At 40.9% G+C, this 72,089-nt stretch overlaps 1 protein-coding gene and 1 long non-coding RNA gene across 5 annotated transcripts; one reads left to right on the top strand and one right to left on the bottom strand.

The window, feature by feature from the left end:
• Positions 1–38,230: 38,230 nt before the first annotated feature.
• Positions 38,231–64,798, bottom strand: slc29a3 (solute carrier family 29 member 3). 4 transcript variants are annotated; one of them, XM_067236591.1, is made up of 7 exons: positions 64,597–64,792; positions 58,377–58,520; positions 57,820–58,272; positions 57,466–57,548; positions 40,332–40,558; positions 40,005–40,167; positions 38,231–39,373 (listed from the first exon to the last, which is right to left on the bottom strand). In XM_067236591.1, exons 3-7 carry the CDS (start codon positions 58,138–58,140, stop codon positions 38,728–38,730), a joined length of 1,440 nt encoding a protein of 479 aa, XP_067092692.1. In that variant the 5' UTR covers positions 58,141–58,272; positions 58,377–58,520; positions 64,597–64,792; the 3' UTR covers positions 38,231–38,727. The 4 variants fall into 4 exon arrangements, with proteins under 4 accessions (XP_067092692.1, XP_067092693.1, XP_067092691.1 ...); XM_067236592.1 differs by having other exon boundaries at positions 58,373–58,495; XM_067236590.1 differs by having other exon boundaries at positions 58,377–58,495.
• On the top strand, positions 45,365–47,240 carry LOC136943321 (uncharacterized). The gene is made up of 3 exons (XR_010876673.1): positions 45,365–45,467; positions 45,872–45,989; positions 46,506–47,240. It is a non-coding gene; the product is annotated as an uncharacterized lncRNA (long non-coding RNA).
• Positions 64,799–72,089: the final 7,291 nt, after the last annotated feature.

Genomic DNA, 72,089 nt, shown 5'->3' with positions numbered 1-72,089 from the left:
AACATCTTATTGCGAAGGTAACTGTTGGAGGTATTGTGAAGAGATACCGACTTTCAGAGAAGGTACTAGGATTTTCAAAAAAGCGCCGCTATCTCCAAGGTGAAAACATCAGCACCACCACAAGAAAACCCACTAATCGACTTCCTCCTGGCTTGACAGCAGAAGTACAATGCTTTTACAGCAGAGACGATGTCAGCCGGATTACTACTGGACACAAGCAAACAATCTCCCGAGGCAAGGTGAAAAAACAAAAGAGGTTTCTAATGGATACAATGAAGAACCTGCACAGAAAATTTCTTGCAGAACAGGAGCACTTCATATCCTACTCCCTGTTCTGTAAACTGCGTCCATTTTGGGTTGTACATCCCACTCAGACCGTGAAACTTGTTCGCGTAAGATTCATGAGAATCTTGAATTTGTTGTCATGAAGATGTATCAGTTGAAACTCATTGAGACAACCAATCTTGAGAGTTTGACCAAGATGATAACATGTGAATCCTCTAACAAGTGCTGCATGTACGATGAGTGTGTGGAATGCAAAAACGAAATTATCCAGCTCCCTCAGTTTGATACTGTGAAGCAAGTTTCCTTCCCTCAGTGGGCCACAGCTCAGAAAGAAAGAGAGAACTTGAAGGATGGAACCACTGTTAGGTAAACACTTAAGAAGCAGGTGGAAGATTTTCAAGGAAATCTGGTGGATTTATTCCATGCCTTGCTACATAAATTCAAAAGACACACTTTTAACATAATTCAGCAGTACTCTTACTGCAGAAGGTTAAAAGAAAACCTGTCAAAAGAAGAGGCAATCATACACATTGACTTTTCTGAAAATTACACATGTAAGTACAGCTCAGAGATCCAGTCTGCTCGCTTTGGCGCCTCACAAAATCAAGCTACACTACACACTGGTGTCCTTTACCTAGGTGGGGACAAAGAGGTCGTGCACTTCTGCTCAGTGTCACCCTCCAAACAAAAGGGTCCTCTGGCTATATGGGAACACATGGCTCCAGTGCTGGATTATGTGCAAACAAATTACCCTCAAGTGTCTGTTCTTCACTTTCTCAGTGATGGGTCATGCACGCAATATAAACAGAAAGGGAATCTCTACCTTTTCAGCACTGACCTTTCAAGAAGAGGCCTGAAAGGAGGTACATGGAACTTTTTTGAAGCCAGTCATGGCAAGGGGGCTCCTGATGGCGTGGAGGAGCCTTGAAAAGAACGGCGGATAAATTGGTCAACACCAGCCGTGACATCCCTGATGCACATGAGTTATTCAAGGCCCTCTCAGACACACCTACAGGCATCAAGTTGTTCTATATTCCTGCGGAAGCTGTGGAATATGCAGTGCAGAAGATGCAAACTCCCCCGGTGCCATCTATTATGAAGTGTCACCAAGTTGTGACATTCATTCCAGGCGATGTTCTCTATCGAGAGGTGAGCTGCATGTGCTCCACCAAAAAGCAGCTGAACTGTCAATGTTTCAATACCATGCACTTCAGCTTTCACAAGCCTTCCCCAAAAGCCCTAAAAGCCCCAAATACCCCAATTGTGCCAGTGGAGAGAGAGGTGGAGAGATAGGGCATTGATTGGGAGAGTGGAAATGTCATCGGGAATTGGTGTGTGATCAAATATGACAGTGACCTGTATCCAGGCATCATCTTGAACACAGATGAAACACATGCACAGGTGAAATGCTTGCACAAAGGTGGTAACAACAAGTTCTTCTGGCCTATCAATGATGACATCCTCTGGTACCTGTTTGATGATGTGCTGGAAATTATTCAACCACCACAGCCTGTCACGTTGAAATCCAGAAGGATGTATGGAAGCGGCTTACCGCAACCCTGCCGTGATCCAATATTACAGGCTGCACTTAAGGATATTCTCGTGCACAGATACATTTTGTGATTATTAAATAGATATGTGAGAAATACTGTTTGCTAAATAACTGATAGATCGGACCAAATTTGTATGTATGTTTCTCTTTGAATTACTTCTGATGACTTAACTTGAGAAAAGATGAGTTCTGAGTGATTAAATGTTTACTTGATCACTTGATTATTTTAATTGATGTTCCAGTGTGGTCATCAACTGTTGATGAATTAATGACAATGAGATTGTCTTGTCGAATTGATTGTCGAATTTGCATTACACGCGTTACAACATTTACATTTAGTCATTTAGCAGATGCTCTTATCCAGAGCGACTTACAGTAAGTACAGGGACATTCCCCCCGAGGCAAGTAGGGTGAAGTGCCTTGCCCAAGGACACAACGTCAGTTTGCATGACCGGGAATCAAACTGGCAACCTTCGGATTACTAGTCCGACTCCCTCACCGCTCAGCCACCTGACTCCCATACAAGTGGCGTTGTTGTCATTTTGTCGTGTGAAATACAACCAAACTTTAGAACGCTTCTTCCTAGTTGCCATGTTTGCGGCAGTCTGTCTGAATAAACTATAAAAGTTTGCGCATGCCCAACGGCACAGAGAATCGTTAACAGAATAGTTAAGGAATTTTGCTAACGATTCCAAGGAATCAATTCACTGGGAACCGGTTCTAAACAAGAACCGGTTCTCGATACCCATCCCTAGTCATCGTTCTCAGCCACTCCCTCTGTTCGCTGATTGGACCTACAAAAAATTAGTTTCTGAAAACCGACTGATGCACTGAAATCCCAGACCTAGTACAGAAGCAAAATCCAAATTGAGCGGAAGTACATAGGAGGGCAGAGCCAGGCTAGCTATAACTACCTTAGTAAACAAATGACTGCACAAACGCAACAGATAGCCAGAGATTTGAGAGTTTTGGCTAGCTAACCTTACTGAAAAAGTGCTAGTCTAGATGTTTAACTTTTTCGCGTTGAGACTCTGGATCCGAATGTGTGCCATTTAGCTGCATCCAGAGTCATAGAGAGAACGAGTTTCGTCATTGATTGCCTTCTATCATCATTATTGTTATTTTATTATTATAATTATCTATCATTATTGTTATTTTTAAGTTCATGGTAGGCTAGATAGCCTAGTAGAACTCGCTAGCATTAGTTTCAAACACAGCAGCATCGTCGTTGAGGAACAGTTGTACTGTACTGTATTATGATGGAGCTGTGCCAAAGTAAGAAGTTAGTAATCAGAAGGTTGCTGGTTCGATCCCCGGCTCTGCCAAATGACGTTGTGTCCTTGGGCAAGGCACTTCACCCTACTTGCCTCGGGGGAATGTCCCTGTACTTACTGTAAGTCGCTCTGGATAAGAGCGTCTACTAAATGACTAAATGTAAAATGTAAATGTAAGTTACATTTTCACTACTGTATGTTTAATCTAAAAAAAATATATTTGCACAGTCGAATGGAGGCATCAAAATCGTTTTTGCATCATTCTTGGCCCATTTTCTGGCATCTAGTACATTTAACGTTACAGTATCTTAAAAGTCACATGACATGCTGTTTTTGGATGCTTTTATATAGGCCTTAGTGGTCCCCCTAAACTGTATCTGAAGTCTCTTTTCCGAAATTCAGCCTTGGTGCATAATTACAGCCACTAATTACAGAAAGCAGAGCAGTACCGGTCCTAGCACATTTGGCGCCCTAGACAAGATTTATCACGAGCACGCCCCCCCAACCCCCCCCCCCCCCCCCCCTTGCTGAAGACGCTGGCTGTTCTCAAAGTGCTGTATCCAAGCATATTAATAGAAATCAGAATCAGAATCAGAATGGGTTTTTATTCGCCATGAAAGTTTGCACAGACAAGGAATTTACTTTGGCAGGAGAGCCTACCTAGGCAGCCATTTTCGGCGCCAACTAGAAAGTTACAGCATAACATGAGGAGAGAGGAGGAGAGAAAAAGGCAACACCCAGACAATGCTCCTAGAGGAGTACAGTGTGGGAACAGACAAAAACCTCAGCACATAAGCACAACAACATTTACAAAAACACGATACTTGCAACGGGGAGTGGGGGGGGGGGGGGGGGGGGGGGGTAGACAAGCAGCATCTGGACCTGCAGCCATGGTAGGCGCTGGACACAGATCCGCCAGCCACCCTGGGGAAACAAGCAGGCGAAGGCGTTGGATGGGGGTGGGGGGGTGGTGATATCTGTAGTAGGTGAAAGTTAATGTGTGAGTAGGTCTGGGTTGGCGCCCTCGACCTAGGCCACAATCAGTCCGATTCTCCCTATGCAGATTGTGTTGGCCAGGAGACATCCTTGGTCATGACCCGGGAAGAGACCAAACCACAGATGTCGGTGGGGGGGGGGGAAGGGAGGAGCAAGATAGTCTCGCTTCAGCGCTCTCCAGGGGAGTTGTTTTCCAGCGACGACCTTGGCCAGGGCTTGTGCTGGTTACGGGGCCGAAAGAGGATAAGATTGGGGTAGTTGTTTTGACGAGTAGCCGCAACTCAATTTTTGCGTCCACCCTTCAGGAAGGTCTCCAAGTCCTCCATCTTCCTTTGCAGAGCCGCAAACTTATCCCTGTTGTAATCAATGCTGCGTTGTAAGTTCACAGACTGAGCTCCAACAACTCTGCCCACCGCATCAATCATATCGGGCAGCCTAATGGGGCTTTTGATGGCTGCAGCCGTTACCTTGATTTTACGATATACAAAGCCAGCGCCTATTTCAAACAGCAGAAAGCCTGTAATCATGGTTTCGAATATGAAGATGTCTTCAACGTCCTCCACGGAAAGCGCGGCTAGACACACGACACCCCAATTCTCCCACGCGTCCATCGTGTAGCCAGCTGCGAACGTCCCGTCCGGACAGTTGGGTTCCCCAGAACCCGAGCTTCTCTTCGAGAAGATGGTGTCAATAGCATTGAGAGACCAGCTAATTAATTCCTTGCTTCTAGTTTCGGAGAGTGATGATGAGAGAGTATCTTGAGACAAGACACAAGACACAGCCAAGCAGGGAAGGTCAGGGAGGGGAGGAGAGAAAAATGCGACCGCCTTCGTCAAGAGCCAAGAATGTAAAACCTTGAGTGGAAGTTGAGTGGAAGGGAAAATTGTGGTAGAAAAAGGTGCACAAGCAACAGGGATAACCGCTGCCTTGAGAGGATTGTGAAGCAACGGTCATTCAAGAATTTGGGGGAAATTCACAAGGAGTGGACTGAGGCTGGAGTCAGTGCAACAAAAGCCGCCACGCACAGATGTATCCAGGACATGGGCTACAACTGACACATTCCTTGTGTCAAGCCGCTCCTGAACCAGAGAAACGTCAGAAGCGTCTTACCCAGACAAAGGAGAAAAGGGAAAGGACTTGCTCAGTGGAAGAACCTCTTTTCAGATTAAATTAAATGTTGCATTTCACTTGGAAATAAAGGTCCCAGAGTCTGGAGGAAAAGTGGCATCACACAGAATCCAAGTTGCTTGAAGTCCAGTTTGAAGTTTCCAAGTGATGATTTGCAGAGCCATGTAATCTGCTGGTGTAGGTCCACTGTTTTAACAAGTCCAAAGTCAATGCAGCCGTCTACCAGGACATTTAGAGCACTTCATGCTTCTTCCTTCCATTGACAAGCTTTATGGAGATGCTGATTTCATTTTCCAGCAGGACTTGGCACCTGCCCACACTGCCAGAAGTAACAGAACCTGACTTAATGACCATGGTATCACAGTGCTTGATTGGTCAGCAAACTCGCCTGACCTGAACCCCATAGAGAATCTATGGGTATTGTCAAGAGGAAGATGAGAGACACCAGACCCAACAGTGCAGACGAGCTGAAGGCCGCTATCAAAGCAACCTGGGCTTCCATAGCACATCAGCAGTGCCACAGGCTGACCACCTCCATGCCATATTGATGCAGTAATTCATGCAAATGGAACCCAGACCAAGTATTGAGTGCATATTTGAACATACTTTCCAGTAGGCTGACATTTCTGTATTAAAAATCCTTTGTTTTATTGGTCTTCTAATTTCTTCTAATCTTTATTGATATTCTAATTTTCTGAGATACTGAATTTTGGGATTTCAGTAGATGAAAGCCAGAATCATAAAAATTAAAATAAACTCGAAGTATTTCACAGTGTGTGTAATGCATCTGTATAATATGACTTTTGAATTTACTAATCAAAATAAACAAACTTTTCCACGATATTCTAATTTACTGAGATACACCTGTACTCATAGTTCAAGCAGTGCATTTGTAAGGGTGGAAAATCAAAAAGTAGTTTGTTCTGCATCTTTATTTAATCTTGCCCTACTATATAGTATGATTTTTATTGAATCATCAATAACTGACAGCACACAAGGTGATTATGACCATGTAATGATAGAAATAGAAAACAGTTTAATAACATTTTATGCATGTGTACTGCACAATGATTAACCCTCAAGGACTTGGGTTGCGAAAGGCTACCGTACTGCAAAAAGTCAATATGACTATTAAAATATGTACACATTATTTTAGTCTCTGCTATGAAAAGTGTAAAGGGTGACACAATAAAGGTAACGCCTTTGTCTACACTGCGCTGTCTTGGTCTTGCACCTAGCATCTTCATAATGGTTGGGTGTATTGCATGCTCCAAATAGGGAGTCGTGATGTAGGCTATGGCTTCCCAGCTGATAGTGAGAGGAGAAAGAGGTGGTTTGCTAAAGTCAACAGGAGCAACCTCAATAGAACAAACTACCACAATTAAAAGCATGTAGTAATGACAAAAATACTGTGGTTTAAATGTAAGACAGCCCTCTCCATCACATTTTCCCTCATCCAGCTCTCTCTCATCCAGTGGTCTCCCTTCCAGCGCTCCTTCATCCAGTGGTCTGACATCCACCTCCAAGGCACTGGGCCTCTGTTTAGCTCACGTCAACCTCAGTAGCAATGCCAGACTGCAAGGGCCATAGACACACATACACACACACACCACATAAACAGACAGTAAGCTGTAATGATCATCACATGATGGACTGAATGTTACAATGGACTTTAACTCATAGTTTGCTTAGTAAACATTCACTTTATGAATAGATTAACCATGTTGTACTCTGTTCTTTGATGGTTCCTTGACACTGTGTATAATCTCATCCAATTTCCCACTGTACCAACTCCCATATTATTGGTGCAAAGCAGTCGCAGAGCCAGAGGGGTGGCCGGGGTGGCACTGGACCCCCCTGATATCGGACTGGCCACCCCAAAATGTAATTTGCTATCCCTGGCAATTGGATGCTGATTGACATTTAATTTATCTTGTTAAAAGAAGCGTTTCTTTTGACATCTGGCAGTGCATTTTTTCAATCAAGGATATTTCCACAGTTCACCATACAGTCACAAATCACTACGCCAGCGTTTGATACAGCGCCAGCGACGGAAGACAAGAGCATCATATTAAAGTTATCGTTTTAAGGTTTAGCATTAGGGTTGAGGCTTCCTGAACAAAATGTTATTAAAGTTGAGTTGCTGGGCCGCAGAGCCATAGAAAAAGATGCATATTGGCAATTTGGTTCCATTTCCGATTAAGCCTCACTTTAAAATGTTGGTTGTTGATTCATGAGAGTGTTCCTGCTTTAATGGCTGAGAGTATGTACACTAATAGTTATATTTTAATGTATAAGATTCATCAAAGGATGTAACCTCTAACCTGGTTAGACCCAGACTATATATATTCATGAAAACAGAGTTACCAAAGTCTCTCCAGTTTGTGAGTACAGTAGGCCTACAGTGTGTGTAAGAAAGAAATTAGTTGAAATTCAGATGTAGAGACACAGTCTACAGTAAATGTAGAATTTGATTAAAGTAACCCTAGTGGACCATACTCGGCCACACTGAAGAACTCAGGTTTATGTGAATTTTAATTTCTATTTCTCATCAGCAATCATATGAGTAATTTACACTGCTTAGATGCCAGGCTAAGGTTACACACATTTTCCGTCTTGGTCTGTGGACCCCCTGAAGTAGCCCTGGCCACCCCATATATAAAAAGCCAGGTTCCGCCACTGGTGCAAAGCGACCAGTTATGGACTAATAATTAAATACAGCTTTCCTCCTTTTCCTAGGCATTAGTTTCTCAATAAATACAACCCCAATTCCAGAAAAGTTGGGATGTTGTGTAAAATAAAATAAAAAACAGAATTCAATGATTAACAAATCTTATAAACCCATTATGTTATTCGCATTAGAACACATACAACATGTCAAATGTTTAAACTGATGAAATGTACAATTTTAAGGAAAAAATAAGGTCATTTTGAATTTGATTGGCAGCAACACGTCTCAAAAAAGTTGGGACAAGGCCATGTTCAACACTGTGTAGCATCCCCTCTTCTTTTAACAACAGTCTGTATCTGTCTGGGAACTGAGGAAACCAGTTGCTGTAGTTGTGGGAGAGGACTGTTGTCCCTTTTGTGTCTGATACAGGATTCTTGCTGCTCAATGATCCTGGGTCTTCTTTGTCATTGTTTCATGATCCACCAAATGGTTTTAAATGGTGAAAGGTCTGGACTGCAGGCAGGCCAGTTCAGCACCCGGACTCTTCTATTACGAAGCCACGCAGTTGTAACAGATGCAGGATGTGGTTTAACATTGTCTTCCTAAAATATGCAAAGCCTTCCCTGAAAAAGATGATGCCTGGATGCAAGCAAATGCAATGTTGCTCTAAAACCTGTATATACCTTTCAGCATTGATGTTGCCTTTCCAGATGTGCAAGCTGACCACTAGGCACTAATGCATCCCCATACCATCAGAAAAGCAGGTTTTTGAACAGAGCTCCGATAACAAGCCGGTTGGTCCCTCTCCTCTTTAGTCTGGAGTACGCAGCGTCCAAGGTTTCCAAAAATAATTTCAAATTGTCTGACCACAGAACAGTTTTCCCACTTTGGTCCATTTTAAATTAGCTTTAGCCCAGAGAAAATGGCAGTGTTTCTGGATCATGTTCACATGTGGCTTCTTCTTTGCATTTACATTTAGTCATTTAGCAGACGCTCTTATCCAGAGCGACTTACAGTAAGTACAGGGACATTCCCCCGAGGCAAGTAGGGTGAAGTGTCTTGCCCAAGGACACAGCGTCAGTTGGCATGACAGGGAATCGAACTGGTAACCTTCGGATTACTAGCCCGATTCCCTCACCGCTCAGCCACCTGACTCCCCATGCATGATAGAGCTTTAACCTGCATTTGTGGATGGCACGGCAAACTGTGTTCACAGACTATGAGTTCTGGAGGGTGTTTCTGAGCCCATGCAATGATTTCCATTACAGAATCATGCCTGTTTTTTATGCAGTGCCGCCTGAGTGCCTCAAGATCACAGGCATGCAGAATTTATTTTCCTCCTTGTCCCTTACACATAGAGATTTCTCCAGATTCTCTTAATAATTGTATTATATTATGTACTGTAGATGATGATATATTTAAAGTCTTAACAATTTCACGATGAGGAACATTATTCTGAAATGGTTCAATAATATGTAGATGCAGGTTTTCTCAGATTGGTGAACCTCTGCTCATCGTTACTTCTGAGAGACTGTGCCTCTCCAAGTTTTTTTTTACACCCAATCATGTTACTGACCTTTTGCAATTAACTTAGTTAGTTGCAAAATGTTCCTCCAGCTGTTTTTTTTGTAACACATACTTTTTCCAGACTTTTATTGCCCCCGTCCCAACTGTTTTGAGATGTGTTGCAGCCATCAAATTCCTTATTTTTTTCCTTAAAATTGTACATTTCATCAGTTTAAACATTTTATATATGTTCTATTGTGAATAACATAATGGGTTTATGATATTTGTAAATCATTGTATTCTGTTTTTTATTTATTTTTATTTTACACAACGTCCCAACTTTTTGGGAATTGGGGTTGTATAAATAGTGCACTAAATTAGCTAGCTACACTTAACATTACACAGAACCTCCAGGAATTCGCAATGTTGCGATCGCACCAATTTACGCGAATTCAATGATTCCCCGCAAATTCAGCGCAACGTTGCAATTTTAACCAATCACCGCAATTTTCCCGCAACTTTGACCAATCATCGTCGTCTCCCACAACTCTCTCCAGTAGGTGTTAAATCCAGTGTTGCGCCTGAACGCGTTCATTGAACGAAAATTCATGAACTCGTTGATAATTTTGGTGAACGTGAACTGAACGTACTGTATTACTGCCTGATGACCGATACTGTGAACGCGTTCATTCTGGTGTCTGTGAACTATTTCACTCTTTTTAATTTCGTTCACTAAAGTGCCAGATTTCTAGAGACTTCCTGGCGAAAAACACACCTTTAACAGTCCTGTATCCAGGGTTGCCCAACCAGTCAATTGTTGTGTGTGCTTTCTTCTACTGTCTATGCCTGGCAAGCGTGAGAGCGCCGAGTTGCGTAGAGGCCGAAAGCGGTATTGCAGACAGATAGATTTCAAATTTTTTTGTTAAAAAAGGGAGATTCATCCCTTCAATGCATGCGAATGTAAATCCTGGTTGGATAAGGATTAAAAATGGGATATGATGAAAATTGGCATGTTGGTAAGGTTATTTAGGGGACCATTTCTCAATGGTTTTATTCTTTGATGAATGTTTGTTAATTACTTAATTTTCAAACAATAACTCAATTAAAATTACAAAGAGGGAAATTCGCAACTTTTTATTGCAACTTTCACTTGCTCCCGCAATTTCATCGCAACAAACACCTAAAAAACACTGCAACTTTCATCGCAACTTTTTTGAAAAGCTCCCGCGAAATCAGGAATTTTAGCCCGCAACTATCACAAAAAAGGCCCGCAAAATCCTGGGGGGACTGATTACATAAACAGCACACTCACTTCATAGCACATTGTTTTTGCTACGTTCTGGCTTCTACAATTCTAGCTAGCATCAAAAAATCTCGGCACTTTAAGATACTGAAATGTTAAATGTAATACATGCCAGAAAATGGGCCAAGAACTTACCTTCTTACATTGGCACAGCTCCATCATACAGAATCAGAATCAGAATCAGAAAGGGATTTATTCGCCATGAAAGTTTGCACAGACAAGGAATTTGCTTTGGCAGGAAGGTGCATACAATAAACATATACCTAAAATTTAAATATGTGGACTAACTATACTAAGGGTACATAAACTAGCAGTACTAAGTGCAGTACAGTACAACTTCCTCAACGACAATGCTGCTGTGTTTGAAACTGATGCTAGCTCGCACTAGTTCTACTAGCCCACAGTACCATGAACGTAAAAATAACAGTGATGATAGAAGGCAATCAATTTACGCAACTCTTTATCTTTATGACTCTGCATGCAGCTAAATGGTAAAAATTGGTATCCAGAGCCTCAACGCGAAAAAGTTAAACGTCTTGACTAGCACTTTTTCAGCAAGGTTAGCTAGCCAAAACTCTCAAATATCTGGTGATCTGTTGCATTGTGCAGTCATTTGTTTACTAAGGTAGTCATAGCAACCCCAAGCATGGAAAGTCCATCTTCGCACTCTGATACCGATCAACCAATGCGGTTAAGGTGACACCGTTACATACATTGATTGACAGCTTACCTCATTAGCTTAAGGACAAGGAAATACAGAAATGAATGAACACAGAAATAAATACAGAAATAAATTAGGAAAGAAATAAATGAATACAAAAATAAATGAATAAAAGGGCATGTAAATAAATAAATATGTAATTAATATTTTTTCATACATTTATTTATATATATATTGATATGTTTTAATGTATAAATACATTTATTTATTACATTTACATTAAGTCATTTAGCAGATGCTCTTATCCAGAGCGACTTACAGTAAGTACAAGGACATTCCCCCGAGGCAAGTAGGGTGAAGTGCCTTGCCCAAGGACACAACGTCAGTTGGCTTGACCGGGAATCGAACTGGCAACCTTCGGATTACTAGCCCGATTCCCTCACCGCTCAGCCACCTGACTCCAGCAGGTTATTAATTCTTATAATAAATCCAGTGAGTCCAGTGAGTTGCTGATTGAGAAGGATAGGTCAGATGTGTCGCGAACACTTCCGGTGAATCCTTGCGAAAAAGCAACTCACTGGACCACTAGAAACTTGAACGAAAGATTCCTTTGCTCTAACCGTTTGACAATGACGAACGGAACTTTGACTCTTCTTCTTCAAACTGACAACAGTAACTGCGATAATGCTACATTTCTTACTTGTGAACATTGGCATATTGTGATTTAATTTGTTACGTTTGATTTTAGTTTGCAAATGATTTAACCTAACTTTCGTTAGGATTAGTTAACATACTCTCCCATTGTTCTCCAGAAGCCTATCTCTCTCTCTCTCCCTTCCCCCTCCCCACGTGCTCTCAACCTACCATCTTGTACCAACCCTCATCATAGTTTATGACCTACTGTATACAGTTCAACTCAACTCACTTTCAACTAACCTACAACTTCTCTGGTATTTGTTCATTATAATTACATTTCCTTAAATAAATCATTGTTTATAATACTCGCGTTATCCCTCACGTTATCTGATCTGCTCTACTTTCATAGAAATTCACTAATTAAGATTAGACTGATTATTACGAAGGCTATTATTCAATATTATTCAATAAAGTTTCCTCTGTCCCTTCAACAAATAAGAGGTGGTGCCCCCAAGAACTACATACTTTATTATAAATTAAGTATTGGTAATCTTAAACGAGCAAACCCCACTACACTATCCTGGTTGACACAGGGACTTGAGGTGACCAGGCCTGGTGGAGTTCTTCTGCAGTGGAAAAGGGGCTGGCCTTGGATTTTCGAGCCAACAAACGGTCTTCCCGAGCAGTTGTCTTGCGGGGTCTGCCGGACCTAGGCTTGTCAAAAACATCTCGTCTCTTCAAATCTTTTTTTTATTCTTTGTACTTGGCGCTGAGACACATTGAAGGTGTCAGCCACCTCAGCAGTGGATCTGGTCTTCAGCCTCTTGATAATCAACGCTTTGGTCTCAGAGTGAATCTTAGGCATGTTGTCAGAGGTCAAGTTGCAGTTGATGTGAAGGTCTGGTGTGCTGGGTTCTTTTTATACACACCCACTAATTGATTGATCAACTATTGATCACAGGTGACGCTGTAATCTAGGATTGGGTGCATCATATGACAAGGCGACAAGACTTTTGTCTTGCCAAAATATAACCTTTCTGTGTTCATTAAATGATCAATCTTTCTTCAGTGAAGCAAATTTATTTTAGTATATTAAACATAATTTGGGAGGGTTTTAGCTTTCATATGAGCCATTTCTAAAACCAATTGATTAATTAAAAGTCAGGTTATAAATAGTTGTTTCTACAAAATTGATAAGTGACAAGACTTGTCAGGGACTGTAGTATACTTTAACATACTTCTTTTTTGTAAGGGTATTCTAGGCTATAGACTTCATGTTAGCCTGTTGATGCTTAGCCTATTCAATTTAACAACTTTTGGAATGACAAGACGCAGTGGATAATATGTCCAAATAATATCGTACTGTTTGAGAATGTGTATTTTGGTTTTATATATACTATTATTGTAACATTGGGACTCCAGTCTCAAGTGTAGTGACGGGTTACGCAAGGGCAATAGCGCATGTAAAACGAGAGTTGCATTTGATAAATCAATAGGCGGCCTATCTACTACAACTAGCCTGACAGATCATTTAGAAAAGCCAACGTTTTGTTCCCTTTACATCTACGGCTACAATAGGCTAATCTTGGGTATCTTACTGCATTGTGCACAGGACATCTTTTTTTGTTGAGCTGGTAACCCGTGGATGCATCTTTCAAAGATGCAATCCCATTCCCCCTAATGATCGATCGCGTAGTGAATCAATGCATTTGGTCTCATCAGTTCCTTTCAACGGTGTAGCTCTAGCTTACTCAAATCCAGTTACCCAACATTCCAAGCACTCCATTCTGATAGGCCTACTTACAGCTCAAGAATACATTTCATTTAGCTTACTGTATGCGGGGAATAGCATAACAGAGATGTGATTTTGTAGCCTAGCTGAGGTGGGGGCGGATTAGAGTAGTGGTAAATAAAATAGTCTATATTTAAGGGTGTGTTCACACTTGGCAGGTTTGGTTCAATGAAAATGGGCTTTGATGCGACTGCTCTGTTAGCGAACCAAGACTATAGGCTATCATTTTATTTTTTGGTCCGAACCAAGAGATCCAAGTGAACTACTAGTGTGAACACGACCATCATAAACTCCACCAGCGATGAGCAGTAGCCTAATTAGAAACTAGCTTAGAGTTTTTGCACCATTTTGTGTTGATGTAAACACACAAGCCACAGTTCAATTTATTGTTCAGTGAGCAAACATTTGAGAGCAGGATAAACAGGACAGCAAGCAGAGATCATAGCTTCTCTGATTTTTGCAATAGCCTACTTTGACCGTGCCCTGTCAATAAATATAGAACAATAACTGTTTAGCCAGCATAACTGGATCTATCAGACCCTTGAATGTTTATGAGACCATTTCAATAGCTTCTTCTATAGACCTGCTGATTGCAAACTATAGTTTGAGTATCCACTAATTCGCCTTACTTACATAGATTGTAAGTATTAGCCTTTTCTGGTGGGATTTTGAAAGAAAAAAAATACTGGGTGATAAAACACACATATCTAGGAAAAGTCAAGAAAGCCGGGTCCTGGGGCCTCATGTATAAAAGATTGCGCAGCTTACATAACAGAAGATGGCGTACGGCCAGAACTTTAAAAGTACCTACGCACAGAAATATTCACGTGTATGAAAAAAACAGTCGTAGGCCAGGTCCTGCGCACCATACCCTTTATAAATCACAATCAAAGTGAGATTGACCGCACGTGAACGAGCCGCTGACCCCGCCTTGCCTCCTCCCATAAATTAATATGCAGATGACCTATAAATGCACCCCTGAGGTAATTTCTTTGTCTGAATTAAAATGGCTAAACACGCAAAAAAGAAACATTTCACAGATTGTGAGATCGAGGTTCTAACAAGGCAAGGAAATGTGTCGGATTGCTAAACAGCCATAGAAATGCATGGGGACGCCATCTTTAAAGAGCAGGCTCGATGTGTTTACTGTATATAAGTCTATGACTCGTACCCGAAGACACGGTCGGGAAATGAACGAATCCTTTCGATTTTCTCAACCAGTATTGAGCGTATGCAGGTTACGTGAAAAATTATCCAAAGACTTGTACCCGAAGACAATATTTATCAATCCGAAGAACGTTAAGAACGTACCTGCGTTCTTGAGAAGAACGTTCTTGTCAAGCGTCTTGCGAGAACGGTCTTGCAAGACTGCGAGGACGGAGAACGATTTGAGATGCGTGTGTTCTTGCAATGACTTCTGGGAATTCAGATGCGTTCTTGCTGACCAAGTCACCATCCGATGTATCCTCGATAAAAGGGGCGGATCAAGAACACTTCCGGCTATTTTTGGAGTTCTTGGTAACTTGTGTTCTTTGGATTGGAACCCTACTTGGACAATGAAAGATGACGTCAAACGAGGTCACAAGAACACAATAACGGAAAAAAACGTGGATTGATAAACGGCCACAGTCGGGAGATGAACAAATCCTTTTCCCGAAGACACGGTCGACAGATGAATGAATCTTTTACCTGAAGACACGGTCGGGATGTGAACGAATCATTTGTTTGGATAATTTTTCGCGTGACCTGCATAGGCTGACAGTCGAGAGGTGAACGAATCCTTTTGGCTTCCTCTACTGAGCTAAGCAACAGTCAAGTGAAAAGGGAACCAAAGAGTCGTACCCCAGACACAGTCGAGAAGTGAACGAATGTTAACCCTAACCCCCGTTTACAATTTATTGAAAGATTTATGAAGAGAATAATTTTTTTGGGAATTTAACTAATCTTACATCAACCATACATATAATTCCAGAAATCTGTGTGTGTTGCCGACATCATCTCAGTCACTGTGCCCTATCTACAGGCCTGGACTGGTAATCTGGCCCACCGGGCATGTGCCCGGTGGGCCGACGCACTTGGGGCCGATATGATATTTAATATATATATATATAAATCTTTATATAATTTTAATTTATTTTTACTTTATTTTTTAATAAACGTAAAATTTGCCAACGACCGGCCCATAAAGCAGGGACAGCGGCCCATTGGTTAATTTTCCATACTGACACTGGGCTGGCCCAATCACATCTCTTAACAGGCTCTAGTGGTGTCCGACCGATTGTGATTGGCCGGTCTGAGCAAAAATGCCAGGGCCATTTTTTTGTCCCAGTCCAGAGCTGCCTATCCATAATTCCAGTAATCTGTGTGTGTGTGTGTATGTTTGTGTGTGCATCTCTGTGCCACCAATTTCATCACGGGCACTGTGCACCATCTATTGTTCAAGTAATATGTATTTGTGTGTTTCACTGACATTTTAATCACGACTGCATTACGGGCACTGTGCGCTAGTACTGTCAAATTATATTTATTGCTTGGAGAATGTCAACTTTGATGCAATCATCTCACATCCCATTCGCTATTCAACTCGCTGCTTCAGGCTGTGGCCAACAGTAGGGCCTACATATTGCCATGCTGGACCACGCAGAAGCAACCATCTGACACGCGTCAAACGGTTCAAGCCTCCATATCGTCCATTATTTTATAATAATGGACACCTCATCGGGCATTATCCCTTACTTGACAACCTTCATAATGTTTTGCATCTACATGTCAGTGTGTACTGTCATCCTCCACATCAGTCATTGTCAATTCATTTGAAGGAAGTGTTGTCAGATCTCCAACTCATGACAAGACTAACAGAACAGGTTGTTTCCACTCTGACTATATTTATCTACTGAAAACAGTGAATTCCTCCTGTGTTTGATGCTATGGCAAAAACTGGTCTCCATGGAGCTAATAGCATTTCTTGTAGAGGCTGAGACAAGTGTAAGATAGTTAACTAGTTAGTAGCCTACACTAGGTGCTACTAGAATAGAAAAAAAGGGACTCAATTGTTCTGAAAAGTTTAAGAATTAGGAAGTGGGTCATTGTGAATTAGAAATTGGCACACATTTGTAAATATGAATAAAAGCACAAAGTATTAGTCTTTTCCCTGACTTTTATCCCGATGGCTGGCCAAAGTTATGGCACCAACAAATGTCACAGCTGGAAAATTACATTTTGATCAATGTTGATTTCTGGCCCCATTCTTATGAACAAGCTTGTGGTTGACAGGCTTGTCTTCTGTTGGTCCCAGGTTAGTCTATCATTAAGACAGAAAGCTTTAAGGCTGCAGATGATGTCCAGCCAGCGAAACTAACCCCTGGGAACAGGAGCACGTGGTGTATGGGTCTCCTCTGATATCTATTCTGAGCCAGATGGTGCCTGGACACAGGCTTCGCCCCCCTAAACTACAGATATGGACAGCTGAGCTGGGGAAGCACTGACTAAACACTCATGTACACAAACTGATCCAGATTACTCCAATGTAGTTACACCATGATCAGCAGCAGTAACAGGAGGTCAAACTGAAATGGTTTGGAACCTGTGTCCAACAAGTTTCCAACCCAGATGCCATGATAGTTTCAAACCTCAGTGACATGTCATACTACTAGTATCTGCCAAAGTTGTGTCTTTTGGGACCCATAAGCTTATTAGTTTTGGAATAAAATAAACTTTCCACTCTGAAAAAAACTCCTGATTAAATATGGATAGCCTCATGAGATGGCTATTTCATGTACATTTTATAAGTGCTTCAAACTGTGACAATCCTCTTAAATATTATCCAGGTTAAACAACCATGGGATATGCCCTAGGGCCTCTTGAACTAAAAGGATTCACTTGGTCTAATGATAACCATTTTAGGTTTATGTGTGGGAGACAACAGTTCACAGGAACAGCCTCTGTTGTTGTGACACTTTATTCCAGTGTTCCTGTCAACATACAGCTCAAAAGCAGGGGTATGAATAAAGTAAATGAGCAGCATCCTCTTCATTCAGTTATTAAAAATCAAGGAGGGATACTTTTTTTTCAAGCTTTTCTGCTCCTTGGTGAAGCATGAGGCTTCTGGTCTTAATGGTTTTAGCTAGATATTTAAGTACTGTCAATCATCAGAAAAGTATTTGATGGCAATGTTACTTTCTCTCTGTTGGCAGATGAGATGAAAAAGTGTGTAATGCTGTGGATCCATATCAGCTGAGAACACAAACTGCTTGGCCTTGACGTGTGGGATATCTGTCACAACCTCTTTATTTCCTGCTCTGACTCTGACACTATATTGTCTGATTACCATAACCACTCCACATGGTTGTAACTAATTAATTCCTGCTGCATTACAGAGCTAAAATACTGTACCCTTTTAGTTACTCAACCCAACCTCTCAGAAAGAAGTCCTCCCAACAACCATTATTGTATGAGTATTATTTCACACAATCAGGAGCTGTAAGGGACAGCTCTCTCAATAACACAATAGAACCTTCTTCAATGAAGAGTTTACGCCTCAGAATTGTACACAGTCAAGGGCGGGCTGCTGATAAGATGCTAATAAGATATGTATTCACTTAGATCCAGGATATGCCAAAGAAACACTGTCATTCAAACAAGGTCTATAACTATGTTCTAGGTACTTCTTCTGATGTAAGCAAATGAGTTCCAGAAGAATGTGATACAAGCACTGGTGCCTGGTGTGTGTGTGTGTGTGTGTGTGTGTGTGTGTGTGTGTGTGTGTGTGTGTGTGTGTGTGTGTGTGTGTGTGTGTGTGTGATACTAATTAGTTTTTTCAGCAGACAATAGAAAGACACTATTGAGAAAGAAAATTGTAGAATAACTTGCATCATAAAGATATTTTGACATACTCTCTCTGTATGCCTAGCGTCACCAAGCACACTGTGGTAACCATTTTACCCCAAATAAAACCATCTTACCCACTCTTCTAAGGTAAGTTAGTCTGAACATGTTCCAAGTGTTTAATGTCAAATTTTACAACATTTCAAATAAATTGTTCGACCTCTAGGTTGTACGTACAACGCAGTTTGAATTAGAGCAACTGACAATTCCAAATATGGAATGCAAAATGAATTACAGCTACAGTTAGGTCCATAAGTATTTGGACATTGACACAATTTTCATCATTTTGGCTCTGTATACCACCACAATGGATTTGAAATGAAACAATCAAGATGTCTGTCTTCTGTTCTACATTGCCCACGGAGTTATGTAAATTTCACATACTCTCTAAGTTTTCCTCCATCTTGTAATAAAAGTGGTTAAAAAAAATTAAGTTGTCTGATGAAGAATGGCGGTCAGAGAAGATCTTTGTAAAAAAAAAATGGCTGCCTGAAATCTCCTTGATAAAGGATATTTGCCTTAAGTAATCACAAAGGCGTTGTTAGACATACAACTCTACTGGGGAACAGGCCCCTATTCATATCCCTTTTTTTCTTTCAAGCTTGCTGCGCATAATGCACTACTAGGCTATAGAAACTCCCATTGCTTAACCCACTATACAACAGTTCAGGTAAGCAAGTTTGATATCAGCTTTGGCAAGGACATCAATACTTAATGCGAGCACGCACATTTTTTTCGCATTCATTTGAGCACAAATACTGTTTTTTTTTTGTTCTTCTCTTCAATATGGTATAAACATTTAAGGTGTATGGTTTAATATGAAAATTCATAAAAATATGAATATGCATATTAATATCATATTCTAACAAAGAAAGCAAATCGAATGTTCAGAATTTTGGCTCAGGCTGGAAAAAAGAAGCCAGTCTAAACAGATTCTGTTACATTGGTCTGGCAGCCGGTGCTTAGGGTATACTGTGCTCGTGAGTTTATGTGTGACTGTTTTGTGTGCAAAAGAATCTCAAGGAGAGATGCACTGATAGTAAGTAAGGACAGAGACCAATTAAGGCTGTTATTATCCCCAGGGTCAGAGGTGAGTCAGCTTAACAACGCTTTACCTCTCATTCAATTAATACAGTTCCGGTTGACACATAATTTCATTTCAAAGGGTTGGACAAGGACCAGTCAAACGGCTCCATCACCCTGGTCAAAAGATGGAATCTACTAAATAACTTCAGACACTGAAATGTGCATTACACGGAATCATAGAATTCCACACAGAATACCACTCACAAAGTCCCTCCCATCGACTGGTCACTCTCGACCTGTTGTTCAGTCCCAAAGATGGTGGTGGGATTTGGCTGAAGTGCTCTTACCTCCCATTATGACCCAACACCGTTTACTGAGAGCTACGCCAGGTGGTATCTGCTCTAACACAGTTGGAGTTTTACTCTACCAAAGCAAAGACACTTTCAAGAGTGGCTACTGTGATAACATTGGCATGGCTGCAGTCAGCAGGTAGAGTAAAACCTTGTCACTCAGCAGAGTGCAGCTAACCCGAGTCAGGTGGCTGAGCGGTGAGGGAATCGGGCTAGTAATCCGAAGGTTGCCAGTTCGATTCCCGGTCATGCCAACTGACGTTGTGTCCTTGGGCAAGGCACTTCACCCCACTTGCCTCGGGGGAATGTCCCTGTACTTACTGTAAGTCGCTCTGGATAAGAGCGTCTCATAAATGACTAAATGTAAATGTAAACCCTAACCCTAAGTATTTTATATTTTTCCCAATTTATGGCAGTCCTGTGAATTCAATGCTAGAAAATAGTAGCAAAGCTGCAAAGGCACCTATTGTTTTTGTTAGTTTTATTAGGGAAGAAGCAGCGAAGCTGCAAAGGCACCTTTTGTTTTTGTTGTTTTGTTTTATTATTATTATCATTCTGCCATGTGAGTCTATGGCAGGCCCTAGAACCGTATGGTAAAAAGTCTCCTGATTCTCGTCACCAAGTTTCATTTCTACCACTTGAGCACTCCAGCACCCCCAATGGGTCAAAGTTAGAAGTGCGTTTAGCAAATGACCAATTTTATAAAATGAGGTATCGTTGTATTAGCCTGGCAAGAACAATCCTTGCTGAGTTTTGTTGGTGGCCATGATGTTGTGCCCCTCCTCCCCACGGGGTTCGGGAAAAGTTTGATTTTCCAGCTATGGCAGCTAGCTCCGTTACAGTAGTGGTGAAGGCGTTGGCTAAGGCGAACGCTAGCGATTGGTTATGGTAGATCAGAGTGGCTCTGGGCAGATTCAATAGTTTAAAACTTCAACAGAGTACCCGCCTTCAAGGAAGTTAACTGTCAATGGAGCGATCCCAGACCCTCTGTACAAATGATATGTACGAGGGTCTGGTTAGGACCAGGCTATCGTTGTATTCCTTGGATCAAGACAATTTCATTGCACCCTATGATGTCATTTTCTATCATGAAAACCTTTCCGTCATTTTGAATTTTCTGAAAAACCAACTTTTTCCAAACTCCTCCTAGGCCGTTGCTCCGATTTTCACGAAAATCGAATCAGATTATTGTCAGAGCATGCCGACAAAAAGTTATGGAATAATGCTTGAATAATGTGCAAACAAATTTGACAGACAGCATGCCAAAGTGGAAGTGAAGTTATACCCTATTGAGACAAGACCAGACGTCCTCTTTTACCCGGACATGTCCGCTTTTCGGGACCTTAAAAAAGCGTCCGGCAGGGATTCCAAAATTGTCGGGATTTTGACTCGTCGGATATTTGTGTTTCTCTGGGTCTTTCACAAACTATTACGCCCTTACACGTTTTGGAAAGGGTATCTCCCTTACGTTCCACCTTCTTGCGCGAGCTCTGACTTTAGAGAGAACTGTCATTTGGATCAGATAATGCGGCATGCAATAGACGGCCAGCATCCACCGCCCGTCGACGCGACGAAGTGTCCTCTTTTTTACAAACTCAAATCTGGTCACCCTATCTAAGCTTGACTTGGTACTTGCACAGTGTCTCCTGGTCAGGAAATGCGACAAAAGGCTTTTTTTTTGCTTTTTTGCTTCTAACTTCTGAACAGTTTGACCAAAAGTTACAAGATTGGTCTCTTCTGATTCTGTCACATACCAAGTGGAAAAATATCACATTTTCTGATGTCAGCTATTTTGGGCGTCGGCCATTTGAAATTTGATCGTAAAATTATATTTTTTATGAACGCATTGGCGTATCATTACGAAACTCGGGTGCTGGTCATGTATTGCATGCCGCACTATCTGATCAAAATGACAGTTCTCTCTACAGTCAGAGCTAGCGTTTTCACGCTCCTCATTTACATAAAGTTGAGAAAATCCAACTTGCTCCGCTCGCCTTCCCACAATGCCCTACGCGAGCGTCAACGCCTGGTTTCATTGAAAATGAATTGGAAGCCGACGCCCCGCGCTGCCTGCTCCGCTGCAGTGTGAACGCACCGTTACTGTGCGTTCACACTGCAGCAACGCGAATCGCTTGCCATCGCTCGCCTTCCCATAGTTCACCACGTGCAGGGGCGTATCAAACAGATTAATGTAGAATTGTAGTTCTCTAAAGTCACTGTTGTAGTTGATTTTTACGTACTCGCAACATCGATCAAAATACAACTTGTATACAAATACAAAACTGTTTAATAGACATACACGTTGACATGTGTAAAACGTTTTATTATATTACTCAAAGTCTCTGCTAATCTGTCGATATGACCAGAGTTCCAGCCGGGCTACTACTGTAACTAGCTAGTTACCAGAACAAAGTTACGTAACTAATGTGACGAGAGACTGAATTTGAAAGTACAAAAAACCCACTAGGAGCACCGACAACGTCGGCAAACCTGCGTCTGGCCTCATTCTTTTTATTAATGTCTTTGTACAAATACAGAGACGTATCGTACAGGACTGGATATGCAGCCACACAGGCGATTAGTTTCTCCTCCATCTTAAAAACTGAAAGCTAGAAATGTTTACCATGGTTGCTACGTTACGAGAAACAAGAAAACACTGCGATTGGCCATCGCTAGCGAAAATCGCTCCCCATTTACATTTACATTTAGTCATTTAGCAGACGCTCTTATCCAGAGCGACTTACAGTAAGTACAGGGACATTCCCCCGAGGCAAGTGGGGTGAAGTGCCTTGCCCAAGGACACAACATCAGTTAGCATGACCGGGAATCGAACTGGCAACCTTCGGATTACTAGTCCGACTCCCTCACCGCTCAGCCACCTGACTCCGTAAACAACGTCACAACGTCATTCGGCACGGCCGGAAATCGAACCAAATGGGGGGTCAGATGGCTGACCCCCCATTTGCATAAAGTTGAGAAAATCTCAACTCGATCGCGTCGCTACCAACAATGCACCACGCAAGCGATTCGCCTGGCTCCATAGAAAATGAATGGAAAACATGTCGCTCGCATCGCTGCAGTGTGAATGCACTGTTACTGAGGGTTGGCAACACTGCTGGAGAGAGGCAAATTGTACGAAGCCAGGCATGTGTAAAGTATGCTAACCAGGGCTATTCTGGAACCTTTTTTATTGGATAAGGCACCTTTCGTCACTATGGAAAATGATTTGCCTAAATGAAAGAAAAAAAAAAACTTTTTGTGTAGTGTTCAATGTTGTTATATGTCTTGTTAGTCTTTATCCCCCATTGAAGTTTAACAAAAATCTTGTGTTTGCGTTTTCTATGTATTTTGAGGTGAATTTTCAGGTTAAGACAGAGGGGGAGGCACTTTAAGTGACACTTGCGTTTGTGCTAGTTGAGTAGGCTAGCTGTTAGCCTCGTTTCCCTCAGAGGAAAAAATGTCAAAAAGACAACAAAATGTGGTTAACGTTTTCAAATAAGTCCCACAAGTAGCCTGTGCTGTTTACATGGTCATGGTCACATGATGGACTGTTTGTCTCATCCAGTGCGTTTTTTGGTTAATTTAATCCAATGCATAATTGCTGCTTGTAAAAACGATTGTTGCTGTGTTTATTTTTAACGTTTCACACCCATGCAGTGCATGTTCTGAAATTAAAATATACATTGCCCTGATGTACAAGCAGGTTTTTTTAGTCAGAGAAGCTATGTAGGCAGTGTATTTTTTTGTGTTCGGTTTTCCGGTTTTCTCCAACCCCCATTTTGAGTCGCTGGATCCACCCCCCTTCTGCGCTTCGGGACCTCCCACTTAGCCGGATATACAGAAAATACACCGAAAATACAGAGAAAACACTGAAATGGTAATGTTTTTTTCTTCCCCCTAATTTGCTAAACAAAACCGAAACCGTGACCCAAAACAACGAACCGGACGGTGGGCTTGTTGAATTGTTGCACCCCTAGTATATATGAATGTATATACATATGAAAGAGAGAGAAACGGTGTGGGAGAGAGAAAAAAGAAGCCAGTCTCATTTGTGCAGTTTTATCTCCAGTGTCTTTATTTGTGTCTCCTCCTCTGCAGTATAAAACCATATTCTCTCACACACACACTGATATGAGAACATTGTGTGTGTGAGTGCATGTGTGATCTGCAGCAGATGCAGAGCCTGTTAACACCAGCAACTCCTAAGAATAGGCTTTCTTCCTGTCTTCCAACATGTTCATCTTTACTTGGCCTGACTCATAAAAAATGGGTTCAATGTCATTCTCTGTCTCTCTTTATCTTTCTCTTTTCAGGTGAACCGCCAGAAGATGTGCACAGTTTGCTGGACTATTAGGTGGATGAGGAGAGTAAAAGAGTAAACATGATCTTCTCTTTATACAGCAGCAGGGGGGCTCTAAACACATTTGACATTCTACTGTGGCTTCACATTCTTGATCTAGGCTCAAAACACAAGTAGGATTTTTCCGCTGAACTTCAAGCTGAAAATGATATCTAAACCATCGCACCCAGCACCCCAGACCCAATGATATAACTGCTTGCTTGTAATTCCATAAAAAATATTTTTCATTGCTACTCTGCTTTCGTGCGATGAGCTTTGTCAGTTTTTGATTCCAAGACCTATTTTCATCTACTTTCTCTTTTCTGTATGTACTGCAAGGCCTTTGGGTGACTCAAGCCCTCTCGTCCCTCAAGTCAGCCTTAGCCCACCTCTTGATAGTCCAGTCTGCCAGATAATTCAGAGAAACAGACCTACATCCTACATATGTATTTACACTGTAAAAATGACTGTAAGGTCAAGTGTTTTGTTTCTTTAACCACTGGGACTGTGACAATCACAACACCAGCAAAGCAGTGGTTTAGGGGTCAAGGTAAACATCAAGGCAACGCATGTCAAATGGTATGTAAGGCTTGGGATCTACAGAAATGCATCTTGTAAATATCTATAATTTAGACATTCTTCCAGAGAGTATTTGTGTCTCCTAACAGCAGGAGGTGTTGGAACGTCATTAATCACTGGAACATTCCCACAATCCTTTCCAACACGCACTGCAACTCTATTCCAAGTCCAAGTGTAGTAAGGAGATGCCACTAGGTTCAGCTTCACAACTGCATTCTTCTTCCAATCATTCTCTTTACCCATTCTCCTGAGATTTCTTCTCCTCTTACCACCCAACTTTCTTTCATCTTCTTCTCTCATTTTCCCCTTCCTCCATTCCCTTTCTTTCCACTCCCCCATTCCATTCCTGCCCTCTTCTCTCCCCTCAGATGAGGTTTGATGGTTGGTTAAATACAGCAACATGATCTGCTTGATGCCTTTTAAAACATCCTCCCTTTAGCACTATGTCTTTCCCTATATACTATTTAAACATTTGTAGTGTCAGGCTCCTGTCATTGATAACCCACTGGTTTAAAATAACAACAAATGGATTAAACTGTGAAATCTCCTAAATAAATACAAGATTTAGCCAACAGCAAGCTCCATCAGCTGTAACCACAGTATCCCATTCTTCCATGTTCCACTTCCAACTATTCTTAGAAATGTAATTAATCAAGGCCTACTCATGTTAAGCAATCAGAGGAAGCCGGGAAACACCTTTGAGGTAAAAACCTTATGCAAAATCCCGGTAAAGACTCAACTAAATGATGAATGAACTACTCCAACCGTAAACATGTATCTCCACATCTATCTATTTATTTTTCTCACTATCAGCAATGGCAACACAATCACGTAGTCCACTAGCCACCACATCAGACCCTTTGGTTCAGACTTCCATATATCGATCATATCCCAGAACCTGTCATAGAACTTGTGTGCCTCTATGTTCCCAACATTCCCTCTTTCAAGGGTATTATCATTCTGCCATTCATTCCCTTTTTTGTCATCTCTTTCTACGGAAGTGTAGAAGCAACACAGTTAGACATGAGCTACTGTATGGCTCTCTCCTTCATGCCTATTTTAACATGACAGTTTGGGATCCATTTCTACAATATAAAAGCAGGGAACCGGTTTTCATAACTTGTCTTAGTCATAGGTGCTGGCACTGCCAATGGTAGATCTACCTAGTAAGACAGTTCTTCCACACAGCCATCCTCAGGGACACTGTGCTGTTAATGGTGACGTTGTAAACACAAGGATTGTGTGTGATTTGGGGGTGGAGGAAAGCTGATTATTTATGTTGGTGGTCTAATACCATCCATTTTGTCATCATCCCAGTCATTGATGTAATCCGTTAAACAGAGCAGTTGGTGTGTGGCCATCTACATAATCATGACCATAAATTAAGTTAGCAGCTAGACAGCTGACCACAGGTTAACATCAATCATAACCTCAGTCCTGCCTTCAAATGTTATCATCCCAAACAGCAGCCAAGCTCAGTTTGATGAACCAGTTCTAGCTTTACATTTGATGCAACAATTTACATGCAGCTGTGAATTTAATTTAGAAATAGCCCACATGAACCCATCCATCCTTTTCTGACAGGTCATTACACATAGGGAACCCAATCACTGGCTTAGGTCTGAAACAGAACCTCTTAAAACATATTGTTTGTTCTGGTAATTTTAACACACAGGTTGTGTTCCTGTAGTTCCTCACACAACGTAGACATTAACAATGATGAGGTCTGAATCAGACTCATAAGGTAACTGATCACACTGAGAAATAAACTTAAAACATTTGTTGTTTAAAGCTCACAAAAGGCATACTAGCTGGGCCTTAAATTCCACTGAAGTAGGCCTCAAAGCTAACCAGGCATTAAAATAATACATCTAAAACACGAAGAAAAGGTTGTAACTTTCAAAGTCAATTCCCTGATCTGGGTACTTCACCACAGGGGGCCTTCAAGCCTGCCCCTTGTTGGCATACCCTTTATGCACCATTACATCTTAGCTACAGCAAATAGAAATGAATTCCTTTTCAAATGACAAAATGATACATGTAGTTATCAAAGACTTATCTTGTAATGTATTAAATAGCGCCACTAAAAGACTGAGAGTGGATGGTATCTTCATGATCTTTAAATCCTGGTCTGGTAGACCATGTGTCAGAGAAAGATTTCAGCTGGCAAACATGTCAGACTGTTATTACATCGCAACCATGTTTTGTGTATAGCTAACCATACTAAAGTTTAGAGTTGCCAGTAGTCCAGTAGAAATCACCTTCAGAAGGTAAATGTCAAATACCAAGCACCTGGAAACTACTATTTCTGGCAACATTTTGCCCCTTTAGAGAATTTTGATTAGGTTGCTGGCATTTTCTTTAAGTGTTATGTAAGATGCTCCTGAAGCTCTTCTTTTTGAGATTCTCTCGCCTCAGATCTCTGTCTCCAATTACTGTCAATGCATCTCTGCTGCCAGAACCACAGAAAACAAAACTGGCTTGTCTAAGGCTACAAAATGTTCTCTCTTCAGATTGTCCAAAAGCATAGCCATTTCCTCATGTGAAATCACTTAGATCATGTTGAGGACATTTTGGGGATGAGATAGAAAGAGATAGAAAAAAAGAGATGAAGGGAGAAAGCGATAGGCCCAATAGTTTCTGTTCATCATCCAAATGCTATAGCTTATTCATGAATCGAAGAACAAGTTTGTGAGGAAAATAAACTAAACTAGAGAGGATACAATTTCTGTGGAAATTGTAGGGTGTGCTTGCTTGCGTCGGTTGCACAGAGGTCCGTTTTTGAATGAAATTTTTACAACTGATATTTCTGTATACTTTATATAAAAATGCATACTTATTATTTATAAAGATTACATAGATTTAAAAGCATTTTTTTTTGCTGCTCATTTACAACTGAAAATACGAGTGAAGTGTAGAATGAAATAGATGTCTTCTCATTTCCCCTGCAAGAGGCAGCCTCAACGTTGAATCAAAACGAATAAATTTGGCAGACCGGTGTAAAAATTGACCTAATCTCTATGACTTAAACGTCATCTTAAGTTTTTCCCTTCTCATGAAATTTTCAGGCATTTAGCCTACTCATTGCATTCATTCATTAATAAAGAACCCCCTTTGAAGATTATTCTACGACGTTACCCGGCAGTAGAAGATGGAATCGCGATTCAAACAGTACCATCTGCTAACTGAAAATATGCCCCCCAAAACGTAAATAAGTACATTTATTTAGTGGAAAATCGCTCATTCATAAAAAGCTCACTGGTAGCGATCATTGTCAGTAACAACGCAAAATGCGATATAGCCCTGTGTGGAGAAGCTGCCCCGGTAAATTGTACTACTACGGTAAAGTACTAGACTACTGTTCGTCTTGGTAGCGATTGCGTTGGTTGAATTGGATTTAACGTTCCGTTGTACGGTTTAAGCTGAAATTAATTATTTTCATGAACAGATTGACAACGTTTAGGCTGTGGCAATGAAGTTCAGGTTAGTAGTTAGATAGACTTTTGATTTAAGTAAGGGGAGTGCCAAACATGTTCTGTCGCCGTTTGACTTCCTAAACAGCTGTGTAGTGTAGATGTTTTTGTAGTGTGTCTCGCGTAAGCTACAGTGTTGCAGTGAGCTACACTGGTTTGAAACCACAGGTAATGGTAATTTCACCAACAAATCGTTTACTAATGTCAGAATAAATCCTACAATGAAAATGTATATGTGAGGAATGTTTATTTTAACAATTGAAAACAGATAACGCTACATCATAGACCACTGTAATATGTGTTGCCCGGGCAACACAGGCTAATGTCATGAAGCTAATACTTCAGTGAAATAGTAGACTACTGTTTCCGAAAGTAGTTGTACTTCCTTAATAATATCAGCTTATACTGTATTATACTGTATCACAATTGTGTGTCATATCACAAAGTAAAATGAGTAAATAGTTATCACCCTGGCCTCTTTGCTTGTGGCGTTTCTGCAGCTGCCTTGCAGTAAAGCTATAGTTAGCCTAGCTATCCCCCAAGTTAACAGATGCGAAACGAATGTTCTGCCAAAGGTAGTCACGCGTGTTTTCGTGACGTAGTGACGTTAGTAACGTCAGTGACTGTGGCTAGCAAATTAGCCACCGTTAGCTTCACTTTTCGCCACAAAAACTTAACTTGAGCCTAAACCATGCAACGGAACGTAAATTCCAATAGAAGCAACTCAATCGCTACCAAGACGAAACTTTTGACACCTTCGTTGTCTATGTAGGCCAAATATTGACTGAGATTTAGGGGGGCAAAAAAAAATAGGGGGGCAAAAAAATATATATATATATGTGAGAGAACAAAGGTTGTGCCCTTGCCGAAGGCAAAGCACACCCAATAATAATTGTCTGTGACCACTACATTCAGAGATCCCTCTCAAGTATAATATCTAAAAAAACTATTTGAAATATGGGTAGATATACAGCATACCATTTTATTTTTGCTCTTAGTTTGATAGATGTTACATGTCTCATAAATATCATTTATTTTGCTGGGTCCCCTATAGCCTTTACTACTACGGCGTATTAGGGCCAGGTAGGTTAAAAAAAAATCAGAGGAGGGGAGGTAATATTCTGAGATTAAAGTCGTAAATTTGAGAAAAAAAGGTCACAAATTTGCGAGAAAAAAAGTCAGAATTATACTTTTCAATAGGATTCAGCAATAAGGAAAAAAATAAAATAAAATAATTTTAGCCCAGAATCACCAGATTGTAATCAGCAATCAGACTTTGAAAAGACATTGTCGTGATTTGGGCCTATACAGAAGAAAACATCAACTTATTTGGATGAGGTGATAGCTTTTGTGCATCAGGAACTACAATGCAATGGACATATGCAAGGATATCGCTGGTTACATCTACGGGCAAATCAAATTCGATTTGTGGTTCAACAGGACACAAGACAGATCCTCAAATTAGTCGATTCTCAAGGTGTGGATCAGTTTAGAAGAGCGCAGCGTCTTGGCTGTGTCCTGTTGAACCACAAACCTATTGAAAAGTATAATTTGATCAGGTCATCCATTACTGCAGGCTTTATACATGGCAAACGGCAGCGTCTGTGCTGTGACGAGGTTGACCATGCAAAGTGAAGCGATGAGGTTCCTTGAAAAAAAAGAAAATCCATATTTTTGACTTTATAATGTCGGAGAATGTCCAAGTTTTTTTCTTGCAAATTTATTCGTTATTTTCTCGCAAATTTGTGACTTTTATCAACTCAGAGAATCTCAGACTTTTTTCTCACAAATTTACATCTTTAATCTTGGGAATATTACCCCCCCCCTCCGGCTCCGATTTTTTTCTTTTACCTGCACTGGCCCTAATACGCCGTCGTAGTTGGGAGCACCAGTGCCACCAAGTAAAAAAGTTAATTTCAAGCCCTGTGTTGTTACTAAAGTAACCTTAATGTAAAGTCTTGTCAAATTGTACGTGTGTTTTGTAGTATCATAAGATATATTTATAATTGTTTCTAGCATATTGTCATGCAGTACCTTACACAGAATTACTGACAATTAACTTGAGCAGTTTGATGAGAATAGTGATCCACCTGCTCTTTGAACTGGGAAGGGAAGTCCTGAGAGACGATACGTCTTAAAACATGATGTTGAACTCACAATATACTATTTTACTTCTGAACCTGAATTTTTTAATTCATATTAGACATTCCACCACAGAAAAAGTTTGCAAACAGGCTAGGCCATTGGTCATGTCCTGTTGGTTCACTGCTTTGTTGCATTATTGCATCACATTTACAGTCCTATACTGTATTGCACTAGCTCATAGAATTTCCCACCATGGATTCCCACACTCTTGACAGACCAGTATGGTGACATTGTGTAAAATTCCACAATCCCAGTGGTGTATTCAGAAAGCAGCTTCTGTTTAAAGGGCATTAAACATGAATGTGATAAGAATGCAACCATAGCTCTTTTTCCCAAGTCACCACAATGCACATGGCTGTGAGCCCCACTGAACATATGACTGACAGATCTATTCAAAATTTCTACTCCTCAGATATGAACATTTTAGTATGGAAACCAATCTAGCTGTCAAATACTGCAAATACCAAACAGCAGTAATTGGTGTAAAACAAGTCCAAAATAGCATATCTCCTAACCATGTCGACCTGCCAACTACTTAATATGCACTTCTTCCCCATTTCAAACCATCAAGCCTTTCTTCTGTTTTGCCGCTCATCTCCATAACCTTAAAATCACATTCATAGATGAAACAGCAACTTAATTTCTGCTGACTCTGGTAGCTTTGAAATGTTAATGACCTTATTTGTTCTATTCAGAATGGGAGGGGTCTACAATGACCTCCAACATCCAGCCAAGTATCCCAAATAACTGACTGGAGTATAATAGTTTGCAGACGGCTGTAATTGACAGTGTCTTGGAGACTGGAATATACCGAGAGTAGACCCATCTCTGAACAGAAATTACAAGCGCTTCCAACCACAGAGCCAGCTGTCGCAAAAAATATTGATGCTTTTGGCTTTTAACTTTGCATCGCTGCTAATCAATACCTTTCAATGGAATGTCTGTGTATGTATAACTAGCATTCTAATTTCTTCATTCTAGTTTTACAGTGTAAAATACTTCAGATTCTGTTGCCGTAATCTCTCTTCTTGCATTTGTTGTGCCATTGCTTATTCAATGCTTGACCATTCCTCATTACAGCTGGTCTCAACACATGTAAAACAAGACAAGTCCTTGGAAACAGTGATGCAGCAGAATTATTATTATTAATATTATTATACATTATTTGTTATCTCTAAGGCTGTCCAATATGTGGAAAAATATTTAAATTCACATTTTGAACAGGAATTAATCTTTTGTGATGACACTTTTAATGAGGTTGTTCCACCAACCCACAAGGACTGTCTTGTTTCCATAAACAGTGGCCTGCTATGGCTGCAGTCAGTTCCTCCCTCCAAGGTCTAGAATGTCACATTTGCATGCAAGCCTTGTACCCCTGACTGATTCGCAATGTCTTGTAGTTTGGCAACGTCTCAATGTCATCTAATTGTCAGCACCTATCTATCTGTCTTGGACAATCAAACTTGCATGAGGTCGGCTGTGTTGAGTGGGCAAATGAAGTTACCACCAGTGTTTAACAACTTAACAGCTAGCCTCGATAGAAAGGATGTTTAGTATTTGTTTAACCTTTAAAGCAAAGTTCTTTCTTATCTCTGTTCAATTATACAACACTTTCGAATGACCAAAATCCATAATAAAATCTAAATATGAGTTTAATCTTAATATCACTAATGGTATTCATGTCATGACCATGTCATTTTAATTTAAGTTATCTGTCTGTGTGTTTATCTATGACCTATATGGTAGCCAACCAGTTTTTCCATATACCAAAATGAGGCATTTGACTTTGTAGACCCATTTAAATCACTATACCAGTGTGACAAGTATTGAAGCCAGATCTCAGAAACACAAACTTAAAACCAATCCTCATTGGTGTCCAAGGCCAATATGGGCTCTGCTTTATAACCCATTTTAACCCCCCTTTCTCCTCACATAAATCCATTTTATCTGTCAGGCACCAACATGACGCAGACATCAAACCCAGGTATTTCATCGCTGCCAAAATATCTACAATTAGACCAAGACAAATATCCTGTATCCTCATTCTAATGTATACTGTGGACTAATGACAGTCCAATCAAATATTTTCTTATAAAGTATAGGCCTACAGGCTTAAACAAAACGTGTACGCACTGCATAGTAAAAAAAAAAAAAGTACATTGTGCATAATGAATTAAATAATAATCTTCAACAGCGCAAACCTGACGTGGGCCGACGTTTTGTTGTTTAATATATGTATTTAACAACACCTAAAGCCATAGGTGCCTCAAAGTGACCAGAAACATGCATGGAGGGTGGTTCTGTCTTGTGCAACGGCATTTCAGTCTCCCACGGAAATAAAGGAATGAGACCGACCGTTAGATCTCACAGGCTACTACGTATGAGCCCAAATTAACATAATGTCAATGATCAAGATAATACCAGAACAATACAAAATCATGGCCATGACACAGCAGTGAAGGTGAGCACGTACTGAAAGCATTCGCTCAAACTGAATACATGAATGAATACATTCAAGTTTTTGGAAGTAATTACTGCCAGGTAATCACATCCACTCGACTCGAGCCTATCAAACGAGACATAATAATTATAAGAGACGTAGGGTTATATTTAGTATAATTAGTCAAACTTACTGTTGGCTGCGGTAATTAGACCTGCGAAAATAAGCAGGATATGCTTAAATTTCCCCATTGCAGTCATGTTCGTTGTTATTCCACACAGCCACCGGTTTCTTAGGTCTTGTTCAACGATCAAAAAAATGCATAGAGATCCAGCTTTGGCAAAACGATGTGACGCCTATGCTGCTGGGTTTCGCCTATATTGGCTCTCATATCATCAAGAAATTATACAGAGATACGAAATTGTTGAGCGGGTACCCCAACAGATTTTCTTGATCTGAAGAGAGACAGGATGTGTACTGGGATGCTGTAACAGCGGGAATAGAAGACGCCTGTATCTAACGGAAAGCCGGACTCAACCATCATATGGGATACAGGGGAACGAAAAGACACTCCAAGTGCTTGCTTCTCTGAGAGTGGGTAGACTTGACTACAACACATTGACACAGAGACTGAGAAGTGCAAATAGATGCGCTATTCAAACGCAAAAAACAAAATCAGAAGAACCTGTTCCAATGAGAACCTGTTCCAAGGGGTCTTGCTAAAGAATACGATCGATTTGGCTTTAATAGTTGACTATTAGTTAACTACTCAGTATCACTCGAGTGATCTTTCTCTTTTGTTGATTTACGGTACATTGTGTAGCCGAGATGATCAGATGAGCGCGGCTCTAGTACATAGCCTATATGCGAATCATGACATAATACATTTTCTTTCATAGGCTGTTACAGTTGCGATGGTATTTTTGTAGATAAAGCTCAGACATATCTGTGAACAAGTCAGAATTAAAAAATAATAATGCCGTGTCTCCATTTCTTCGGATATTTGTGTGTGTGTTTGTATTTCAGAGATATCTTCATAACTAACCAAACTAAACGAATACATGTCTATCCTACAGGACAGCTCTGTGTAAATGTTTCATCTGAATGCAACTTTAAAACTATGTAACCGTCCTGCCATCTAGCGCCAGGCGTCTGCTACTACAACACCTGCTACTACCTAAAAAACTAAAACAAATACCATATATTTCTTCGAATAAACGCCGCGGCGTTTATTAAATGACATTCATTTTTGGTGCTGCGTTTATTTGAGGGCGGCGTTTAATTAGTAAGAGAGATTTTGTGAATTGTAGCTGCAGTGCAACCATAGACAACTTCGTTGCTGGCATTGTGACAAATGAATCATGCAGCTAAAACGCATGTTTCATTTACTACCGCTGACCTCCTTGTCTATTGTTTGTCTATGAGTGCGGCAACTCCCTTTCTCATTGGCAATGAATTAAGTGTGCGTAGGTAGTACAACTGTCTCATGTACAAGTGTTCTACATTGTGTAGAAATCTGAAGCAACATGCCAAAACGTTCATACACGTTAGCTTTCAAACAGAAAGCTGTGCAGAATTTAACCAATTAATTAACCTTTTTCAGATTTTTTTGGTTAATTACACAACGTTCATTTTTGGCGCAGCGTTTATTCGAGGGCAGCGTTTATTCAAGGGCGGAGTTTATTCGAAGAAATACGGTATAGGTAAACTATTTAGAAATGCTATCTGCATCCATGACAGTAAAAGCTATGAAGACGTCTTTCATACAGGGACTAGTCTACCGGGGGTTAAACAATGTTTTCTTTCCAGCCATAAAAGTAGGACTGATTTGCAATTCGAAATAAAGAGATGGCAGTGAAGTAAAATACCAGTTTGTGAATTCTGCCAGAGAAAAATGGTCTTTCAAGATATTCAGATACTCTGATTAGTGTCACATGCATTCCCTATCAAGATACTCTATGACTGCATTAATTCAGCAAACCCAGTAACAGCTGTTCCTTTAGGCAACTGTTGTGGCCCTTTTCTTGGATGAGATATGAAAGAGCTATTTTCATTCTGGTCAGTCATTCACAGTGCAATCACATACACATGCAATTAACACTGAAAGTCTTTAGTAAATAGAAGATCTGTGCCATCACAGGCTCCCAAATTTAAAACGCATCCAGGATGATGAAATAAGCCATCTTCCTTTCCCTTCTGTTTGCTCAGCCTCCCCTGCTTTATCTAACATTTCCCCAGCATGTTAATGCACTGCACACAATGCAATTTTCTAGTTATCTACTGAAGGTGCAAAACTACAACCTTTCATGATGTAAGTTTGACCATTGTCAGTTGACTTTTCTAGTCAAACTCTTGCAGAAAAAGTGAAAGGGTCAGTTTATGGTGGCACTGATGGCAGCATATTCATAGTCTGTGACAAAGCTTATCATTAATTCAAAGGAAGGACAGCCTGTGAGGCGTGGAAAAGCTATCAAGTATGGTTATGTCTACTCAACATATGTGAAAACATTAATGAGAGTCCTTATAATTCCATAATCTAAAGCCCATTTATCAACAGTATACCAAACCCTCATTCTCTATATCACAGTAAAACAGTGAGCATAGCATCTGTAGAATTACTATTGTCTGCCAAATCAATTTCTGTTCTAGTCTGCTGACCTGATGCATTTTCAACTCCTGGTGATAGATTTTTCCTTTGAGGTGGTGATTTTGGGCCATATTGAGTCAGTCATCAGTCTCCCCATGGGTACCCCCACCAGACTCTGTTCAAACACACTTGCAATAAGTTTCAACAAGGCAAACTATTTTGCCTGTTTAATGATGCAAACAAATAAAGAACATTACAGCTGAAAAAAGTGGGAGATGAAGGTAGGGTTAACAATTACTTGTCAAGGGCATCAGTAGAGGTAATGGTAATGTTACTCCACACAAACTGTGAATACAGTAACAAGTGTAATGCGTTACAGCATGTGTGGTAAATGTCTGTGTTTGAGAATAAGTGTCGGGTTGGGAATTGGACTGGTATTAGACGGTTCTGATATTTCTGTCTTCAAATGTTTTGGATTTCTGGATTGATCGTATTCCCAGTTTATAGTGATATCTTCCATTGGTTAAATACAAAGTCTCAGTTAATACTATTTTAATGTCACCATCTTTGGGAATTGCCACTGCAGAAGATTATTAATTATCCAAGATGTTTGTTTTAACAAACACTATATTGCACAGAAGGTATTACAAATTATATTTAGTTTTGATCAGATGATCTCAAAGAGTAGAAGAACAGTTACACATCGCAAAAGATTCTGGATAGCCGATGAATGAACGGAACTACTTGTACTGAACTGAAGTATTTTTCAATTTCTTAAAATGTTGAATTGTATACCCTTGTTGTTAGGTGCATAAGGAGCTTATTTCAATGGGTCCGAATGTTATTTTATTCTTATGCATTCTTATTTAGGCTAAAAGCATATTACATACAAAAAAGGATCATAGTGATGAAATATAAAAATTGGACTATATATTGTATGACTAAGTAGAACTTGTTGCAGGCCCTCCAGAACTTTGGGGTCAATTTGATCTTTGTAACAGTGTTGGCTCTGCTGCCTAACTTTGCAGCATTGAGGCTGAATGCAAAGTTGGAAGCCCCAAGGAAATGTTTATAATAAGCAGATAGGATGATTACATTATGAGATCTACGATGTGTTGTGCTGAAAGTGAGTCCCCTGCTTTCAAACAGGTGAGAGTGGAGAAGAAATTAGGTTATGTCTAATTACCTTGTTTTTATTCACCAGTAACCTTGAAAAGGGGTTGTTGGCCGTTTTCGTAAAGCTATTAACTAATAAGTTCTCCCAATGGGATTTGTCTTTCAGTAGCAGACATTTGTATTGGATTTCAGATACAAGAGTCAAGATGGGTCATGTCCTTTGGATTCATTAAGATACTGTACACCCTGCTAAAACCCTGCCGTACAGCTTTGGAAGTCTTCAACTGGTATTTTCCCAAAGCTGAGGACTGTATTCATCAAATACTTTGATTCAATCTTGTCTACAAGATTGACTTTGAAAGTTTCACTCATGATAAATTATATTTTTCTCTGTGGTATGGTGCAAGGCTATCAATTTGTATTCCTTTTAAGAGATCAGAGGTTTGATCATATTTTGACAAACAAAATGTCAAATAGAATTGTAATGGTGTGACAAAGACACCTTTGGTTGAATCATGCTTGTTAATAGAACCTCAAGGAACTACACTGTGCCAGACCCCCCAGGTCTGTTCGATGGTCACGTCTGGCCCATGTACGTCAAACATAAGAATAAAAATAAGAATATTCCATCCAGGAAGGGTTAGGGTTAACCCAATACTCTGCCAACACTGGTTGGCAGAGTATTGTTTTGTGCTGTACGCCATGCTGGTTTAATGAGAGACACTAGATATTTCTCTCTATGGAATGAGTGAAGTCAAGTGCAATTGAGTATTGTGCAAGTGTTGCTGTGCCTACCACCATGTATTGCCTGAATAGCCTCAAATGGAATCTTCAACAAAGATATTAATCACATGGGTCACACCTAGTTTATTACAGAAAGTACACACAATTTTGGCACAGATATGCATGCAGCACCCAGGTTAATTCGATTTGTAAGTCACATCACATGATTGACTCTGATAGACTGAATTAGTACATGGTGTGGGTTTTTTTGACTGAGGGGATATCACGCATACAACTTAATTCCCTCACACCATACTTGGAAATTCCTGCTCAGTGAATTACCAGACTCCACTGGTTGCTTCTAGATGAAAAGGCTGCAGAGAGCAGCAACTTGAGAATGGAGCTCCGGGTTCCTGTTTCTACATGGCTGGATAAATAAAGAGAACATGGATATTTCCACCTGATTTTACCTCTGCTACTAGATTCACCCTGCTTTCTTTCATGCTCCTGTTTCTCATTTGTTTTACATGGTAGTAGTAAAAGAGAGGGGTGAGTCTTTCTGCATACAGGGTATTCAAAGCGAGCTTATTTCAGAAAGTGTAAACAATTATACATAGGCTCCGCATAGAGGTAACGTGTTTATACATTTAGAATTTTCAGTCTATAAGTAATTTTTCATAGCAAATACTATGTTAAATGGAGGTGTTCATTCAGTCAGCCCTATTAAAGTAAAGAAGTCTAAACAAGAAAAACACACTCAAAAACATGTTGATGGAAGTTTTATTAAACTGAGTGAAATTCCATGATCAAATCAGGACATGCATTACACCAACAGACCAGACCTAACACATCTGTTGAAATTACCAACAGGTATCCATTTTGGATATTCATAACCACATTAAAATACACCCATGCATACAACTGCATTATGGCGTGATATGAGCCGTAGTCACTTCCATGGGTTCTCTGAAGATACATCTCACATACTCATGATACGCGCTTGGCTAGTTCACCGTGCACCAAGAACTAACCAGAAGAGGGAGCACTTATTCCAGGAACATTGGTACGGCCCTGGCAAATTGCACATAATAGCCCGAAGTGGGTCCTTTAGAGTATGAATTTAGAGTTCATCATTTCAATGCCTTTATGCCCTCAGAGCCAAGTTAGTCATAACCAATAACAAGGTTTTGTGTTATTGGTGTTACAATACATTTCCTGTACAGTAGTATTGCTTTTCATAAAGAAGTCCTCCATCACAAGTTCAAATGCAGTGGACAATGATCACTGAAAAAGCTGAGCCCAATGCCAATCCTAGAGTTAGAAAGAAGGACATGACCACCCCAGTGGCCTCTGCCAGCTCCTGTGGCACCACCTTGGGCCCATAGATCATAGGCAGGGTGCCAAGGTAGCCATTAGAAATACCCAGTAGGCAGGTGAAGATCACAGGGAAGAGGTCATGGGTAAACAGTACTGTGTGAAGGTGGTCCCTGGGCTGGTAGTTACAGAACATAAGGAGGGGGATCAGGATGGTACGCAACACCACTAGGGTAGGAAGCCACCTGCTGGTCGGACCAGGCACCTGTAGCCAGAAGGTGGCCTGCCGCCCACAGAAGTCTGCCACATTGTATATGAAGAAACTAGTGAGTGGCACAAAGTAAGTGTTAGTCCAGGGACTTCCTGTATCCTTGTGCACTGACTGAATGCCCGAGGAGACAGCAGGGAAGACCATGATGGAGACATAGAACACATAAAAGACACACAGACCCAGTACCCAAGTTTTCCTCAGGATGGGCCGTAGAGGAGGCACTGTGCCTGCAGATGCCCTCAACCCATCAGCGTCTTCCTGGGGCAGAGATCCCTCTGAGAGAGCTCCTGGACTGGTACATGAACCTGCCAACATGTAGTACCTAAAGAGAATAAAAATACCCTTTTTACTCACTACCCATATTTTGGGGCACCAAAAGTACATGGACAGATTAACATTTTAAGGGTAGGACTGACTGCATAAAGTCTGCAGCATGTATCCATGATCAGATCCTCTGTGTCTCCAATTAATTACAATAAGGAGTTCACTGCACACAGTTATACATGAGTTTGCTGTATGATGATGTCATGTAATACACTAGCTGTCCTGGGAACTAAATTGTGTGCTTAAGCATTTTGGGTGATACTGATGTTATGATACCGATTGAGGTCAAAACAAGGCCAAGGGAATGTGTTATATAAATGTCTTTCCATAATGCTGCATATTCGCAAAAAAAAAGGTGTAGAAAAACCCCAAAACACATATCCTCGATCAAGCCAGACGCAGGTGCCGCAGTTTCGGGGATGTGCCAGGTTTCACCCAACTGTGGTTTTGTAGACCTAAACAGGACACGACTCGCAGCCATTATATTCCTGCTTCCTCTTTTCTCTTCCAGCACTCTCTGTGAAGCTGAGCATAAGCAATAAACCCCAGCAGCACAACAGCATGAGTCATGTTGTGTGTTTGTATGTGTGTGTGTACGCGTGCATGCCTGCTGGCTTGTTAATACTGACCGTGAATAAGCCAGCTTAGGCAGAATCAGGTACATGATGATGCAGAGCAGGATGAACATATCAGCAGTCAGGAAGTAAAAAAAGGCACTGTCTGTCACGTCCTTGGCAACAGCCAGGTCCAACACGGATGCTACAGCACTTATGGTGCCCCCCATTGCCTGGCCTGGCAGAAGAAGAGGATCACAATAAAAGCTATGGCATTGGAAGCAAAATACACTTGAGATTGATAGATTGAGTCAACTCTAAATGTTTTTGATATGACATCTATGTTTAAATAGATGGCATATCATATGGTAAATAGATTAGTTGTCAGGGCATTAGGCCTACCTGATATAAGAGCCTGCGATATCCTCATAGGAAAATGTCCACTGATTCCAAACATACTGCCAGAGAAGAGGTTAGAGGCTCCACTGACCAGGGCCACACTGGCCAGAGTCCCAGTGAAGAACTGGCTGATGCAGCCTGACACATCCACCTTTACCATCACAGTGGTCACAATGAACACCACCAAGATTACAAACAAGGAGGACAGGATTCGTACATCGGGGGACAGCCTTGAAGAGACAAATGGTAGACAGCAAGTGAAAAATGTTAAGTTAAAATCAATAAAATAATTAAAATTCACCCCTTTGCCTGGAGTAATGCCTTTTTTGCTGAGTGGTGGAAACCCAGCATGAGGTTGCCCATTTTGTGACTAGGATTGCAAAGGGGCGGAACATTTACAGAAACTTTCCATGGGAAGTTAAGCTGTGGAATTTAAAGGAAGTGAATTGCAAATGTAGCGCAAATTATACAAAGTGTATCATAAATATGAATATACACATTTTGCTTGGTCATAAGCAGAAATTCTTGCAAACTACTACAATATAAAATATTATTTATACGAGTATGTGATCTATGTGAGTCAAACCTTCAACATGATGATAATCTGAGCACCTCAGTAAGACACGGTACTGCAAACCACATTAGCACAAGAACCGCCGACTTTGCATTATGACGCCTCATACAATGTCATTATCTTTTTGGATGAGCTTCAAAGTGCTTATACTAGACCTGGCGTCTCCTTCTCCCCATGGGAGGGAGAAGGGCCAGCCAAATGGCACACCCTTCTTAGCTTCTCCTTACTTCAGAGAAACTCTGGATCAAACAAAGGGATCTATCCAATACTGAACTTTATGGATGTACAAAACATTTCTCAAGGACTACACTCTTCATGAACACTTCAGGTATGATCGGAATGGATGTGTGATAATGTATGCTTCTTACTTTTCTGTGTGATTTAATTTGATGTGTAAATGTAACTTCCTCTCATGTTATGATAAATCAGTCAATCCTGGTATCCAATTTATTGTAATATACTAAAAAAACATTTATCAATGTTGTGTAGATAGATTATGAAGTACAGTCATGGCAAAAGTAATAGGCACCCCTGAATTTTAAGTACAGAATATTGTGACATCACAAGGGGACAGGTAGTGGAGGGATTTTACATTCCTAGACAAGAGAGGTGGCAACACCCCAAAATGGTGGCAGTGGCCCACACTCTATCTCCCAGAATCCCTCACCAATTGGACAGGTGTAGATGTGTAAGCCACCTAATTAAATTAGGACTAGAATAGGGGGGAGGGGAAAGAGCAGGGGAGGGAAACCAGAGAGACAGTGGGCACATGGCTGGTTAGATTGGACTAGAGAGCAGCAGGTTGAATAGTAAGCCCTCTTTGGTAAGTGAAGGACGGCGTTGAAGGGGAAAGTCGTTTTTGTTTAACTTTTGTGGATTTTTGTTGGACTGTGGAAGTTTGGAGAAGGAATCTGCCTGAGTTTCATTTTTTGTAGTCTGCTCCTGGAAAATAAAGTGCCATCTTCCTGTGGAACCTGTGTTGGCGTTGTCCTTCCCGCCCTGTAGCACTGCCTCACTCTTGCCTGCCCTAGTCGGCTCTTCTCATGACTCTACAATACCTTTAGAAATAAAATGCAAATTAACCAATTTTGTATCATCAATATTTTAATTAGATGTCCAAAGTTTGTGAACACACAAAAAGCCTGCATTATAGTGAAATAAAAAATACAAACATAAAATATACCCCAGACACAATTAATGGCACCCCTGACTAATATTTGATTGCAGAACCGTTGCCAACAATAACAGCCATCAAACGTTTTTTGTAGCCATCAAGAAGCTTCTTGCACCTGACTTCTGGTAGTTTCTGCCACTCTTCCATTGCTATGTGTTCAAGCTCTTAAGTTTGCTGCATTCCTCTTTGAAATGGCAGATTTCAGCTCTCTCCAAAGGTTGTCAATGGGATTTAGGTCAGGACTCATTGCTGGCCAGTTTAAAAAACAGTCCATCTTTTCCTTTTCAACCATTCTTTTGTGCTGTTGGATGTGTGCTTTGGGTCGTTGTCCTGCTGGAAGCCCCAAGACCTTCGACTCAAACCTAGTTGTCTGACACTGGGTAAGACATTTCGCTCTAAGATGCCTTGGTAATCCCCTTATTTAATTATTCCTTTGATGCATTCAATACCGGAGGCATTGAATGAGGCAGTAAAGCAGCCCCACAGCATGATGGAACCTCCACCATGTGTTACTGTAGGTAGGGTGTTATTTTCCTTATGGGCTTCATTTCGTCTCCTATAAACAAACTGCTGCACTGCATTCCCAAAGAGCTCCATTTTGGTTTCATCAGTCCATAGAACATTATCCCAGAAAGATTATGGCTCTTCTATGAAAGTTTTTGCAAACATTTGTCTTTCCTCCTTGGTCTTTGCCCATGGAGCCCTACTTTGTTTAGTGTGCGTTGTATGGTTTGGGCTGAAACCACCACTCCAGATTGCTCCAGGTCAGTCTGAAGCTCTGTAGATGTGCATGGTGTTTTTTCCACAATCCGCAACAATCTTCGTAGACTTCTCTCATTGTGTTTCTTCTTTGTGCCATGTCCTGAATTGTCTTAACACTTTTATGACTGTGAAATTTCTTGATAACATTCCGAACTGTTGAAACTGGGATTTCTAGATCTTTGACGGTTGCCTTGCAGCCTTAAAAATTCTTATGTAACAACAAAGCCTCAAGGACCCATATTGTCAGACTTATGAATTTTCTTGTACTGTCCAAATTTGGTACAACCTTCAAAACCCTTTGAACCATAGATCCAATCGACTTGAAATTTGTTACAGATTTGTAGGATACATGTCTTCCTATAGGGTCAAATTGAATAAGGAATGCAATACAGAATGTCTGAAAGAAGTGTATTTATGTAAATGTCCACATTGCCACAATATCTGTGTGTTAATAAATCAAAAGTAATTTTGACTGATGGTTTTTCAAACGTTAGTGCCTTCAAGTTGACATCATTCTGAAGTACCATACCCAATTTCACCTTGATATGTCAATATATGATTGAATTCAATTGAATGGCTCCACAGCGCGCACACACTCATCCTGCCCCTAGACACACGAGCGAGCTTGGCGAGGCACACACATATGCTTTCTGGAAATTGTGTGCTGACCAAGCCCCCTATGGAAGATTATAGGGGCCAAAACTAAATAAATAAATACTTGGATAAATAAATAATTATATAACACAAAGCTTAAATAAATGACTAATTATATAATGAAATGCCTAATTGACATACAAAATATATAAATTACAAATGAAATGAGACACTAAATATATAAATGTTACATGTATTTGTGTGTATATATATACACACAGTTAGGTCCATAAGTATTTGGACATTGACACAATTTTCATCATTTTGGCTCTGTATACCACCACAAATGAAACAATCAAGATGTGCTTTAAGTGCAGACTTTCAGCTTTAATTTCAGGGTATTTACATCCAAATCAGGTGAACGGTGTAGGAATTACAATACATTTTATATGTGCCCCCCCCCCTTTTTAAGGGACCAAAAGTAATTGGACAATTGGCTGCTCAGCTGTTCCATGGCCAGGTGTATGTTATTCCCTCATAAAGGGAGTTCGTTATTTCATTGACAAGGAGCAGATAAAAGGTCGAGTTCATTTCAAGTATGGTATTTGTGTTTGGAATCTGTTGCTGTCAACTCTCAATATGAAGTCCAAAGAGCTGTCACCATCAGTGAAGCAAGCCATCGTTAGGCTGAAAAATCAAAACAAACCTATCAGACAGATAGCAAAAACATTAGGTGTGGCCAAATCAACTGTTTGGTACATTCTTAAAAAGAAAGAACGCACTGGTGAGCTCAGCAACACCAAAAGACCCGGAAGACCATGGAAAACAACTGTGGTGGAAGACACAAGAATTCTTTCCCTGGTGAAGAAAAACCCCTTCACAACAGTTGGCCAGATCAAGAACACTCTCCAGGAGGTAGGCGTATCTGTGTCAAAGTCAACAATTAAGAGAAGACTTCACCAGAGTAAATACAGAGGGTTCACCACAAGATGTAAACCATTGGTGAGTCTCAAAAACAGGAAGACCAGATTAGAGTTTGCCAAAAAAACATCTAAAAGAGCCTGTACAGTTCTGGAACAACATCCTATGGACAGATGAGGCCAAGATCAACTTGTACCAGAATGATGGGAAGAGAAGAGTATGGAGAAGGGAAGGAACTGCTCATGATCCAAAGCATACCACCTCATCAGTGAAGCATGGTGGAGGTAGTGTTATGGCGTGGGCATTTATGGCTGCCAATGGAACAGGTTCCCTTGTATTTATCGATGATGTGACTGCTGACAAAAGCAGTAGGATGAATTCTGAAGTGTTTCGGGCAATATTATCTGCTCAGATTCAGCCAAATGCTTCAGAACTCATAGGACGGCGCTTCACAGTGCAGATGGACAATGACCCGAAGCATACTGCGAAAGCAACCAAAGAGTTTAAGGCAAAGAAGTGGAATGTTCTGCAATGGCCAAGTCAATCACCTGACCTAAATCCAATTGAGCATGCATTTCACTTGCTAAAGACAAAACTGAAGGGAAAATGCCCCAATAACAAGCAGGAACTGAAGACAGTTGCAGTAGAGGCCTGGCAGAGCATCACCAGGGACGAAACCCAGCGTCTGGTGATGTCTATGGGTTCCAGACTTCAGGCTGTCATTGACTGCAAAGGATTTGCATCCAAGTATTAACTTTGAGGAGTACGTTCTAAATTTCTCGACTGTCCCCCCAGAGTGAGTTCTTTTTGCGCGTGAGTCTCAACGTTCCAGAAATTGATTATGACGCATTAAAATCGAATTTCTATACAATTTCACCATTTCTCGATTCGCATTTGAAAGTGACCTAGTTTGCACCCCGTATTAGTGACGACTACATCGGTTATTTTGTTTATCCGACCTTCTCGTGACGTATTTCTTCCGCTTCAGGGGATTGGCGAGACCTTCAAAGTTTTGGCTATGATTCTGATGCCAGAAGTACTTGTATAATTCTAATTATACCACCCATATATTTTGCACGATACTGAGATGAAAGCAACTGTTGTATTTCACAAGGTGATGTGTTTGCCAAACTAGCTAGCTCGTAGTGTAGTAAAGTGTCAATCAACAAGTTAGCTGTTGCTAATTTCCTAGGCTATGTTACGTTGTTTGTGTGGTCGGATTATAACGAATACAACATAATTCAGATACACCCAGTCAGTCTAACTTGATTGCTATACATCGTTGTGTTCTCTCTCCCATCTCGTAAACCTACGGAGTTGGCAACCAGACCGTGTTCTCAAAATAAGTTACTGGAAACCAGCAAAACAAAAATTAAAGATGCATTACAATCATAGCACATTAGTTTGACTGGATGCACCTGCATTATTTTGTACTCATTATAATCCGACCACACAAACAACGTAACATAGCCTAGTAAATTAGCAACAACTGCTGATTGTCAACCATGTGAGCCATAGGCGAGACTGGAGAATGACTCCCAGACCCCTTGACGAAAGGCGATCAAGCAAGCTCATGCAGCTTGGATACCTTCAAACCTTTTTGGTTGGCTTCTACTTTTCTGGGAAAACCTTTCTGGTGAGTAGATTATTTATAACCACAAATTACATACACATACCTGTGGCATGATATTGAGATGAAAGCATGACTTGTTGTTTTCCACGATCTGATGTTTTTGCTAGCTAGCTCGTAACTTGCTATGTTTAGTCTAATTAGAGCAAACACAATAATGCAGACATCCATTCTAAATTGATGGCTAGGTTTTGTGATCTATTGCTACCATCTACTGCCATTCATTTCCGTGTTGTTGGAACATTTATTATTCCTCATTTATTGTCAGGCCACAGTTCAAGTATTGCAAAAATGAGGCAAGTGTAATTTGTTTGGAAAATCTAGGCTAGAGCTACTTGATGGAAGACATAGAATAAACCAGACTTTATGCTTATTCAAAATAACAACTTATTGAAATGACAAGACAGTAATGTATGACTGTAATGTTTCATAGGGTTATGAACACACCTCTTGTCATACCACTTGACTGCCTGCTGTTGACCGTTTTCTATATATTGAACATCTCCCTTTCTAATTTTACAGGTGAATGTGAATGTTGGCCCACACAGGCCCCGTTCCAAGAGACAGAAAATGTTGAAAGAGGGTTGCACTGCTGTACAAATTGTCCATGTATAGTACTACATTGCCATCTCTCAGGTGTGCAGAGCAAGTAAGGTACAAGGCAAAAAGCAACCCATCCCTGCTGAACATCAACTAAACCGTTGAGCACCTAATTCCTTGGTGTACCAGCAGTGGCTAAAAGCCCATCTCCCATCCCACATCTTCACCACATTGCATAGAGGGACTATAGAGAGCATCCCGAGGAGCTGCATCACGGCCTGGTTTGGGAACTGCACCACTTTGAACCGCAACTCTGCAGAGGATAGTGAGGACAGCCGAGAAGATAGTCGGGGTCTCTCTTCCCTCCCTCACAAACATACCTAACGGTGCATCCGCAAAGCCACACGCATTGTGGACAAACCCATGCACCCCACACGCACCTGTACATCATCAATATTTTTGCATATGGATGCTACCTCAATAACTAATGTTCACATATGGTATTAGTATATTATGTTTACATTCACATATTGTATATTATCTGTATATTTAGGAGGTTCCCTATATTTTAGCTTATCATAGATGTAATCTATGTTCTGTGTACTTATATGTTATGCCAGGTTGTCTTGCGTTGTCTTGTCTTCAGTGCCCAATTTCAGTGCCCAGTCTGACCTTGTGGTGTTCTGTGCACCTGACAATAAAACACTTGAACTTGAAGTATCCCATCCTCTTTGTGTCTTGGGGAATTTGTCACAAATTTAATCTTGTCTTGTTGGACCAATTTTATTTACCTAATTCTACTTAGTTGTTGTAGTTGTTTAGGTTATGTCAATGTCCTGGAAGAATGTTGTTTTGTTTCATTGTGTAATGTAAGTGTATGAATAAATGCCAGTTGACATGTCAAGACAACAGACCCAGATATGCCAAGCCCATCATGATCCTGGATGTCCATAGTGGATCCTGTGTAAAGGTCCTCAATATAGCCAGTAAATCACACAACTCAAACATGCTTGAGTTGTGATATGTTTTATGGCTCAATGTTTGTGCTAATGATATTCATTGATATGTAACGTGAGTGACGTGATTGTACCCTTTCCTGGACATGTACCTGAAACGAATTCAAGGATGCTGTGGTAAAAATTAAGAAACGTGTTTGTGTGGGTTTTTTATAGGTTGTTGCGAATTAGGGGTATAACTTTACTGTCATTACTGTTCCGAATTTGAAATATTCATATAAGTGAATCCACAGTGATCGGATATGGTATAGGATCGTTTGTAGCTGTCGACAAGCTAACTTGGCTATTACCGATAATATAGGCTGCCATGTTTTTTGTTTTGATCAGTACTCAATGCATTGTTGGTGTCAAAGGGTCAACGAGATAACCTACTCTTCTCACGAGAAAATAATGAGGTGTACGGGGTAAAGTGGTACATCATCGAAGTTCATCTTTGTTGCCGGAACACAAAAGAATCCAAGATGGCCGCAAGTAAATACGAGACGAAAGACAGATGAATGTCAGATGTTTTAGATGCATATTTGTGAATGTATATCTATTATTTCGATGTCTGGTTGGTTATACAATAGGTAAAATGTGTTGAAAGTGATAGCCAAGTCAAGGAAAACGTATAATATTATGGTTTACTAGGTGACGTGAGTAAAGCGTGAGTTATTTTTGGTTAGCTGTTAGCTAACATTAGCTAACTAAATTGTCTGAACGTTTACATATGGATAATAAAGGTATACTTTTGCAAAATATACAGTACATTGAGACTTATGTTTATAATATACACGTAGGCTACTGCTGAAGGCTCTATTGTGACGTAATAAGCCAAACTGGACATTCTAAGGACGCGTTCGAAATCACACCTGTGTGATCGTACTCCCCAGGGCCCACCCAGAAGAAATCACACAGGTGTGATCGTACTCCTCAAAGGGTTAAAAGTGACAATTAGATTTATGATTGTTAGTTTGTCCAATTATTTTTGGTCCCTTAAAAAGGGGGGGCCACATATAAAATGTGTTGTAATTCCTACACCGTTCACCTGATTTGGATGTAAATACCCTGAAATTAAAGCTGAAAGTCTGCACTTAAAGCACATCTTGATTGTTTCATTTCAAATCCATTGTGGTGGTATACAGAGCCAAAATGATGAAAATTGTGTCAATGTCCAAATACTTATGGACCTAACTGTATATATATTAGTGTTGTCAAACGATTAAAATATTTAATCGCATTAATGTCATAGTTAACTCGCGATTAATCACACATTTTTATCTATTCTAAATGTTCCTTGATTTCTTTTTGTCCAATAATTTTTTCTCATTTTAATGCTCTTATCAACATGGAAAAGTGGATCGGATTGCTTGGTGCAAATGTTTTTAATTTTTTATTTAAAACAACATTGCAATCGCCTGGCTTTGACAAGGGGGCGGAGAATTCGCATCAGCTGTGTGCTTGCCATCAAGTGGTATTTCAGACTGGACGTGCTGTGATGATAGCTCAGTTCACAACGACAAAACACACAGATCACTTTGGTCTTGTCAATGAAACCATTTGGAAACTTTTTAAAAGTAAACTTTCTCTTCAGAACTTATCCATTTCGGCGTCCATTTCGGCGTCTCGCGCTCGCCATCCACTCAAAACGCAACGTTAGCCTACTACTCTTTAGCCGGCTCGCAAGCCCAAAAAAGTGTGTGCGGCGTGCCTGTTGTTTTGTTTCCGGTCTAGCTAGATCCGGTGTGGTGTTGTAGTGTTTCTAACGTCAGTAGTTTTTGCAACAGCATGTGAAAAAAAGTACAACGTTTGCTAGGCCAAAAAGAACATTAATCGTGCGATAAAAAAATTGACGCTGTTAAAATGGGTTTGTGTTAACGCTGTTAATAACGCGTTAAACTGACAGCACTAATATATATATATATATTTACGTTTTAATGTGTTCACATTCATTTATTTATTTATCCTTACATTTATTTATTTATCCTTACATTTATCCACGGTGTAACTTGCTGCAGCAAAATAAATCTGTCGTCTGCTGTCACCAAGTCAGGGGGCGGGTTAAAGCCTATGATTGGTGGTTCAACTTGAATCGACTGCTTTTGACTCATTCAAGATGGCAGCACCTAGTGTGGATTCAATGAATGAAATATTGCATGCTACAGTGGTCGAAATTTTACCGGTAGCTGAAGAGATGGAGGCAACTGTCAATTCCCCTTTTCTTTTTACATCATATTGAGAGCTTCGCTGAAATGATATCAATGATATTGGCCCTGACTGACACAGACATCAATGAAAATGTGTTCACGATCCTCGGCGAGATGGTACAGCATAGGGGTGGGCGAATCGATCTCAAGACCGATAGTATCGATACCAATGTTGGTATCAGTAGCCTATTAATTGATACTGGCGTTATAAGATCTGGCGTTATAAGAGCTAATAGTGTCTTACTGAGTGTACTTCGTGACTGCCATCTGACTGTTAGTAACCAGAGTTTGTTTCATTGATTTGTGTTTTGCTAAATATTAGCCCCTCGGACAGAGGGTAAGGGTATAGCAGCTAAATTGGTCAATAGGTAGCTAGCTAGTGATCGAGTTTCAGGGTACTTGCCACCGAGTGAGACCCTGGCTTTGTTTACATAATTAGGGCCATTGTAGAATTTGGTTAAATCAGCCCTGACTTCTGTAATCAGATTCAGAGCTAATAGTGTCTTTTCTGAGTGTACTTCGTGACTGCCATCTGACTGTAAGTAACCAGAGTTTGTTTCATTCATTGATACTTAAGTTTCAATTTCTGTTCTCTACATTCAGTACACAATTCCCTTTACATCATAGTGGTTGTAACTTGTGCAAACACCGTCTAACTTCGCTCAAGCTCACTTTGCCCCTCCCCTGCTAGGCTGTGAGTTGTTGCCGGCGTGTACGTTTGGGGCTATCTCGTTATGATCATTGACCTAAGCACTTTTGTAAAGCTCTCTTTTGGAAGTCGCTTTGGATAAAAGCGTCTGCTAAATGCATAAATGTAAATGAAAAATAATTTAGATTCGATTGGAACTCTCTTTTATACATTTATAGTTGGATTTGACATTTAATTGGGTGTGCTTTGCCTTCGGCAAGGGCACAACCTTTGTTCTCTCACATATATATTATTATTTTTATTATTATTATTTTTATTCTTTTTGCCCCCCTAAAACTCAGTCAATATTTGGCCTACATAGACAACGTAGGTGTCAAAAGTTTCGTCTTGGTAGTGATTGAGTTGCTTCTATTGGAATTTACGTTCCGTTGCATGGTTTGGGCGTAGGTTAAGTTTTTGTGGCGAAAAGTGAAGCTAACGGTGGCTAATTTGCTAGCCACAGTCACTGACGTTACTAACGTCACTACGTCACGAAAACACGCGTGACTACCTTTGCCAGAACATTCGTTTCGCATCTGTTAACTTGTGGGATAGCTAGGCTAACTATAGCTTTACTGCAAGGCAGCTGCAGAAACGCCACAAGCAAAGAGGCCAGGGTGATAAATATTTACTCATTTTACTTTGTGATATGACACACAATTGTGATGTGTAATGTACAATATAAGCTGATATTATTAAGGAAGTACATCTACTTTCGGAAACAGTAGTCTACTATTTCACTGAAGTATTAGCATCATGACATTAGCCTGTGTTGCCCGGGCAACACATACTACAGTGGTCTATGATGTATCTGTTTTCAATCGTTAAAATAAACATTCCTCACATATACATTTTCGTTGTAGGATTTATTCTGACATTAGTAAACGATTTGTTGGTGAAATTACCATTACCTGTGGTTTCAAACCAGTGTAGCTCACTGCAATGCTGTAGCTTACGCGAGACACACTACAAAAACATCTAGCTACAGTACACAGCTGTTTAGGAAGTCAAACGGCGACAGAAAATGTTCGGCACTCCCCTTACTTAAATCAAAAGTCTATCTAACTACTAACCTGAACTTCATTGCCACAGCCTAAACGTTGTCAATCTGTTCATGAAAATAATTAATTTCAGCCTAAACCGTACAACGGAACGTTAAATCCAATTCAACCAACGCAATCGCTACCAAGACCAACACAGCAGTAGTCTAGTACTGTACCGTAGTAGTACAATTTACCGGGGCAGCTTCTCCACACAGGGCTATATCGCATTTTGCGTTGTTACTGACAATGATCGCTACCAGTGAGCTTTTTATGAATGAGCAATTTTCCACTAAATAAATGTCAAGCTTATTTACGTTTTGGGGGGCATATTTTCAGTTAGCAGATGGTACCGTTTGAATCGCGATTCCATCTTCTACTGCCGGGTAACGTCGTAGAATAATCTTCAAAGGGGTTGTTTATTCATGAATGAATGCAATATGAGTAGGCTAAATGCCTGAAAATATCACGAGAAGGGAAAACCTTAAAATGACGTTTAAATCATAGAGATTAGGTCAATTTTTACACCGGTCTGCACTAATGTCACGAAAACACGCGTGACTACCTTTGGCAGAACATTCGTTTCGCATCTGTTAACTTGGGGGATAGCTAGGCTAACTATAGCTTTACTGCAAGGCAGCTGCAGAAACGCCACAAGAAAAGAGGCCAGGGTGATAACTATTTACTCATTTTACTTTGTGATATGACACACAATTGTGATGTGTAATGTACAATATAAGCTGATATTATTAAGGAAGTACATCTACTTTCGGAAACAGTAGTCTACTATTTCACTGAAGTATTAGCATCATGACATTAGCCTGTGTTGCCCGGGCAACACATACTACAGTGGTCTATGATGTATCTGTTTTCAATCGTTAAAATAAACATTCCTCACATATACATTTTCGTTGTAGGATTTATTATGACATTAGATTACAAGTAAACGATTTGTGGGTGAAATTATCATTACCTGTGGTTTCAATCCAGTGTATCACTGCAACGCTGTAGCCTACGCGAGACACTACAAAAACATCTACACAGCTGTAGGAAGTCAAACGGCGACAGAACATGTTCGGCACTCCCCTTATATCGCATTTTGCGTTGTTACTGACAATGATCGCTACCAGTGAGCTTTTTATGAATGAGCGATTTTCCACTAAATAAATGTCAAGCTTATTTACGTTTTGGGGGGCATATTTTCAGTTAGCAGATGGTACTGTTTGAATCGCGATTCTATCTTCTGCCGGTAACGTCGTAGAATAATCTTCAAAGGGGGTTCTTTATTATGAATGAATGCAATATGAGTAGGCTAAATTCCTGAAAATATCACGAGAAGGGAAAACTTAAAAGGACGTTTAAGTCATAGAGATTAGGTCCATTTTTACACCGGTCTGCCAAATGTATTCGTTTTGATTCAGCCTGTCAGCTGCCTCTTGCAGGGGAAATGAGAAGACATCATATTTCATTCTACACTTCACTCGTATTTTGAGTTGTAAATGAGCAGCAAAAAAAAGATGCTTTTAAATCTATGTAATCTTTATTAATAATAAGTAGGCCCGATGCATTTTTATATAAAATATACAGACCCCTGTGCAACCGACGCAAGCAAGCACACCCTACAATTTCCCCAGAAATTGTATCCTCTCTAGTTCATTTAGCAAGTTGTTTAACTCAAACAACCATAACACAGTACATATGGTATACAAAGCTGCAGTCAGATTTGGCGAAATTGTTAGCTTGGATGTTATCTTTACATATAGATGGGGTCTTGATGATGATGCGCACGCAGCTTCAAGGCAGAAAGACGCATTGCCTACGAGGTTATTGTGGATTGACTGAGGTTCTGGAAAGAGATCTACTCAAGAAGAGAGTCAATAGCTATGGTTTTCAAGTGATCTTTGAGAAAGTTTGAAAACAGAGTTGTGGTTAATATGTTTGATTGTTGGAGGCAATTTTTGGACTACATCTAAACCTCATGCAGCTGCTGCAGCATTTCTCCTTTGGCGTGACCTGCACTGGGAGAGGGAAACAGCATGGATGGGGATAGTGTGCGGGCCGGGCAGATGTGTCTTTATATTAGGGTGAAATGGAATGAGAAATGCAATACAAAATGTCTGAAAGGGGTGTATTTATGTAAATGTCCACATTGCCTCAATATCTGTGTCAATACATCAAATATCATTTGACTGATGGTTTTTCAAACCTTATTGGCTTCAAGGTGACATCATTCTGATGTACCATGTGCAATTTCATGCAATTTTACCTTGAAATGTCAACCGTTTCTTAACCTTTGTCCCAAAGCTGACCAAAGCTAATACTGCCCTTTCTATTCATAAAAAATAGTCAACAATCTCAACAGTTGGTGTGTAGCAGAGACGATAGAGACTGACTTGTAACCTTATGCTCATGAGTTCAAATCCCCATTCAGCCTATTGTTGTTGGCCAAACATGAAGTAGTTTTGCTCTCCTTGTCTAACTCTTGACCTTCTACAATGGACATTTTTTTAATATTTTGCCATTTTGCGGAGGAACCCTCATCGCTGCTTGCAGCTATATTTATTATAATAATTTCTTTTCCCACCCTAACTCGACGTTCAGTTTTTCCACTACATAGACAATGTCGGTGTTAAAATGTCCATCTTGGTCATGATTGCGTTGCTTGTATTGGATTTTACGTTCCGTTTAGGTTTAATTTAAGTTTTTGTGGAGAAAAGTGAAGCTAACGGTGGCTAACTGGCTACCCACAATCACTAACGTCACTAACATCACTAATCCACGGGCTTACCGATTGTAGAACATTAAGGCCAAATCCCAATAGTCTTTCTTACCCCTACCCCTTACCCCTAGCCCTTAGTTTACCCCTAGCCCTATGAAATGAGACACCACTTGGTCACCCAAGATTTTTACACAAATAATGTCTTATACTGTTTCTTAGAGACAAAGTCTTGGGCACCCAAGATTTTTACACAAATAATGTCTTATACTGTTTCTTAGAGGCTCTAAATTAAATGCTACAGCTTTTCTTGAATTATATGTTTCGATGAGGGCGGTGTGTACATGAGGGCAGCTTTTATTATTATTATTTAATTTGTAATTAAGAACAGCACAGGAATTGTGCAAAGCAGTTTATTAATTAGTAGGCCACATCTCTGGTGTCTCATCGGTGAGGAGGCAGATGAGGATACTAATAGTGATGCAGAAAGTTTTGTACCATACCTATTTGTAGTAAAAATAAATTAGAATTATAGTACATTTACATTTACATTTAGTCATTTAGCAGACGCTCTTATCCAGAGCGACTTACAGTAAGTACAGGGACATTCCCCCCGAGGCAAGTAGGGTGAAGTGCCTTGCCCAAGGACACAACGTCAATTGACTCGGCCGGGAATCGAACTGGCAACCTTCAGATTACTAGCCCGACTCCCTCACCGCTCAGCCACCTGACTGAATAGTAAATCTAAATGTAATGTAATGTCGTTTGTGTATCAGATTTGAATGCAACGTTTAATCAAAGAAATATATGTAATATAATTATTTTATTTGTTCAGCAGTATAAAAGTGCAATTGTGCTAAACTTTTTGTAACATTTTTTTTATTTCATTATTTCTTAAAGCATTTTTCCTTAACCTTTTTTATTTTTATTGTGCCTAAGACTTCTGCACAGTACTGTATATCGATGTCTCCAAAGCAAGTAGTGTTATGCACTGATATCAAACAAAATTTAGGAGTTTAGTTAAAACTGTAGACATGCATGGAGTCCATTCAAGGCTAATCAGAAAAATGCGGGACTATTGTGCAAATCAGCAATGTAATGTTAGTGTAGTAAAATAGCAATTTTTTTAAACGTTTCAATTAAGAACATGGTTGCAAATACATATACATAGTGTAGAGCACAAAACAAGACTGTCATAATTTTTTAATCAATTATTTAAGCCGAAAATATTACATTTATGGGACTCTGGATGATCTGTCCACCATTGTTGTAGGTTGGGCAGGATTCACATACCCCTAGGTTTCAAGTAAGCTCCCGAAAACACTTGGTTTTAAGGGGTGTATACCCCCTTCGTCTTAGCCCTACCCCTCGATCAAAAAGAGTATTGGGACACCACTTACTCTCACGTGAACGCGCAAAACTAAGGGCTAGGGGTAAGGGGTAAGACAGAGTATTGGGATTCTGCCTAAATTCGCTAGGCTAGCTACCTAAAACAGAAAGACAGCTGCAGAAAAACAACAGGCAAAGGCCAGGGTGATAACATGTGGCTAGCTATGTTTCCAGGCTGAGGTTTCTACACCCTGTATTATTGTACGCCCTTCGACTGGTTAGCTCCAGCGATTCCCACACAGCAGTAGTGTCTAGCAGTTAGCTAGCTCATCTGTACAACTAACCGGGGGTGAAGTTTGAAACTAAGAACAAAACGGAGCACAGCTGGCTTCTCCAGGCAGGGCTGTAGACTGCGACCAAATGGTCAAATTTTCCTGTTATTGTTACTGACAATGATTGCTTCCAGTAAACTTGTTATATTAGCCAGTTTTCCAGAAACACATTTCAAGCGTAGGCTATATTTTTGGGGGCATATTTTCAGTTTGCAGGAGGTACTAGAATCGCAATTCCAGCAAAGATACTGCCAGTGAACGTTGTTATAATCATCTTGTTTCAAATGGGGTTCTTTATTAATGAAATGCAATATGAGTAGATAAAATATATTACAAAATATCACTAGATGGAAAAAACTTGGGGGGGGGAGTTTAAGTCATAATATAGGTTACGACCATTTTTACACAGGATTGCCCAATTTCTTCGTTTTGATGCAACTGTGAGGCTGCCAGAAAGCCTATCACCATTACCTCTTGCACTAAGGGAAATTAGAAGAAAAACCGGTTTCATTCTACACTTCAATCTTAGTATTTTCAAGTGTAAATGAGCAGCAACAAATGTATGCTTTTTTAAATCTGTGCAATCTTTACAAATAGGCTAATAAGTAAGCCTATGCATAATTATTTTAAATATACTGAAATATTAGTTGTACAATGTAAGTAATAAAACAGACCCATCGGCTATGGACGCAAGCACACCTCACACTTCCAGAAATTGTACCCTCTTTAGTTTGTAATAGATTTGCAAATATTGAAAAAACTTTATCATTATGGGGTATTGTGTGTAGAATTGAGGGGGAAAATGAATTTAATCAATTTCTGGAATACGGCTGTATCATGTGGAAAAAGGGAAACACTGTGAATACTTTCTGGATGCACTGTATGGTCATCTACTCACTCGTTTAATAAAATGTCATTTTTGTGGAAAAGCAGACCCAGTAAAAATGTTGTGCACTTAAATGAACCAATTAAATTATTTTTCTAATAAATTATGCTAAGATAATGACCTACCACCAGAACATTGGAATAGCAACAAAGCTCTTACCACAGGCTTAGCCAAGGGGAGAGGTGGCTAACTTTTCTACCCCAAATTAAGTCAGTCTTACTATGTATGCAACAGACAGGCTTAATTAGACAAGTCTAACCTGACAATTTAAGGCCCAGTTTCCCCAACATGGATTAAGACTAGTTAAAGATTCTATGAAGATCTCCATTGAAAACGTTTAAGGGTAGGACAAGGCTTAATCCATGCCTGGAAAACTGGGCCTTAGGGTTAGGACAAGACTAGTCTTTAACTTAGTTTATGCAAATGGGAATGTGCAATTTAGCATGGAGGCATATGTTTACAGTGAGACTGGTTGAATCTAGTCGCTCTCACCATTTTCATTTAGTTTTTTAAATTCCTATTCTTCTTTGCTACAAATGTTTGTTCATTATATTTATTTAAGCTGTTAGAGAACTACATGTTAAAAAGGAAACTTGACAAGCGCATTACATACATTATGCAGTCATTTCTTGATTTGAGAAATACAAATAATCACATGATAGTGTATACTGCATAATGGTTTAATGCCACAGCTTGATTATGTTTATTATATTGTATATAAACAGTAACAAAAACAAGAGACAACCGACCTGTTAATCAGCAGATAGTTGAGTATAAGACATAGCACAGATGGCACAGTAGAGGCGATGGCTAGATAACTCTCAAAATAGTCCTGAAAGGAAGAAAAAAGGTTGGTAAAAACATATATGGGCAACTACCCACCTTTATCATACCAATCAACTTTATTTGAAGCAGCCTCAGCTCCATTGGCAATAACAGTGAACCTAGAATAATGTCCTCACTTGCTCCTCAATATACACCCTATAATATAATCACATTCAACTGGACCTGAGTGAGATGTGAAAGGACCTGAACATGGACTGAACATGCACATGCAACAGAAAGTTGTGTAAGAGAGTTACAGACTATACGTTCAAACTTACGCTGAGGTCAGAGCGAGGCTCTATGTGTCCAGCAGGGTCAGAGCCATTGCTCAACTTGAACAGCCAGTACTGTTTAGCTGTGATAAAGAAGTTCCACGGCAGTAAGGAGCCAATTCCCATGAGGAAGAATATGGCATATACCATGCAGTACGAGTCTTCTGGGCTATGACGAACAGCCAGAGGCCCTGTGGGGTGTTTGGGCAACAGTGGAGCCTTATCTTCATCAGGGCCTTGGCACTCAGCCTCCTCGTCCTCAGACATGTGAGAGTGGAGAGCAACAGGCACGTAGGCAGAATTGACACTGTCCTCCACACCATCCATTACAATGCACACAGACAGTGAGAAGACAGCACATACAGAGGGACCAAAAGCAGGAAGAGAAAGAGGGGGAGACAGTGTGTGTGTGTGTGTGTGTGAGGGGGGCAGGATCTTAAGGGAATGAGCTGAGGGTAACTGCAAAAAAACAAACACAAATGTTGGTTAAAACATTGTAACAACAAGGGCTATAAGGCCCAAAATATACTCAAATAAAAGACAAAGCACACATACGCACCTACCTAAAACTGTGGTGTACTTGTCAGGAATATCAACACTAAGCCACTACCCCTTACTGCAAGTCATAGTGCATAGTCCGGAAAGCTGCAATGGGTCCAACTGGCTAAAACACTGTCCCTACCTAGAAAGAAGAAATAAAAGTAATTCTGACACCACAAAGAGAGAGGAGGAAAGATGAAGAAAAATAAATATATGGAATATGGAAGAACACTGCTTATCATATGAAACACATTTTTGCCTTATGCTCACATGACCCGTTACCTCTCTAACCACTCTGTGATAAAGCAGGGCTTGAAATTGCGACCATTTTTGTTGCAAATGCTCCTGAAATTGTAATTGGGTGTGCTTGCCTTCTAGCCTGGTCCTAACCAGACTCTCGTACATTTCATTTGTACAGAGTCTGGCCTCGCTCCATTGACAAGCGTTGACTTCCTTGTAGGCGGGTACTCTGTTGAAGTTTAAAACTATTGGATCTGCCCAGAGCCACTCTGATCTGCCATAACCAATCGCTAGCGTTCGCCTTAGCCAATTCCTTCACCACTACTGTAACAGAGCTAGCTGCCGTAGCTGGAAAATCAAACTGTTCCCGAACCCCGTGGGGAGGAGGGCCACAACATCATGGTCACCAACAAAACTCAGCAAAACTTGTTCTTGTTCCGGCTTTAGCTGTTGGATATTCGGCAGCGTTGCCACAACGGACCGAATGGCTTTGCTCGCATCTTTCTCGGCCGCCATTACGGAACTACAACACAAACTAGCACACGACATCAACGTCATCGTTCTCAGCCACTCCCTCTGTTCGCTGATTCGCCGGTAGAAAATCAACCTGAAAAATCTGACTTACGTACCTCATGGCCAGACCTATGTACAGAAGCAAAAATAAAATGTGGAAGTACGTAGGCGGGCAGAGCCAGGCTACTTGCCTTCGGCAAGAGCACAACCTTTGTTCTCTCACATATATATTTATTATTGTGAGAATGCTGCATTCTCACAATAATAAATATGATTGTTAGAATGCTGCTTCAGCATTCCAAGTATTATTCTTTGAATCTTTATTCAACTTCTTCATATTCTTCTTCTATTTCTTCCTTGACACCTTTCAGCGCCTTCAAATCTTCAGCTATCAAAACATTCAGCAGTTTCAGGCTATGACTGCTATGACTTTTCAGCTTTCTACCTCTTATGTTTGAATTAATATAAATCAATATTCATAATATTTTTAACATGGTTTTCCAATGGACTTTTTTTTTCAAATCCTCTCAAACTTCTTCTCCAAATCCTTCTTCCTCAATCTTTCAGCTAGAGCCACCATTTAAACTTTTAAAATGTTGACAAGACCCTAAACTATTTTTTTAATAATTCAGCTTCAACTTTTTTCAATATCACTGATTATGTTTCATGACTTTTTCAAGCGGTTTCTGAGATTTACATGGGCGTGTACGTGAAACCCTAGAGTGCAGACTGAAACGCTTAGAGTGGAGTGGAGCTTCGGATTTCGTTGAAAAAATATTTCTAGTTTGCCAGCATTGCCACAATTTTCGCTCTTCATGCTTCGTTTTTGGATCAATAGATAGCTAATTTTGTGCTGGTCGTAGACAGTTGTCTGTTGAATCCAACAGACGTACACATGTGTTCAGAGCCCCACGAAAGCGAGACAAAGTCCAACTCTCGCCCCATAGAGACCAATGCAAATCTGGTGACAAAATCGTCAGAGAAAGCAAAAAGAACAAGATTTTGAAACTGCCGGTAGAGTCGTATTGCTGACCGCACAGACATATAAAGGACATCTCTGGAGTCTTGGGTCTCGGAAAATATCCTTATTTTTTGGATTGGACGTACAGTTTTGCGTCTAGGTTAACTTGTCTGAGGTGTGGATTCTAGCTACATTTCTGTTATTCTCTGCCCTCAGCGCGTTATGCCACAGCTAAACTTTACGTCAAAAGAAACGTTCTCATTTCCGGCGCTTTCAAACAATCAGTGAAATGTGGAGCAACGGCAGCTAGCTTGCCTCTAGCAAACTTATTTTGAATTAGCCATTTCCCCCTACATTAATGTCAAACTTATTTACGTTTTGGGGGGCATATTTTCAGTTAACAGACGGTACTGTTTGAATCGCGATTCCATACTGCCAGTGACAACGTTGTTACAGTAGCTTGTTTCAAAGGGAGTTCGCAGCTGTTTCGATGGGTGTTCTTAACGAAATATGCAATATGAGTAGGCTAAATGCTTGAAAATATCACTAGAAGGGAAAAACTTAGAGGACGGACCCACCTGCAACCGACGCAAGCAAGCACACCCTACAATTTCCCCAGAAATTGTACCCTCTCATTTTTATTATTGTTTATTTTTGCCCCCCTAAGGATCAGTCAATATTTCGACTACATAGACAGCCTAGGTGTCAAAAGGTTCGTATTGGTAGCGATTGCGTTGGTTGTATTTTTATTTACGTTCCGTTGCATGGTTTAAGTAGAAATTGCGTTTTTGTGGTGAAAAGTGAAGCTAACGGTGGCTAATTTGCTAGCCACAGTCACTGACGTTACTAACGTCACTACGTCACGAAAACGCGTGACTACCTGTAGCAGAACATTCGTTTCGCATTTGTTAACTTGGGGGATAGCTAGGCTTACTATAGCTTTACTGCAAGGCAGCTGCAGAAACGCCACAAGCAAAGAGGCCAGGGTGATAACTATTTACTCATATTACTTTGTGATGTGAAACACAACTGTGAAATGTAATGTACAATATTAGCTTATATTATTAAGGAAGTAGGCCCACGTCTACTTTCGGAAACGGGAGTCTACTATTATTTCACTGAAGCATTAGCATCATGACATTAGCCTCTGTTGGCCGGGCAACACATACTACAGTGGTCTATGATGCATCTGTTTTCAATCGTTAAAATAAACATTCCTCACAAATACATTTTCGTTGTAGGATTTATTATGACATTACATTACAAGTAAACGATTTGTGGGTGAAATTATCATTACCTGTGGTTTCAAACCAGTGTTGCTCACTGCAACGCTGTAGCCTACGCGAGACACAACAAAAACATCTACACAGCTGTAGGAAGTCAAACGGCGACAGAACATGTTCGGCACCCCCCTTACTTAATAAATCAAAAGTCTATCTAACTACTAACCTGAATTTCATTGCCACAGCCTAAACTTTGTCAATCTGTTCATGAAAATAATTAATTTCAGCCTAAACCGTACAACGGAACGTTAAATCCAATTCAACCAACGCAATCGCTACCAAGACGAACACAGCAGTAGTCTAGTACTGTACTGTAGTAGTACAATTTACCGGGGCAGCTTCTCCACACAGGGCTATATCGCACTTTGCGTTGTTACTGACAATGATCGCAATGTAATCTTTATAAATAATAAGTATGCATTTTTATATAAAATATACAGAAATATCAGTTGTAAAAATGTCATTACAAAACGGACCCCTGTGCAACCGACGCAAACAAGCACACCCTACAATTTCTCCAGAAATTGTACCCTTTCTAGTTGTATCTGTGTTCCCTCAAAATATATTTGGGAGTATTTGTGCAAGTGCAAATAATTGTTATGATGCGACCCGTTTTAATTTCTCTACAAAACGCTCTGACCGGTCTACCATTCTATCCAACTTTACAGTTAAACTTCATCTTCACGTTCTTAACTTTAATGCAGATTTGAGATGGTTAAAATAAGCCGTCAATCACTCTTTGACACTGCGCTCCGTTGTCACGTGACAGGAAGCTAACTCACATTCAAAATTTTAAGAGCTGAAAAGACTGACTCATTTTTTGGTGGGTGCTCCAAACTATTTGCTGGTTCTCCTAACTTCTTTAAGTTGGGAGCACCAGTGCTACCAAGTAAAAAAACATTTTTTGAGCCCTATAATGGCTAAGGTACATTTAGTCATTTAGCAGACGCTCTTATCCAGAGCGACTTACAGTAAGTACAGGGACATTCCCCCGAGGCAAGCAGGGTGAAGTGCCTTGCCCAAGGACACAACGTCAGTTGGCATGACCGGGAATCGAACTGGCAACCTTCGGATTACTAGTCCGATTCCCTCACCGCTCAGCCACCTGACTCCTACATCACCTATGACATACTTAAAGGTCATGATAAGTGCATCTTACACAGCGTAAAAGAGGATGTCATGGCGAGATGACCCATTTCTGAGAGAAAGAAACAATTCAACAATGGTTTCCCTTGTTTCACACTGAGTGGAATCTATACATCCCTCAACTTTAACTGTATCCCCATGCCTGTGGGCCTCTTGGCATGGGAACTGTGAAAGTGCTGTGGATGTGTCTTTAATAATGGCATCTAGACTAAAGTTACAGCCACAGTTTGTGACATGTCCTTGTTTGTATCTGTGGTAGAAGGATGGCAAATTCCTTTCAGATTAAACGTGGGCTCTTAGTTACAGTGTCTCATGGCAATGTGACTGATTCATTCTCCAATATCCAACATTGGCATTTCAATTACACAGAGAATCTACTCTGCTAATAAATCAGTACACTTGCTAGCTATGTTAATTGACCACTCAAAGCATAGGCCCTCTGAAGCCTTTGTGACAGTGGAAATATCCATAGACTGAGTTGTTTTGAAAGTTGAAAGTAGATACACATTGTCCCGATCATGGGGATATTACTTAGAAGCACTCAGCTGTGCATGAGTATACGTCACAGTGCATTGCACTTTTGTTGTGCATGTTACTCCTAACTCAGAGCCAGTGGCGTATTTAGGCATAGGCGACATGGGCATCTTGCCGGGGGTGGCAAAGGGCACCCACACCAAAAAAAGAAATCGGCACATCACGTCAATAATGTCACTGTGTGGGACTGTGGGTCATTTCACCTGGTCAGAGTGGGCGCCCTGATTCTAGTTTGGGAGCTAGGCAGGCTGCCTGCAGGTCTCCAACTCAGAAGTACAAGATGGGGAGGGGGGTGGGGGATATGTTGGCCTCAGGTCTCCCTACTGGAAGCCCGAGGTAGGGGGAACATTTATCAAATAGCGCACCTCCACCACTAACCACAAACTTTATACAGTAATGCAATACGTAAAATATGACAGTACGAAATGCTACCAAATAAACCACAATTCATTCATAATACAGTGAATATAGGCTTACAGTTGTACAGGCATATTGTTGCTTTTCTTTCTGCTTTGTGTGAAATTGTTAAGAATAATAAACCAGTCTGCACCAGGGGCGTAGACAGACGTTGTTAACATTCAGGGCTTAGCACAAACCTAACATGGGCATTGACTAGGCTTTATTTGAACTAAGTTTGGGATGTGAAAAGAGAATCCTCACACGTTATGTACACAAGCCAAATTATTTACATTAATTTGAGCGGAAAATACAGTTTTCTATATTTTTTTGCCTCACATTATCATTCACAATAAAATTTTGAATACACTCAAGTCACTTTCTTTGTTTGTATCCAATGGAAATAAAATCCTGATTGATCGAATAGGCTTTGTAATGGTCTGTAATTTCAGGATGATAAGAGACCTGATTACAAAGGATTGTAATTTGGTGAATTTATTTCGTTATTTCATTGATTATTTGAACTGTGTCACAAAACCCTGCCTTTGGAAGAAAAACTCCAATACACAAATGGACATGTAGCCTATGCGATCTATGACTGATTTGTGAAATGGCCACGTGACACCATAACAGTAAAGCAAATGGCCAAATATACGGTGTATGGTGTCACAGGATAACCTTATGACTAGCCACAGCAACTCGGCAGAAAAAGCTACTCCTCACGGTTCACCGATAAATGTCATTGTTACACAATATGAGTAACCCAGGTCTCCTGACCAAGTTAAAAAAGTGAGTTTTAAAGAGCTGATCTAGCGTCTGTGCTGTAGCCAAGTGATGGAGGAAACACTTTACAATCAAACTTAAACCATAATTGTAAAAAATATATGTATTTATTAAAGTTGATACACAACACAAATGCATTTAGTATGCGATACATGCTATAGTCTTTCTTTCCTAATAAATCAGGCAGCTAAGCTCAATAACCTAGCCTACTTTAAATCTGCTCTCTGTGTTTATTTTGTGTAGGCCCTACTATTGCTCATTACGTAAAAGCAATATAGATTAAGTCCATAAATACATATACGTTTTCGGTTGTGTAGCCTACATTTAGTGGAATTGTACGTATTGTGTTGAAGGAAGTGAAGCGAAGGAAATATCTAGACTACTCACCAGTTCAACGCATGTTCTGTAGAAATTATGCATCACACATGATGATTTCTAATTGAAAATCGACGCTTTTCAACTATGATCTAAAGACGACTATCCAAGTAGGTTATCCCTCCATTCCTTGTAGTGATCTCGGAAAATGGTAAACAGAAAAACGTTAAACCACTTCGTTTTAACACTCGCTAGTCCCTCCCATTACTCACATTCACCCGATTTCCTAACTCAGACCTAAGCAGCACATTTCAGAATACTCGTCGAGATTACTACTTTGCATTCGTAAGCAGCCCGACAGGTGGAACATACATCCTATCGATCCACAATTGCAAAACGCATTGTTCACGGCCACGTGAACTCTCCCTTAAACAGGGCTCGAAATTGCGACCATTTTGGTCCCAAATGCTCCCGAAATTGTATCTGTGCTACCTCAAAATATATTTGGGAGCATTTGTGCGAGTGCAAATAAACGTTATTGTGCGACCTGTTTTATTTCTTTACAAAACCAGACAATGTCTAATATAGGGAGAACCATAGACATAATAAAGATTGATTATGTCTATGGGGAGAACTCATAGAGTTAATATAACTAGAGGAAGTAACTTTTGTCTTCCAAGATGGGGTCCCTATTCATTTCTATGAAAAGTGCTCAGTGGCGCAGTGAGGCAAGCGAGAGCGCGAAACTGGACCGCTCCATCTTTCCACTTCCGACTCTTCCGGTTTAGCTTTAAACAGTGGCTCTTTTTTTCCCTAGCTCCGAGACCTCGTGCACGCTTGCAATTAGCTGTGCACGTCATACTTTGCGACAACCAGTCGCGAGCATAGATTTATATGGTTGCGAGCGTGTGAGCTAAGGCATTGCAGTGGCAGAATGGGGTACAAGTCCGATAAGAATCAGAGACATGATGCAAACTTTACGGAAATGTATGCTGTCACTGTATAGTATTCCTTTCACTTGGTTTTTAGAAATAGGCTATAGGGCCAAATAGGCTATAGGGCTATTCTAGATGGAACTCATCACATATGTTGCTTTTTTTCTTTGTGATATGAGTATGATTTCCAACGCATTGTGTCGGATCAAATAAACTGTTAACATGAACACTTAGCTCCGTCGTTGTTCTCGCCAGGCAAAGAAAGCTTAAGTTATTTTTGTAACAGAAATCTTCCATAATGCAGATTTACCATAGCTTACTGTCAACTTTATATTCAAACGAAATGCCACAAAATTCACACTGCCTTCAATTTAACATCAGTGTAGAAATGTGGCCTGTGTTTTATATGTTCAACCTACAAAAACAAACGCCTATTAATGGATATAACGTGATCTAATAAGACTTGGAAATAATGTAATAAATTGAGAAGTGTGTCTAAAATATAGTCTACTTTATTGAACATGTGCCTTTGAAAGGGGCATATTAACAGAACTATATACAAGACGTTTCCATCAGATATAAGTGGGGGTGAAACAGAGTCACTGAGGACCTTCATTGTCCCACAAAAGCAGTACTGGCTTGATGACACAATCAAAAAAAGAATAATGAGTGTGTTTAACAAAAGCTTCTGAAGGCAAGACTAATATTATTCAAATATATATCATTTCCTATTGTGGTTATCAGTTAAAGTATTAATCTTCGTCTTTGCTCCAGATAGACATGTCAACAATCTATGCTCATGCTTAACATAATATAATATTTGCCATCATGTCATGAACGTTTTTACGAAAAATCAAATCTGTTTTAAAATAACGGGAATAAACGATATTAACAACATTTCATGTACGTGTGACAACCATTTGCTAAACTTGCTACAACAGGGCAGGCAACTCAAGCCATTTCTTTCAGCTCCAGGTAAATCGGCTATTGGCCAATGTGAACTTTTGTGTTCGTGCCCTGTTAGTATCCGCGAGCACATTTGCAGGCAACTTTTATTGACGTAAGCAAATACACGGGGTGCTAGTTTACCCATTTCGGATTGGTTTCAAACTTAGCAAAAATCAGGAAAAATTATTCTATGAAAAAGCTAGTAGTATGAGCCAGGTTCGAGAATCGAACACAAATTATTGGGAAATGGTGACTGGAGTTAATAGAATAAAAACGACCGGAAGAGCCGGAAGTCTAACAAGAAATGCAATACCACCTACATCCACCGGGGCCGTTGCTTCAAGCCGAGGGGCGAGGGGTGGGGGCTTGGGCCTAATAGACCAATTTGCACCCTACATCACACGACTGTCAAGCTGGCTCAACTGTGCATGTAGGTTGCAAAAGACAAACTTCTCCCGGGTATAATACACTTGGAGTGTCGATCAGGTCCAGGGCCGCGTTTGTGCAATGGGCAGGAGGGGCTGCTGCCCCGGGCCCCGGCCACTAGGGGGCCCCGGCACGGGAGATAAAAAATAAAAATAATAATAATACATATTTTTGATGCATTTACCCACCTGTAGTGAAGTCCACGTTCTCTTAGCGTCACGTGTTGTTGCCGGTATCAAAGCATGCAAGACAACAATGGCTTCGCATGAAGGTGATGTCAAACGAGTTTGACCTTCGCCAAATTGACTTAAACTATTTGATTCGTGACTTTGCCTTCAAAAAAGTAGACGAGTGGACTTAAACTAGTCCCACACTGATTATTGAAGGATTTAAAGTCTGTGTGTCTATTCCAATATGTAATGATGGTATTGAATGACCATCAAACCATCATAACCACAATTTATCAGAATTGATGAGTCTTCCCAAATTATTTCAGAACTGAATGTTATAATAACCCTTTTCATAATACAACATTATCACAGCCTAACTGTTTATCCCAAACAGTATGCCAGGCTCTGATAAAACTCAAATAAAACTTAAAACCAAATTATAATTAAACTCCAAATAAAAGTACATTTAGTTATTTTCTCTTTCTCATTTTTAACCAAATTACATCTAATACCTTTATCAAAACTCTTAAAAACCCTAGATTTTACTATTTTGACTTAAAATGTTATCCCATATACCTTCAAAGTATATTCATAGTTTCCTCTTCAAAACATCAGTGTTTAAACCAATCATCTCTTCACATCAACAAAATGTTCTTGTTTTATTTCATAACCTTCCATGATCCTCTCTAAACCAATCCTTTATGTAACTTTCCAATTGCTTCCTCATAATTTTTCACATACATTTCCTCAAACCATTCTTTGACCAACACAGCTGGTTTGCTCTAGTATAACTCTTCCAATTGTATTAGAACCAATTTATAAACCAGGGGTATACCCTCTGGGATCACCTTTGTAAGATCTCAACGTAAAGCCCCCACCTTTCTCCAACTCTCCTCTGGATTTCTGTAACTTCTTGGTCAAAGAAAAAAGCACGAGATTGATAAAAGTGAGTGATCTCACAATTTGACAACTTGTTAGATTTTGCACTGAAGGCAATTATGGTCCTCGGAGGACACCTAGTGGATCTTTTTATTTTTTATTTTATTTTTTAAAGAACGACAGATCTGTTTAAAATACCGTTCAACTCAACCCGACTCCACACAAATATTACTTTTTCACATCAATTCAATTCTGTAACCCTCTTGTACCGGAGAGGACAAAGAAAAGACACACCACACTCCTCTCTATTTTTATTAAACTCAATCTGACTCCACACACATAGACAGTGTTCAGGGATTCTAACCCTTGGAGAGGACTCTAACCTCCCTCTGGACAAAGACAACGAGTTTAGGGACTCTAACCCCTGGAGAGGACTCTAACCTCCCCTTGGACAAAGACAACGAGTTTAGGGACTCTAACCCCGGGAGAGGACTCTAACCTCCCCTTGGACAAAGACAACGATTTTAGGGACTCTAACCCCTGGAGAGGACTCTAACCTCCCCTTGGAAAAAGACAACGAGTTTAGGGACTCTAACCCCTGGAGAGGACTCTAACCTCCCCTTGGACAAAGACAACGAGTTTAGGGACTCTAACCCCTGGAGAGGACTCTAACCTCCCCTTGGACAAAGACAACGAGTTTAGGGACTCTAACCCCGGGAGAGGACTCTAACCTCCCCTTGGACAAAGACAACGATTTTAGGGACTCTAACCCCGGGAGAGGACTCTAACCTCCCCTTGGACAAAGACAACGAGTTTAGGGACTCTAACCCCTGGAGAGGACTCTAACCTCCCCTTGGACAAAGACAACGAGTTTCGGGACTCTAACCCCTGGAGAGGACTCTAACCTCCCCTTGGACAAAGACAACGAGTTTAGGGACTCTAACCCCTGGAGAGGACTCTAACCTCCCCTTGGACAAAGACAACGAGTTTAGGGACTCTAACCCCTGGAGAGGACTCTAACCTCCCCTTGGACAAAGACAACGATTTTAGGGACTCTAACCCCTGGAGAGGACTCTAACCTCCCCTTGGACAAAGACAACGAGTTTAGGGACTCTAACCCCTGGAGAGGACTCTAACCTCCCCTTGGACAAAGACAACGAGTTTAGGGACTCTAACCCTTGTAGAGGACTCTAACCTCCCCTTGGAGAAAGACAACGAGTTTAGGGACTCTAACCCCTGGAGAGGACTCTAACCTCCCCTTGGACAAAGACAAAACACAAAAACGGTTGATTTCCCACCACTGTTGGTTTGACTAGGTACGATGAAACATAGTAATCGTCTAAATTTGGTTCTCAGTTCCGAATAGCAGTACTTTGAATTAACAGGTGTCTGCTTACCTTTTTTTTATGTTGAGGCGCCTCTGACGATTACGTCTGCCACCTCGTACCGGTGTATGGGTCTCTCTCCCGATCTGTCGGTTGGGCCGGAACCCTCTGGACTCCTTCTTTTCAGCGTTGGGGTCACCATTTGAAGGATTTAAAGTCTGTGTGTCTATTCCAATATGTAATGATGGTATTGAATGACACAAATCTGTGTTCTAGAAAGAGTGGTCTGGAGTCGCAGAGGTCCGATAATATCAGCTTTAATGCAGCAGTTGGAAATCAACAAGTACAGAGCTCTGGAGTTGTCTAAGTTTCCCTACCCGCAACAGAGTTTTGGGCTGGTTCACGAAGTCCAACTGGCTATCTGTCCCTCCCCAGCATATATTTATACAGTGCAATTGAAACACAAGTATCAAAAAAGGGTTGAGCTTGTTCTCTCGTGCATCAGGGAGTTGTTCTTGCCTACGCGTCCCACCTGCTCGGGTGCAGTCTCCACCCGGTTTCAAGGTTGTTTCTGAAAATGAAGAGATAGAGACACAAAGAACAGCCTGCTTCCCACACCCAGTGTGAGACCCAATGTTTAAGCCTGAGCACACTTCTAAGTTCATAACTTTAATAAGCACAATGCATAACTTTAATAAGCACAATATATTCTTTATTATCTAGCCTATGTTCTTTTCAGTAGGCGGCCACAGCCAGCTAATTCAATTGTTCAATCGAGTTGTTTGTATATATGTGTTCGCTGGGTTGTGTGTGTGCACGCTAGACTGCATGTTCCAATTTATTTGACATTGTGGCTGGCTAGGGGTTCGTGTTACAATGTATTACAATCAGTGGCGATTTCTTTAAGACTGCAAGGGAAGCTCAGCGTCCCCTAAAATTTCAAAAAATTAATGGTCAAATATTTACTATTGTGTTAACATTTTAAATGTGTTAGAACACGTTCATATCGAAGACGAGTTCTCTCAGAATCAGCTACATATATTAGCAGGTCGACTGACTGATTTCCTTTTCATACATTCCCGTAGCGTCACAGTGCATTTCCCTGTTAAAGCTCAGCTTCCATGGACTTCAATGGGGCTGCTTTTACCAGTTTTTTTCAGTGCTTCGAAACTATACGGTCATTGGATGAATGCTGAGATTATGTCCCGCCTCGGACGCTCAGCGTCTCTGGGGTTGAATGGAGGAGTGAGCTGGCCTGGACGCTGGGTCACAGAAGCTATTCAAGCTCAGTCCCATCGCGGATTTTGCAACTGTAGTTGAAAGACGAACTGCAGCAACCTCCATCCATCCATCCATCATCTTCCGCTTGTCCGGGGGTCGGGTCGCGGGGGCAGCAACCTAAGCAGGGAGGCCCAGACTTTCCTCTCCCCGGCCACTTCCACCAGCTCTTCCTGGGGGACCCCGAGGCGTTCCCAGGCCAGCCGAGAGACATAGTCCCTCCAGCGTGTCCTGGGTCTTCCCCGGGGCCTCTTCCCAGTGGGACGTGCCCAGAACACCTCACCAGGGAGGCGTCCAGGAGGCATCCTTATCAGATGCCCGAGCCACCTCAACTGGCGACGCGGAGGAGCAGCGGTTCTACTCTGAGCCCCTCCCGGATGACCGAGCTTCTCACCCTATCTCTAAGGGAGAGCCCGGACACCCTGCGGAGAAAACTCATTTCGGCCGCTTGTATTCGCGATCTCGTTCTTTCGGTCACTACCCACAGTTCGTGACCATAGGTGAGGGTAGGAACGTAGATCGACTGGTAAATAGAGAGCTTCGCCTTTCGACTCAGCTCCTTCTTCACCACAACGGACCGATGCAGAGCCCGCATCACTGCGGACACCGCACCGATCCGCCTGTCGATCTCGCGCTCCATCCTTCCCTCACTCGTGAACAAGACCCCGAGATACTTGAACTCCTCCGCTTGGGACAAGATCTCCTCCCCGACCCGGAGATTGCACTCCACCTTTTTCCGGTCGATAACCATGGCCTCAGATTTGGAGGTGCTGATTCCCATCCCAGCCGCTTCGCATTCGGTTGCGAACCGCTCCAGTGAGAGCTGGAGGTCACGGCCCGATGAAGCCAACAGGACCACATCATCTGCAAAAAGCAGCGACCCGATCCTGAGGTCCCCAAACCGGACCCCCTCAACGCCCTGGCTGCGCATAGAAATTCTGTCCATATAAGTTATGAACAGAATCGGTGACAAAGGGCAGCCCTGGCGGAGTCCAACCCTCACCGGGAACAAGTTCGACTTACTACCGGCAATGCGGTCCAAACTCTGGCACCGGTCGTACAGGGACCGAACAGCCCCGATCAGGGAGTCCGGTACCCCGTACTCCCGGAGCACCCCCCACATGAGCCCCCGAGGGACACGGTCGAACGCCTTTTCCAAATCCACAAAACATGTGTAGACTGGTTGGGCGAACTCCCATGCACCCTCCAGAACCCTGCCGAGGGTATAGAGCTGGTCCACAGTTCCACGGCCAGGACGAAAACCACATTGCTCCTCCTGAATCCAAGGTTCGACAATCTGACGGACCCTCCTCTCCAGCACCCCTGAATAGACTTTCCCAGGGAGGCTGAGGAGTGTGATCCCCCTAAAGTTGGAGCACACCCTCCGGTCCCCCTTTTTAAAGAGGGGAACCACCACCCCGGTCTGCCAGTCCAGAGGCACTGTCCCTGATGTCCACGCGATGTTGCAGAGTCGTGCCAACCAAGACAGCCCTACAACATCCAGAGCCTTAAGGAACTCCGGGCGGACCTCATCCACCCCAGGGGCCTTGCCACCGCGGAGCTTTTCAACCACCTCGGCGACCTCAGCCCCAGAGATAGAAGGG

This window comes from Osmerus mordax, chromosome 5 (assembly GCF_038355195.1).
Source record: "Osmerus mordax isolate fOsmMor3 chromosome 5, fOsmMor3.pri, whole genome shotgun sequence".
In the NCBI taxonomy this organism is placed as follows: domain Eukaryota; kingdom Metazoa; phylum Chordata; class Actinopteri; order Osmeriformes; family Osmeridae; genus Osmerus; species Osmerus mordax.
This window is presented reverse-complemented; position numbering and strand designations above follow the sequence as displayed.

Coding starts and splice junctions, on each gene's coding strand:
- slc29a3 (XM_067236589.1), bottom strand. CDS start 64,629: ATGCATAATTTCTACAGAACATGCGTTGAACTG. Junction 40,168..40,331: donor ATCGCAGGCTCTTATATCAG/GTAGGCCTAATG, acceptor TTCTTCTGCCAG/GCCAGGCAATGGGGGGCACC. Junction 39,374..40,004: donor CCTAAGCTGGCTTATTCACG/GTCAGTATTAAC, acceptor TATTCTCTTTAG/GTACTACATGTTGGCAGGTT.